Consider the following 57,816-nt stretch of genomic DNA (forward strand, 5'->3'; position numbering starts at 1 on the left):
CATTGCTCCAAAAGGAGCCAGACTCCGAGTCCCTGGTGTAGAGCAAATGCTGGATGTGGGTGATTTCTTTCAATGTGTTATGTGTGGGAACATACTCTGGTGTCTTAAGTCTTCCTCGTTCACATGGAAATAAGCTCACCCAGGTCACTTACAGAACATACTGAATTTTCATAAATTCGCTGAAGAAGTTGCACACCTCCAGTCTGATAATTAGAGTAAATTAATGCTGCCAAGGTGCTTTTGTCACCATTTGTCTGACTCAAGAGAAAAAGCAGAGGACCACATCCTGAAGGGAGAGAAATCTTTTATAAGCAGTGTTTAAGATGCCAGAGGAGACAGTAACAACATCTGTGGAGGAACCACACATTCCCTGAGTGCACAGGCTTTATTCCTCCCACAAATACCTATTGTATCCTCCTTGCTATCATGACTCAAACTCAAGTGCATGGAGGAAGGGACAAAGAGTTATTAAGTCTTTCAGAGGTGATTACTCATTCCTCCGGCTTACATTTTAGATAAATGCTAGAAACTCTGGATTGTTTGTCAGACTGGAGCATTGCTTTTGCAGGACATGAACGGTGATGACTCAAGCAGGTCAGGGTTTTCTTTTAATTTTTAAATTTCTCAGGGCTATTTTTAAAGCTCTGCCATCTTCAGCCAGAAATAGCTCTTACCAGGATGTGTCCTGTGTCCAAGAGATTTACTGCGTTATTAGAGAAACAATTCCTAGCCTGCTCACCCAAGAAAAGGCAGCTTTTATGATCTCTACGCATTGTCAAGGATCTGTTGGCATCCATCATCCACCAGCTTTTGGAAACAACGGAACTTCAGTCCCATGTAAAAGCGGACAGGCACTGAAAGCTTGTTCCTGTCGTGACAACTCACCAGGGGGACAAGATATGTGTGCCCCATAGGGCACTTCTCCCCCTGGGCATACCAACTTGAAATTCAACAATGACTTACTTATATCTCATCCTAGACACCTCTGTCCTCTTCAGAGTCTGTCCTTCCTGAGTCAGAGACCTCCACTCTCTCAATAAAAGCCTTACTTTTTCTTCCCCCCGCCTTTCTTCCTTCTAGATACAAACCTCGGCACTTGGATGAATCAGAAACACCACATTCTTGGACCGTCACCACGTAAAACGAGGGATTTGAATCTCTATTATTTATTATCCCTCTAATCCTACACCATCTGCGAACTTCACTAGCAAATAACTGCATGTGTGTGTCTGTGTATCGTTAACTTGGTCACTGTTTAAAAATACTGGATGTTGGATGAAAAACAATTCTACCCCACAGTGTAAAAAAGCTTTAGCACTGATGTCTCATTTTGAGATCTGTGGTTGAGACAGTTTCTTGTCTAATACATAAAGCAGTCCCTCTATATGATATCATTTCCAAAATCAAAATGGCATACAATGCTGTGCCTGTTACCCTGGAGACACACAAATGTGCCCTGCCAGCACAGATGCCATGGTCGCCTCGGGAAGGTAACGAGTCTGAGTATGCAACAGTGCTAACTGATGATGGTTATACTCTTTGATCATCACTCCTTCTTGATGAAGACTTTGTTTAGCCATCCACTGGTGCTACCACGTTCATAGAAAGTGCTGGGAAAAAACACAGACAAACCTGGGAAAACTCCAGGGGAGACTGTTCATCGTTCCACAGGAAAAAAATAATCCTCAGCAGCTGCAAAATTACTGCTCAGATTATTTGAGCTGAGAAGAGCTAAGAATTAGCGCTGGTAGTTTGAGCTGCTCAGCTCATTCCCTTGCCCTCTTGAGCGGCACTTGTCCAAGCTTACCTGGGAGATGCTTTGGGAGAGGTGGGGAGCGATGGTGGGTCTCTGCAGAGGACAGCTTAGCTCCTCCCCACCTGTTCTCGCATTTCACATGCAGGGCCAGGGTGAATACAGGTTTTCCTGCACCATTCACAGCTCTGTGCATGGCTTAAAACTGCCTTGGGATGACCTTTAGGAAGCCTGAAAGGGAGCACAGATGGTACCACAGGAGCATAGAGCAGCGCTGCCTGTGATTTACATTAGTGTGTGACTAGTATGGTTCGCACAGGCGCTGCGTGCCCTGGCTCCCTGCAAAGTGTGACTGTGGTGCTCTCTAAGACTCTTTCAGAGACAGAAAACTCCCTTCCCACCTCTGCGTGTCAGAGCGGAGCATCTAGATTCCCTGTGGATGCACCGGTGTCCCAAGCCTGGGTAAGGAGCATCAAGATAAAATATGACTTCACTTCCCTCCCCTCGGAGCATCTCTAGCAAACCTCCAGCTCTAACCTACAAGATTGGGCAGAAACAAAGAAAAAACGAACACAACGCGATGCACAGGATGTTTCCGCTCCACCCTCCCCCCACCAAACTGAAAGAAAAAAGGGAGAGAAAACGAGACAGAAGTAATCTGTTTCTTTCACTCTAATGAGTTATTGGCATACGCTTGAGTTGGATCCACAAAGACACTGTACTGGCTGTTTATATACCTTTGGATTAGGGAAAGTCCTCTGTCACCATGACAGTAGGGTGGAATAAAATGTATGCATTAACACAGAGAGCAATCAGGCAGTATTTAATCCAAAAGCTTTGAATTATGGCTGCAGAAAATAGGGCCTGACCAACATATGGGCTCATGAATCTTTCCTGACAGCCCTGCAGTTACAGAAGGAAGAAGTGGAGCCTCCTGGTTATAAATTGGTCATAAATGAATTTAGGTTGACAATTAGAAAGTTTCTAATAAGCAGAGGAGTTAAGTTCTGGTAACTTTCAGACAGGAGAGGGAGTTGGCTGGGATCCTCTGTCACACACCCATGGAGGAGTGTAGGAAAGTAAAGGGGGAATCTTGAAGGTTTAGAGCATTTGTCCATGCCCTTAAGGGATTGCTTCAAGTCATCTCCCAGTGATACAAACAAACAGCCCTGGAGCCAAGCTCCTCACTCTTTTTGAGTAGAGTAGTCAGAAAGAAAGGAGAGTTTGTCAGGGGCTACCTTCCTCCAAGCTGTAGGTCCCCTTCCAAGGACCATAATGTGTCAAATTTCCTGCCTGAGCAGTGGCCTAGGGCTGTTGGCAGTGCCTGTTACCCTGGGCACTCTCATGCTATGGCAGGGCATTGGAATTTTTTTCTGCCCATAATATCAAATATGCTATAGGATGCTAGAAAACACTTTGCACCATGCAGCATGTGGAGGTCGTTAAGTGTTCTGCTGGAATAATTGTCCTATGACACAATCGCCCATGTTGACATTTAATTGCAGCTCCAGTCATCCTTCAGGTAGCACATGGAATGAGGACTCATCGTAAGTCACCTCCTTTCCATGGATTCCTCTGTGAGATAACGTTTTCTCACCTTCACCTCCAATCTTACAGCTGTCAGGGATGTCAGCATGGTGTCATGGGGCTGAACAGTAGCTCCTGTCTCAAGCACGTGTCAGTCCTCATAGAAGACTGGTTTAAAACACTCAACAGAGCAGTTTTCTGTACAGTGGCGGTGAATTTCTGGAATGTATTACTACAAGATTGTGGAATGAGGTCATGTGGGCAGTTTCAAAAGACTAAAAACAATTCACAGACAGTAGATCTGAAAGAGATGCTAAGAGGAATGGGTAGAGGTGTATCTGCTAGCACCCCTAATCCTGCTACCATAGATGCTGGAACTGCAAGAGGGAAGACTAAACTTACATCCTATCCCTCCACAGTATCTCCCATCAGCAGTGTCAGAGACCCAGGCTGGGGTTAGATGGACCCCTGGTGAGACCCAGGCTGGGGTTAGATGGACCCCTGGTCTGACCCAGCAGAGCACTTGCTGCTGCTCCTAGCAGGGCTGCCAGCAAGGTCTAGCATGGTTCAGTGCCAATGAGAAAGGTTAGTGCAGCCACAGCCAAGCGCTCGTTACTACCTGTCAACTGATGCACGTACGCCTTTGCCTTCTGAAGAGCAACCCAAAACCGCTCGGTGAGCACAGGGGACCGGGGGTAGTGAAGGGAGCCAGAGGACCACACCACTGTGCCATGACAGGGACAGTGCCCCACTTCTTGCTAAGCTGTGGTTTAGAGAAGCACATCAACCCTTGCATCTCCTGATTTCTATCTCTTGCATCCCGACACCTGCCTCCCACTCAAGCAGAACTGTGGCACTGCCAGCAGAGGCCAGGCATAGCCATTGCGTGAAAGTCTTCCCTTCGAAGGTCACGTTGAGGTTGCTGGGAGTTGAGGAAGCCTGCTGACATCTGGGATGAGGACCTGCATGTTTTGCCAACAGTAGCAGCTTGCCAGCCTCCCCCTGGACCTTGAAAAATGCTTTAAGCAACCAAAGCAAAAATGATGCTGCTTTCTGCTAGTCAGACTTAATTTACTTCATTATGCCACAAACTCTCTGATTTTTTTCCATTATGCACAGAGACTTCCAGTATGAGTTAAGATTCACATGTGCAATGTGAATGAGACAAGCAGGAGAAATAAAAGATAAACAATCAGAAAAAAAAACCCTTTAAAGTTATTCATGGGCCCCAGGGAGGAAGAGAAGGAAGAAAAAAAAAACCCTGCAAGCCTATTTCTCGTCCTTTCTTTAGATCACCTTTACATAGCATCTGACTGCAATAAAATAGATAGCAACGGCCCCTTCTTTTGTTTGACGGCTTTTGTAAACATGAGGTTCAAACATCGGCTCTAAAAAGTCTTGGCTGCTGAGTTATTGTGAAAAATATTCAGATGTTGTGCTCTCCCACTGGGTGTCCTGAGGTAGAGCTCCAGCTGATCACAAAGATAATATTCATTCATGCTATTTAAATACGAACACTGTTAGTTTTTCAAAGCATCTATCATTTTCATCAAAGCAGAGCTTCCTGATGAGATCCTGCCATATAAACCTTTATCAGCAGCGCAATGCCCTGAAACACTACCTGCACTCTGCGAGCAGTCTAAAGCAGACACAAGGGAAGAGCTCAGCTCTGCTGAGAGCCACGATGAGGAGGTCGGGGGCTCTCCTTTCCAGAGGCAAGAAGCGACGCTCCCAAACAGCTACAGAGCAAAATAACCTGAAAAATATCCTCATACCAGGAAGATCACTGAGGAAACGTTAAAAGTACTTCCTCTGTAATAACAACCAGGTCAATGCATCTTATTGAGGGAGGAAGCAGCTTTGTGCTGGTGGCAATGGCATAACTTCTAGGCTGGTGATTAACACAAATAGCTGACTTTTCTAATTTGGTTGCATAGTGGTCTGGAAGCTCTTGAGGAGGAGGGGAAGTTTCTACAAAGACTTACCTGGAAATCGCTCAGACTGGCTTATGATCACTGAAAGTGAAGGGAGAAAACATTGCCTACTCTCCTTTTATTTAAAGTAAGGATATGAGCTGCGTCAGCCACACAAAGTGAAGGCTGGGCCAAATTCCCACCTAAGGACACTATGAACTGGAGATCGCACAGCACCTAAGAATGAAGCCTGTTACGAGTTCAGGGAAAACAAGAGGCCGTGGGTATACCACTACTGCCACTGTCTGTGTCAAGGACAGACAGCACCTCAGTACAACTAGGGACACTTTAACAGGTAAAAGCAGATCCTTCTGCTTCGGAGAAGGAAACCCCAGCGTAAACTCAGATGTACCAGAGTGCAACAACAGCATATGCAACTTCAAGCTCAAAACAATACTATTTCCAAATTAAAAACAAACAAACAAACAAACCCCAGAAATTATACAAAGGAAGAACCAAAAGCTGAAATGAGCAGAGCCCCGACAACCCAGCCACCCCCGTAATTTTTTCCACTTACCACTTCTTTCTTGTAAGCTGCACTTACTCATATACTGATAATGCTGGGAACAGAAATTAACACCTTTTCATCTTCACCAAGGGCAGGCATGTGGAGTTTTTCAGATACACCTTATCAACGTGGGCAAGGGGAAAGGGGAGAAACATACAGGGCTGGAAACATTTAAGGGGCACTACGAGTGAAGGGAGAAAAATAAGGAAAGGGAATCCAGCTGTAAACCAGACCAGATCTGCCACAAGTCCATGGCCAATATCAGTGGCACAGAAGTAGTTCAGAACAGACAGTATTATCTACTGTTAGTGTAGAGGTAACCACAAGACCATATGATTTGAAAATGTCATGGTCCTTACCAAGCAAACCTGGACTGAAGGACAGTTTGAATACTAGTATTTTAAAAGCAGGAAGATCAGTAAATCTAGATATTCCTCTTTCAGGTCTTTTACATCTCTCAATTGAAACACATTCAGATGCCAAGCGTAGTAACCAACAAGTTTAGACAAGAACCAAGAGCATTTCTATACAGCTTTTTTAAAGAAGAAGAAGGAAGTGTGCAACACCAGCAAGTCACTCGGCCCACAAGTGTGGTTGGGTCACACTAACAGCAGATTTTACACCTTTTAACTACAGATTATGCTAAAGAAGCCTGTAATTGCTCATGTCTCCCAGAGTTTGCAGCAGAGAGATTAGGTCTAGGTTTCCCTCCTATTGGTCTCAGTTCAGGAAGCACAGCAGTATCCGCTCATCTCAGGAATACACTGGATAGGGTACATTCCCCTCCCTGCCCCTAGCAAGCCCCCTACACATTCTGCCCAAAATAAGGTGAGAAAATAAACACTGAAACTCCACTTTAAGCCTTCTCTAAACAGTAGAGTCTGTTTATTCACACTCAGCTCCAAAAGTAAAGTAAAGAAGTGTATTCTGGTTTAGTCCAAGCACAGTACATCTTAGTCAGCTATAAAAGCAAAATAAAGAGTCAGATAAGCCTCCCCATTGTTCCTAAATGTTTGTGCCACCCACTCTGTTCCTTGCAAAGAGGCAGCACAGTTGACAGGTTTAGGTAAACCTTAGGAACAATCTTCTAAAGAGCTAACGTTGCCATCATGTGGCAACCTTCAGAAATAAAACTGTACTGTAGTTTTCTGCATCCCTGTAGCTTTAAAAAAAGAATGGACAAATCAGCACATAAGGCACAACACTAATGGTCTGAAAGAACGGTGTGCTACTGACACGATATAGAGCTTAAAAAGGTTCCAAAGAAGTTTAATGACTCACTAAAAAGAGTACCGGATACTGCTCACATGGAACGTGCTGCCAGAAAGACACTGCACATTTACCAAAGACCGGCATATTCCGTTCTTTCTCTTCTCCCCTTTCCTCCAAATTGTAAAACAAAACAGTACTTTCACAGAAAGACAGACATGGTGCCACAAAACCATGTTTTCCTCTAAGGCACGTAACATTCCCTAGCCCTAACAGTGCCTTGATCTTTTACACCTCTCTCCCTGAGCACATCCCTTTCCACTGCACAGCGCACAGACAGACACAAGTGGTCCATGGGCTGGCAGCTCTCCCTCTAGCCGTGTCGTGTGCCCTCACAGGGATTCTGTTCAGCAAAACCACAGCCACAAGGCAGCTTGGCAGGTTATGGCACACTTAATATCGTGGAAATGTTTCCAATGTCTCAGTAGCTGCTGAGTGGTACTGATGGGAATGAGAACACTGGACAAATGGCTGCAGTCGTAGAATGGTTTGGGTTGGAACAGAATTCAAAGATCATCCAGTTCCAACTCCCCCACTGTGGGCAGGGACACCTCCCACTACATCAGGTTGCTCAAAGCCCCATCCAACCTGGCCTTGAAGACCTCCAGGGATAAGGCATCCACAACTTCCTCGGGCAACCTGTGCCCGTGCCTCGCCATTCTCACAGTAAAAAAATTTCTTCCTAATATCCAATCTAAATCTCCCCTCTTTGAGCTTAAAACTGTTACCCCTTGTCCTATCTCTGCATAGCTATTAAAAAGCCTCTTCCCAGGTTTCCCGAAGGCCTCCTTTAAGTACCGGAAGCTGCTCCAAGGTCTGCCTGGAGCCTCTTCTCCAGGCTGAACAATCCCAACTCTCAGCCTGTCCTCACAGGGGAGGTGCTCCAGCCCTCCAATCACCTTCTTGGCTCTCCTCTGGCCTCTAACAGATTATCTGTTAGTCATACCTTTAGTTAAAACCTTGGAATCAATTACTTTTAAAAATGACCAAATAATGTAGAAAAAGCATTTGGGAGCTCACCATGAAGACCCATTGATTTTCTCTATAGGCACCTGTACAAATTTTTCTGAAATATTACACAACTGAGTTTAGCAGTAGAGCATAAAAAAAAAACCCAAAGTCTAAGAAACAACTCACCTTAAGGGACCTCCAAGTCAATATAGCTTTCACATTGCTTGTGAGTTTCAAACTAGGTTGGCTTAAGTGCTTTAAAATTCAATTTAAAGTCAAGATCTCCAGCTGCCTGAACTTTGATTTTAATCCCAATTTGCATAATTTCTGCATTTTTTTCCTTAGTTGTTGTTTCCATTTGTATTAACCATGTGCTTGAACTCAATTTCAAAATACATATAAATAGGTCAAGAAAATATTGAGCTTTGAGCATTTGAGGACACAGATGCCTAATTCTGGCAATTGGCTTAAAAGCACACCTTTGTAAAGGCACATCCTTGGCAGCACTTAATATATATTTGAGAACATATTTGACAATATAAAGGTATTACCTTTTTTTTTAAAAAAAAATATATATTGTCCCTCCTCCACTTTGTTTGACTAAAAATAATTTGCTTTTCAGTTACTAGAGATTGCAGGCTTGCACAATTTCTTCATTGAATCTGAAGAAAATATATCCCCTGCCAACAAACTACACAGGAGAAAACATTAAAAAATGTATACTGACACTCAGAGATATGTAAACATTTTACAGCACAAAGACTAACGTGAGCACTTCGTGCTTTCAGATTGGTTATTTTTAGGTCATGTCCCATTTTACTTAATCATTTTGATTAAAAATCGGGAATTGCATGCTGTATAGTTTAAGGTTCAAGTCTTGACATAAGCTGTTAACTTAAACCTTATGAAACACAAGCATGTTTAAATAAAAGTCACCAATTTCTCCCTTGGTTATCTGTCACCTATTATTGTAACTGTGCTTACAGGACAACTGTGGTGCTGGACAGCTGAAGTACAGAAGCACTCCAGGGCACTACTTAAAGAATAGCAGAAATGTTTTAGAAAAAAGAAGTAATTCGAAGTGTTTGAAAAGCAGTTTGTCAGAATTTCAAACAGTGGCATACTTATACTCTAACCAGAACACACACTTCCTGTTTATGCCTTAATTTATGCAGAAAAAATCGTGTCATTGATAGCTCCTCATCTTTCACACCCAAGACTGTGCAAGTATGTTGATCATTCCAATGAACTATTTCAATAGCAGACTGCCTTGAGATGTCAGGATCTGACCTACTTCAAATAATCGGGTATGCAAACTTCCGCTGTCAGCTTCACAGAACACGACAAAAACATTTCTGCACGTTTCAGGGAAACACTAGAACCTAAAACTTGGACATTAATAAATAAGACAGACAACAACTCTTTGTCAGAAGCAAAAGTGAATGTGATTACAATTTAAATCAGATGTTTAACTATTTATCAATTCCAAATAATCAGAACATGGACACAAAGTCATATACAACCAGAAGTTCATTTTATTTCTGTGCCTTCTGTGCTTTTGGCGCCTTCTCTAACTTCTGAGCCTTCTCTGGCTTCCCTGACTTCTCCGGCTTCTGCGCCTTCTCTGGCTTCCCTGATTTCTCAGGCTTCTTGCCTTTTTTAGAAGCCATTCTCTGGAGCTTCTTCATTTCATGCTTGATGATCCTGTTTCTCTGTGAGAGAGGAAAATGTTTAGTATTCACCAGAATGAAGACAGCAACAGTTCATAAATATTACGCCTTAAATTCAACTCTAAGCTTTCAGATTCTGCCTTATTAATAATCAGTTATTGCTAACCAATTACATTTATGTTATACAGTAAAAAAGAATTACCATGCATTATGTTCAAAATGTCAAATTCCACCTATATATACCAGGTGGGCATCATCATTCTGGCTGGTAACCTCAGCACCCCTGTATTTCATGTGTAATTATTTTCATTATAGAATGAAATACAAACAAGAACCCATCAAAAATATCTCATTTCATCAACAAGGAACTCTTTCGTCAGCTGTAACTTGGGAGGACTGACACACAGTTCGTTTGATCAGCTACTGAAGAGAAAGTGGTAGCCAAAGAAAGATGAAAAATTCCAGACATTCAGATACTTGTGCCACTCCATGACCCAAACCAGCTATAAACATCTCTGTGCAACTCCAGAGTGAAAGCTATAAACATTAACTTTGTAAACAAGCAACAGTCAAACTCTTACCATTTTCTTTGCCTTCATAACCTTGTAGCGATCAAAGTCGGTCATTTTGGCTTTCTGTGTGAAAAGAATAAGTCATGAAGCTGTAACATAGACATTCAAGCAGTAAAACTCAAGTGTTTCAAAGCATTCCACACATAATTCTGATCATCTCCAAATTAGGTTTAGCTACACATCTGGAATGGGTCACTATTAAAGACCTTTGCTGGGAAGTGATGGTGCAGGAAAAAAGGTGGTGGTTACAGAAATGATTGAACAAAACCACCTTTCCTGTTAAAACACAAGCAGCTGAAGCTGATAGGAAGCAATGTGCATTGTCTATATTTAATCTTAGCCCACAATTTGAAATACGCAATTTATTAGATTGTACCTAATTTAATATGCAGAAACAGCACAATATGTATTACTCATCCAGTGAAAAACCATACCTTTTCTCGGGCTTCGATCTTCTTCGCCCATCTTGTCGCTGCCCATTTTTCATTTATATTTTCCTTCTCCCAGGCAAGTCGCACGCACTTCTGACGAGCACTGCGTTATAACAGTCACAAAATTATATTCAGCCTTTCTAAGAAAACATCTCTCTGATGCGACTCTGGTCCACTGCATTTCATGCAAGAGATGACCCGTATTATTATTGCTTATTATTATTACCTATTATTATTACTTAGACACTTAACTTTAAGACAATGCCAAGTGCATCCCTCTGGCCTAATTAACATTTCATTGTGCAAATGCTTTGCTAGGAGTGAAAAAAAGAGACTCCAAGAGGCACTCATCCACTATTCCTAGCACTGCTTCAGAATCAGAAAAGTAGCAAATTGTTTTCTAAATTACAGAAACTTATAGAATTACTAAGCTGAAGAAAATAGAATGAGTTCACTCTCCTGCAATTCCAGTGTAGTTCTGTAAAGGAATGTCATTAAAAGTCTGAAGGTGATCTAAACAGTCTTAAAAGCAAAACTGCATAGTAGTTACTGCAACTGCTCCCCACTACACCATCCACACCACAACTGTCTGCAAATCTAGGTTAGCGTGCCATCTCCTTTCCTCCTCAACAGCAGTTTATCAGCCAATATAAGGCAAACTTGAATGTATTCAACTACGACACGGTCTGCCAATTTTTACTGTGCGCACACATTAATCCCTTGACTTAACGTTATATGAACCTTCTAGATTTAGCATGGATTAGATCACGTAATTCCACATATCAAGTGATCGCATGTTTATTTTTTTTTTTTACACGGGTCAAAAAAATGCAAGTAACTCACCTGTGTGGGAACTTGAGAACAAAGTCAGTCAGCTGCATGCACTTGAAGGGCATAGCCTGCCTCCTGACACCACTGCAGGGGCCATCAACCAGTGCCTAGAAAAGGAAAGCAAAGGTGGGTGGTTTGTAGCAGTGTTCCCATCATACTCAATTTAGACAGCAGCTTCCTAATAATGTAAGAACAATATCTTGATAGCAATGGTCAAGAATTGAAATAAACGTTACGCAGCCAAAAGCAGAGATTGCTAAGCCTTGCGTACATCAACCCAAGCCTTACAGAAAGAATTTTAAAGGCCCATCTTTGTCTCTGGAAAAAAAACCCAAACAAATGAGCTGGAAAAAAAAACCACGCAGGACTAAGATAACACGCTTAATTTTTTTTTTTTTTTGCTTTTTCAGGAACATTAAGCAAAAAGAACCCCTTAGCCCAAACATCTGCTTTAAACATACATTAATGTCATTCCATTCCTAAGCTTTAGACTCCAACCAGCATCTAATTGTCCAATTTTTATCCTAGAAAAGATGGCAGAGAGAGAAATATACCCCTTGCTGCTGAAAAAGCTTGATACTGAAAGTTTCAAGTACAACCACAGCAGTAAAACCCCATCTGTCAGCAGCTTGAAAAATTTATTTATGAAATATTCCTTTTAAAATCCATTATGCTCTTGGTGCACACGCTTCTGTTACAACAGAAAGGAGAAAACAAAGGTGAAGGACTCTTAGCTTACCCTGTTTTGGTCAATAACATCCACAATGGCCACTAGCTTGCCAGCATGTGGCCCAAAGGAGATGAAGGCAACTCTGCCGATCTCGACAAAGCGTTTGAACACCTGGAAGCAGTAAGAATTGACAGGAATTAGGCAGGGCTACAACTAAGACCGCTGCTAGATACAAGGCTCCCGCAAGCTCTAGAGCGGGTTCCCAGGCTTTCAAGCAGCACAGAACCCCATTCATGTGAGCAAAGGGCTCATGGTGAGGCCTGCAGCTTTTTGTTAGCCCTGGCCCCACGTGGAGACTACAGGTGGGCAGAACCACTGGGAAGAAACCCAGAGCCTCACAGGCCACAGAGCACCAGGAGGGACCACACTGGTCATGCCTGGCCCTGTCTCATCTCCAAAGGTGACCGAGACAGGCTTTCCTGATGGAGCTCAGACAACTTCTGCACCTGGCACTTCTACACTCCATATCTGCACAGTGCAAAAGGGTCACGCTTCCAGCTGAAACCAAGGTAAGATGTACAGAGGAATAAATTAAAAAAAAAAAAAAAGGAACAGAAGAAAAATATGAAGGCACCCAAGAACACCAAAGGTTTGAAAAACCTCAGATATTTTCTTTTCCTTGGGCTGAGACTGTGCACTGGGGGCTGGTTTCACGTGGCTCCTAGCTCACAGACACCCTTTTCCTCCATCCCTACTGGCAACCTGAGCAGCTCTCACTGGGAAAACGATGAGCGGAAAAGAACTGGCGAAAGGAAAAGCGATTTGTAGGTTACACAGAGCTTGCCTGACAGTGAAGCCAGACCGCGCGGACTCGTTTCATCGAGTCTGTGTGTGATTACTCGCAGACCCTGCGGAGGCCGCCAGGCCTACCCGCCCCACAGCCCTGCAGACACCCCGGGGCTCAGCGCACCCCTCGCGGGACGAAGGCCTTTCAAAGGAGCCAGGAGGAGGCCCTGGGACGCTGCCCGCCCCCCGTCCCGCCTCCTGGCTTTCCCCGCCGCCGCCAGGGCCGGTCCGGGCGCGGGAAGGCACGGGGGGGAAGCGGGAGACGGCGGAGAGCCAGGCCGCGGTGCGCCCGCCTGCACCTACCATGATGGCCGCCCGCGAGCAGAAAGGGAGGGGCGAGCCCGGCGCCGACCGGAAGCCTCCTCCGCGTGGCCACTGCGCGTGCGGGGGGGCGGGGCCTCCGCACGGCTCCACCCGCCCCTCGTGACGGGCGGTGTCACAGGGAGGCGGGGCCCGTGCCTACTGCGGGGGCGGGCGAGGGGAGGTGCGTTTGGGGGGGCGGTGCGAGGGGGGCGCGTGCGCGTGGGCGCTGCGGTTGGGGAGGGGAAGGGGAGCGGAGGGGGCCGGCGCGCGTGCTAGCTGCGAGGAGGCAGGGGGGGCGCAGTGGCGGAGCGCGTGCCCTTTGGGGGCGGTGCGGAGGCGCGAGGGGAGGGGCGCGCGTGGGGAGGGGCGGGTGGCTCGCGTATCCCGCTGCGGGCGGAGTGAGGAGGGGCGGTGCGCGTACACGCCGAAGGGCCGGGGCCGGGGCGCGGGGCTCTCGTGTCTCGCTGCAGTTCCCGTTAACAGGCGCGTGCCCGGTAGGGGGGGGGAGAGAGGGAGGAGGGAGCGGGGAGACGCGCCTACTGTGGGGCGCGGGCAAGAGGCGGCGCGCGTGCCCGCTGCGGGAGGGGGCGCTGCGGTGCCCGAGCCGAGGAGGGTGTTGGCAGCGCCCGCCGAGGGCCCGTTCCTCGGCGCCTTCTTGCGAGAAACACTCGTTCGCTGGTAGAATATGGAAAAGGACGAAGTCTTGGAAGCAAAGGCAGTAATGTGCTCGCTTCACCATCCAGCGCTGACGCGGGTGCCCGTCTGAAACAGACATCCCGTCTCACAAAAGCAGGGGGTGTTCAGACTGGTTTTAGACAAAGAACCGTGTAAATCGTTGAAGAACGTTCGTTCTGTTTTTGGATTATCCAGCCGTGCCTGGAGACTCCCTCCAGGTTCTCTCCTGACCTGAAACAGCTGCATCTTACAAGGCAACTAAGCATATCAATAAATTCTTGCAGCCCTAGGATAGGTTATCGCTTGACCTAAACCAGCTACATCTTACAAGACAGATGTATGTGATGAGATCATTATATGATGATGAATTATATGGTGATTAATTATGTGATGAAATTAATTAAACATACAAACAAGCTGCAGCAAAACTTATCCATTAATTCTCACATCCTACTCCTGAGAGGGCAGAGCGCTGTCGTGATAGGATTGGTGAAAGTCACCCCAAGGCAGTGCGGGGTTTTTCCTCCCATGGGGCAAAGCCAGGCCGTGGTTGTGAGGAGCCACTTGGCAAGGCAGTGCTCGGGATACACCAGGGCAAACATGGAATGGGGACAGGAAGGAGGCGAGGATGTGTGTTCAGGACAGACCTTTAGAGAGGGGGAGCTGGGACGGTGCACCCTGGGATGCTGCACTGTGCGGCTGCTGTGGCTTCTGCAGGGTGAAGGCTCGTTGGTGACCTGTCGAGCAAGGCTCTAGGCACTGGTTTTCCAAGAGGACATGCTCACTTGGTGTCCATGTGCTGTGTCCCCGGAATCCTCGCAATATTTCAAACATTGTCATCGTTATTATGTCTTACAGTAGCTGATGGGCAGTAACCCTGGACGTTACTGGACCTTAGGGCGCCACGAACCAGCAAGCTTCATCGGTTGATGTTTCCTGCATCCTGACTGCTGCACCAGCCAGCCGATCCCTGGTCTCCATCCCTCTTGGGCCTTCCTGTTCCTGAAGACACAACAATGCTGAAACGGGTCAATTAACAGCCCTGCTGTGGCCTGATTGACAGGCCTGAGACAATATAGGTGACCCTTGGGTGATTTGTATTTAAAACCAATTAGACTATATCATGCTTAGATTGTGAATGAATGAATTATTCAGGATACAAATCCTCCGTGGGTCAGAGGACTGAATGAAGTGACAGAGCCTGATCGACAGGCTTAGAGCAATGCAGAAGACCTATGGATGATTCGTGTTGCATTGCTATGTGCACTGTTCAATCTGTAACTTCTCACATTGCTGTCATCAGTGGAATTGCGCTGTGCTATTCTTGGGGCAGAGTGTGAGAAAGAGGTGGTAAGCAGCTGGGCCCAGAGACTCCACCTTTTTGGGGTGATGTAATCTGTTTATTCAATGATATAAAAGCTGGACCTCTCACAGTGAGTGTTGGAGAACTAGACTATGAGTGGATGCACTGCATAGGCCCTCCCAGTTTTCCAGGGACAGGCTCTCCAAATCTATGCTGCAAATAAAAAAGGGGGCTCCCCAGCGACTGTGATCTGGATGATGATAGTGGGACAGTTGGTGATATGTCTTTCTTATTACTGTACTTATTCTCTTGTAGTAATGATTTGACGCACTGCCTTTAAAGCTGTTACTGTTAACTTATTCCAACAAGAAGGGTAACAAATGATTAGTAGTGATCAACAATATGTTGAGTAAAACTTGATTTCACAGAGTATTTGAGAGTTTGGGCTTTTATACTGATTGCTTCTTGTGCTTAACACCTTGTGGTAAAACAGACCTGCCAGTGTTCAAGTGCAAAGAAGAGCTGCACATCTCTTACTCTGAACTAAAAGCTAGAAATGATTAAGCTTAGTGAGGAAGGCATTTTGAAAGCTGAAATTGGCTGAAAGCTCAGCCTCTTGCTCTAAGCCATTCGCTAGGTTTTGAACGCAGAGGGAAAGGTCTTGAAGCAAATGAAAAGTGCTACTCTGATGAACACATGGATCATCAGAAAGCGAAACAGTCTCATTGCCAATATGGAGAAGGTTTTAGTGGCCTGGATAGAAGATCAAGCCAGCCACAACGTTCCCTTAAGCAAAAGCCTAATCCAGAGATAGGCCCTAACTCTCTTCAACTCTATGAAGGCTGAGTGAAGTGAGGAACCTGCAGATGAAAGGTTTGGAGCTAGCAGAGGTTTGTTCATGAGGTTTAAGGAAAGAAGCATTTCCATAACACAAAAGTGCATGGTGAAGCAGCAACTTATCCAGAAGATGTAGCAAAGATAATTGATGAAGGTGGCTACGCTAAACAGCAGGTTTTCAATGTAGACAAAGCAGCCTTATGTCAGAAAAAGCAGCCCTCTACAACTTTCATAGCTAGAGAGACTGAATTGCTGCAATCTCATGATAAAAGTACAGCAAATGAGGAGTTGCTTCTTATGGATGAGTAAAGAAAGTGATTTCTTGGGATGGAATCTACTGGTGAAATGCTGTGAACATTGTTGAAATGGCAACAGGGGATTTAGAATATTATATAAAATTAGTTAAAGCAGTGGCAGGGTTTGAGAAGATTGACTCCAATTTTGAAAGAAGTTCTGCTGTGGATAAAATGCTATCAAACAGCATCGCATGCTACAGGGAAGTCTTTCGTGAAAGGAAGAGGCAGTTGATACCATGACCTTCATTGTCTTATTTTAAGAAATCACCACACCCACTCCAACCTTAAGCAACCATCACCCTGATCTGTTGGCAGCTGTCATCATCGAGGGAAGGTCCTCCACCAGCAAAAAGATCACAACTCACTGAAGGCTTAGATAATGGTTAGTGGGTTTTAGCAAGAAAGTATTTTTAAATTAAGGTATGTACACTGGTTTTTCAGACATAATGCTGTTGTGTGTTTAATAGCCTACAGTGCGTAAACATCATTTTTATATGCACTAGGGAACCAAAAAATTACGGCACTTGCTATATTGCAGTGATCTCAACCGAACCTGCGATGTCTCTAAGGTTTGCCTGTGTTCTAACTCAGCTTAGTAGGTGATGCCACCTGATGGTGTAAAGTCCATGATTTGAAAACAAAAGGAACATTTAATTGACTCGGCATTATATGCACTGCAGTACAGAGGGACAGGTGAGCAATCCATATGCAGAAGTCAAGCACCTGGCCTGTGCCGTTAGCAGTGAGTCGCTTCCTGCTGCGTGTGGCAGAAGGCATCACAGTAGCGCTGGTGTCACAAGTGCACATGCACGCTGCCACAAGAATGTGCTCATCTCATCTCCAGGCTCCAGAGAGAAATGCAAGATAGCTCTTATTTTCTTGCTTGGTACTAATTGCCACATGAATGACAGTTCTTAGAGAGTGAAGGCACAGCACGAGCTCTGCAGTACACACAGAAGGCACTTTTGCAAGCTGGAGCAGAGCTGAAGAGCGAATGCGCTAGGTGGAGAGATGTTCCATGGGACAACAAGCCAAAGAGTATCCTCAGAGTGCTGCAGGAGCCCAGCCCAGCATTTATTCAGACCTCCCTGCAGCCCTCACTGTGCTGCTGCCAAGGGAAGGCAGGTAGGTGGTCAGGGGCCCTGTGGACCACCAGGGCACGGCAGAAAAGTGCTATGGGTAAAAGTCGGGTCACTGGGCCATAGGTGCATCCGGATACTGACAGGTCGCATTCTATATGATTTTCACATGCATAAATGTCAGCTAAAACATTTGCTGTGAGAAGAGAAGCTTTGAGAGTTGCAAAGTGTAAGCAAAACGTACTGCAGAGCACTGCTAGAAAATGGGTCTGACCTTCATTCTCCTGGCTTTTCTGTCAGCAGTGGAACGGAACATCCCCATTTAGCTCTCTAAAGCATAGCATTCATTGTTTGCACAGTTTTGCTTTTATAATAAAAGAGCAAGTAAAAAATGCACTTTAGCAATTCTAAATGGTGCTGATATTTTATGCAAGTGCCCAGGTAATGGATCATTAAAATGTTAACGAGCACTTAACTCCATCAGGTGTTTCTGAAAGTCCCATCTAGAATACCATTATAATAGCGTTATTTTGCTGTGCTTTACAACAATAATGTATTAGTACATGTATTAAACAATATGCTCTAGAACAAGTCAGTAGAAGGTGATGGCTTTTGGATTCTTCCATTTTGCAGTGATTTGAAAAAATAGTGGTTTTCATTTTCTTCTTTTGATCTAACATTACTCTCCAGTACCACTTTAAAGGAAAGGAGATTACCTAAAATCTTGATCTTTTTAATGACCTGCTTGTGTTTTATGGCAGAGATGCCCGAATGTCACTAGTGACTGCATTGATGACTCTTAAGTATGTGAGGGTCACATGTTCTACGTAACTGTAACTTGCATGCACGCATCTCTGCATATGTTAAGATAATAAATGACTGGAAGAGGCATCATAAAATACACCAAACTTGGGCTGTGTTTTATCATCACTGAAAACAATTCAGTATTTAAAGCTTAAAAACATTTTCTCCCATGAATACACTGTTAAAAACAAGCACTAGGCCTGCGTAAATGTTGCTGAGCAAGTAACTAGATACTGCCTTCTTTGTACAGAGAAAACACTCCCTAAGTATATAGGTGAGGCTTTTTGTGATACAGAGTCTGCATCGCCATCCAAGGGAAGATAACATTGTCCCTGAAGAAGTAACTGAATTTAATATTTGAATAACAACTCCCCACACTGGGGGGTGATTGACTATCATAATCAGCATTGATTAATTTTTGTCCTCTTCAGTAATCTTATCAATGCTGAATTATGCCATGCAGTACAAGTTACCGTTTCTTTCTGCCAAGTTTGTATGTTGCTTTATGAGAAGTTTGTCACTTTCCCCCTTCAGAAACATCCATATACATTTCATTTCTTATCTCTTTCTTCTGGTGGATTCTGGAAGTCTTGCTGCTTCTCCACAGATGAGGCTTTTATATTACATAATCCTGTCCTTATTCCCAATGCCTGATACTTCTCTTTCCGACCAATCTGTCTCTCAATCGACTGTCTGATGACTGGGAATTGCTGCTTTGCTCAGGCACTACTCAGATCTACAGTATGGTGGTGAACCTAAAAGAAGCCCTAGAAAGTATCAGGATCCTCAAGTGAAATGTTAACAGTGTTTAAAATTAAAAGTTGTTTATATGTGTGTTGTGTTTATAAAAAAAAATCAGGAGAGTGGCTTGCTTTTAACCACCAGGTTTCCTTGCTGAGAATATGGATTCTGGAGATAATGAGCACCATTCACTCCAGAATCTCACAGAATCAGTTTCGTAACATGCAAATTTCCAGCCCCTAGGAAAGTATTTAAAAGATTTCCTATCCCTCTCATAAGAATAATCTGTTTACCAGGATGAAAATACTGGTATTGGGGGAAAGAAAACAACACTTAGCTTAGCTTTTCCCAACATAATTTTATTAATCTTCATAAGCAGGCAGTAAAGAGTACAAAAAGATAAATAACCTATACTTTGTACACATTGTCAAATGCTGTTCACCTCACTGTCTCTCCCAGAGATCCATTTGGTTCTGAATGACAGGACAATGTTACACACATTGATCTGTTTCCAACCAGCAGCTGGAGAGGATTTACCAGTGGTTACTGGAGCCACTGCCACCCTCACTGCCTCCCCCTGAGAAGCAACGACTGCAGCCAAAGATAGCCATGCTGGCTGCATATCCCAGCCATGTTTTTTTACTGCAGCCACGATGCTGGCTTGGAAGAAGCTGTAAGCGATGGTGGTGCAGCTGTCTGGCTGGAAGTTCAATAGCATCAGCTTTCCCAGCTGAAGCTGACAGGAGACAGAAGACTGAGCAGGTGGGAATCTTGGTGGTACAAGAGGGAGCTACTATACATATATACATTCACTATATACATAGGGAGAAGAGGGAACTGCTGCAAAAGGAAGACACAACGGAAGGCATTCTTTGATCAGATGACTGATCTGACTCTATTCTGGAAACACTATTCTGGAAGTCCAAATGATTTTTGAACAAATTTACTTATTCTTTAGCTGCCTATTCCAATTCTATGCCAGCTGTTCCTTTCAGTTCCCATCATTAGCCAGTGCTTGTTCCAGTTTCAGATATCTGGTTATTTGAGGGTTTTAGGCATCAGCACTGAAACAAGAACAGCTGCCATGTTCCCACCTCCTATGATTCCTACTGACTTGCTGTTTAGTTTTATCTTAAACAACTGCCACCACGATCAAATCCATCACCAGTTGAACTCACCAGTTAGCACAGAATTAATGAACAAAAAATTATTATGTACCTGGCAGAAAAAACTATTAATCCCTTATCAAGCAAAGTGACATTTCTGCCCATGTTTTTTCTGCTGCACACTGGACAAATGGTTTTACAGAAATAATTGCCAAAATATTTCAAACACACTCCAGTTCACCATATCACAGATTCCCTTGTGTCTCATCTCGTCTTGTCTCTATTTATGCTTCTGGTCCTGAAGACTTTTTGCCTGTCTTTATTTCACCCTCCACTTTTCAAAAATGAAGTTCTGCTTAATGGCACTATAAAATTCTTGTTTCGTCTTCAGTGAAGTTCATTCATTCTGGAATAAATACGTGTTCAACATGACTGATGTTCTTCTGATTCTGTGATCCAATACACAGGTAAACAAGGAAGAGAAGACACAGCAATGCCGTAGCAGTGAGGAAAACGAGGAGCCCAGCAAACAATGAAGGTTTCAGAGGTAATTGGATCAGCTTGCCTTCTGCTGGAATCATATTAGTGAGGCTTAACATGTAACCGAGTGACCATGCTATACTGCTGTTACCAACCTGAAATAAAGACAGAAGAGTTCTATTCCCATGGATTTTTCAGTCAAAGAAAGGAGGCTTCAAAAGCTGAACTGCTGAGGCTTGCAACTGCCCTTTAAGTTAGCAAGGGGAAAACTTCAGTGGAGTATACATAGAAGATACAGAACCATTTTAAATTACCTTTTTTTGTTGTTGTTCAGAAGATGCTAAAAAATTGGTCCCTGAGCTAAAGAAGTCAGACACAGGTATTGGATGGGTAGAAGGATGTGTGGTATATAAGTAGACAGCCAGTTATGGGAATTTTTTATGCAAGAAATACACTTTAAAAAAAAAAATCAGCACTACTGTGCTAATTCCTAGAATTAGCCCCTCATCTTAGCCTTGAAAAGGTTATCGGGCACTGCCCAGGGAGGTGGTTGAATCACCATCCTTGGAGGTATTAAAAAGACAGGCAAATGAATTGCTTAGGGATATGATTGAGTAGTGGACAGATACAGTTGGACTTGATGATCTCAAAGGTCTTTTCCAACCAAGCGATTCTGTGATTCTATGATAAGCAAAACCACCACTCTTGGAGAAACTGTGCTGTTATCTCTGGGGTAGCTTGGGTGATGGATTAACACTAGATCTTATAATTTTAGTAGCGACAGATCTAATTAAGAGAAGGTAGTTTCTCCTTTTGGAGTTTCATGATTATCCTAGCACAAAATGGAGGTAACAAAGGTGTTAACTTCAAACAAGATTTGGGGGTTTTATTTTGCTCAGTATTTTTGTAGTCTTGGCTAAATACAGAAAAACATTGCCGTATTTAGCTGCTTCTGTGTGCGGGGGGCAATACAAGATATATTTAAATATCAACATACGTCGACCCCCCACCAGCTCCAGATTAAGATCCCAAAGTAAACTCTGTGCTGATTTCCTGGTAGAAGGGCTAAACACTGGACACTCCTCCAAAACTGCTAAGGATTATCAATCAGAGAACAAAATAAGGCAAGAAAATCCTACTTGATTCTCTAGCCCACCAGTAATAGATATGACCGCTTAAAAGACATTGCTTACAATTTCTCATTCACAGCTTGTGAGAACACCCTGCATTTAAGAATATGAAGATCTACAACCTATTCTATTTTGTTGGTTTTGCATGCAAGAGGCAAAGCATTTCCAAACTGTATGGAAATTAAGAGACAGTATAGGACAAGGTTTTAGAATAAGGGTCTGTACAGCAACAGAGAGGAAAGGATGGAGTCCCAGAGCACTGTAGGGACCACATTTCTTGATGTAACAGCCAAGCTTAGTCAGTGGCCATGCCTTCTGTTTTGGAAGAAAAAATTTCTTAGCTGTAGCTTTGGAGTATATACATACAAGCTTGTTTCAAGTACTCTGTTTTTCAGGAGAAAAGATGAGGTCAGGGAAAAGAGAAATGCAGCTGTTCATTACACAAATGTTGTGAGCCTTCTCTCTCTGCCAACTGAAAGCAAATATCTCATCAATATACATTCTTATTCCAGAGAACCAGATTATGGCACAGATGGATGTGCCAACTGAGAATGAAAACTGCCCTAGTTTCTTCATCACATCTCACTGACTAGCTTTGCTGGTTCTCCCAAGGCTCTGCGAGCAGACAGAAATGCAGAAGTTCTCCTGTCCAGCTCAGCAGGGTTAGCTCAAACTGGTCTTGACTGGAGAGGTGTTTCGGTCAGATTGCTGCCCAGAGCAATCCACTACTTCAGCAAGAGGAGGCAGGGTTTAAAACACAATTATTTGATTCTTTCTTGAAGGTATTTAAAAGAACCTACGCAGCATTTCCAGGCAATGCTGGAGCCCCTGGAACTAGGGCTGAAATTGCTACTGACACTTGAAAAGTGGCTTTGTCGTATGTTAAACTTTTGCCAATCATTTACAAAGGCTGGTTATGACCATGATATTTTTGTATGCTACTGCACTTTATGTCTCCTTCTAAACTTCTCTGGATTAAATAACAGTAAGAGGGAATTATTATTACTCACCTCCTTTTGAAAATGTATCTGTGGCCAAGTTTCTGCATCAAAGTCGTAACCATGTACAAGCAAGTAATAAATGAAATTGGCTGAAAAACAGTAGGATCTGGCATATATTTCTTCAACTTTAGGCAGCATAAATTGGAGCTGAAAGCAAAAGGTTTTTGAAAAACATGTAAATTATGAAAAACAAATGCTTTAATTTTTTTACAGCTAAAGAATACTTTGGATTCTAATTAGAACTTAGTAGCATTTTACAGAAGCACCAAATAAAGTTGTGGGCAACAAGATATGGAGATTTAGAAAAAGAAAGACCCTGACAATGACATAGCTTATGTGGTAAAAAAAATGAAAACAAACACAAAACCGCACATAAATGACTCAGGATATTATGGTTCCTAAATTTTTCATGTCATCTTTACAGTATGGCTGAAACTGTGAAATGAAATTTCAAAATCTATCCAAGTTTTAAACATGCCAGATATACTTCATGGTTTGAAGCACAGTGAGAAAACAAATGTTGAATTTGGTACAGACCAGCTGAAAAGTTGTGAATACTTGTCCAGTCCATATTCTTTTTATATCTCCCTTTTATGTCTCCCAGGAAGGAAGGAAGGAAGGAATCAACCAACCAACCAACCCAAAAAGGACAAACAACCCACTTACCTGTGTCCAGTTCTGTGAACAGAAAAGCCACATACTCGAATTGAAGTCAGCTAGGGAAAAGTGCCCAGATAAATTCAAAGCATTAATTGTATAGTAGAATCCTGAGAAAGCCTGTAGAAAAGGGGTAGATGACAGGCCTGTTACTTTCAGAACTACAGAAATCAAAAGCAAGTGAGTTCAAAGAGAAATGCTGTGTTTGCAGACCTACCACAAAATTCCCTTTAACTTTTGGCTGGTGTATTCCACTAAATGGACAGTCTTCTCTGTCTCTGCAAGCAGTGAAGTTAAACAATAAAGAAACCATCTCCTGGCACAGATCTGGGTCTCCTGTTCCATGGAAGTTCACAAGCTGGTTTGGGTAGTAATTTGCCAGTCTCAGAGACTGAGTACAAAGGCTCCCAGAGAAGTACTTCATCGTTAATGCAGTATTATAATCTCGAGGGTAACACGGATTATCTACATTGGAACTGGTGCTTGATTTCTGGAAAAACAAACAAACAAACAAACAAATTAAAACGCTCAAACAATAAAAGCTACTTATAAGCAAGACCTAATTTGACATTAAATATAAGTATCATTTTAAACTACATACAAATGTATTTTTGTTCTCTGTCACAGTTTATCAGTACAATATTGCTCATCACTGTAATTCATAGAAACTCCTTTCTCAAAAAATCATCGGCAAGATCAGCAAAACAGTTAGAGGAGCAGTTGGCCCTTTTTGTCAAATAGTACAAAACTCTCACCAATTTTTAACAAATGTGAAGATCTTTGTATGAAACTGAAGTGTTTAGTTGCTTAGCTGTTTGTCTACAACCAAGCCCAAAAGAGCTCTTATTGGGGTCTCCAAACTCCAGTAAAGGGAAGCAAGTGCAAGCCTAAGAACCCACTCAGACAATTACTGAACACCTGCAAGGGCAACATAGCAAACAAACCTGGAACAACAACGCTAAAAGCCTTTTCTCAGCTTCATCTCTCCCATAGCACTGGAAGCTGTGAGTGTAGACATTGTAGTTGTAACCATATAACCTCACTTGCAAGGTGCTATTGAAGTTCTCCTGGGAGTCCTCTGGGATAAATGAAATTTGAGTGGAAGCTCCTCCAAGATCCAGTGCACCCATGGTCTCTTTTCTATAAGGATGAACCCATGTCCTCCAAAGGTTTCTCTACATGTAAAAAATAAAACCAAGGATAATTAGAAATATCATCTGCCTGTTCTCCTTCACACTTTTCTAATATTTACTTAACTTTTTGAGATTTCCCCCCCTCTTTGTCCTGCACCCTTTAAGAGAAAAAATCTTAGCATCAAGGAAAACATACAGATGTTATTTATGTAAGAGGGATGTACTTTGAGAATGAAATGATCTTCAAAGATGGAAAAAGGAATGCAGTGTAGCTTTCAACTCAGAGGGCAGCACAACGATCAAAGCACAGAACTAGCCAGATCAATATCTGTACTAGAATGCAGGGAACTGAAGTCCAGATACCCATGAGCTCTTAAACAAATGTGGATGGAAATAGTATGAGGATTTGCTTGTCTCAAGGCAAGAAGAATTATTAAAGGAATAGAACATTAAGAGGACAAACAGAAAAAGAGATTGAAAATAGAGTGAAAAACACAGAAAAAAAGCCCAGATGAAAGCTCCACCAAAGTCAAAACAACAAGGACCCCTCATCCGCACATCTCCTTCAGTGAAACTGCAGAGGGAATAAATCTTAGACACTCAGCTGGCATTTTTCCCTATAACCTAAAACGTCCCCCATATTCTGTATTTGATCTACGCAGTCACGGTGCAGAATATGGATTTTCGATGATTATCTCTCTCAATATTTACTGTAGTATTATTTACTGAGCATGATGATATGAATGCATACACAAGAAGGGAAGAGAAACTTTGCGGGCTCACAAATACACACAAATGAAAATTCTACAGTGAAAGAGTCCCATTAACAGCCTCTAGCAGAATGTGACTCTTAGGCCATTGCCACAAGAAAGGTGAGTATTTCTCTGTCCTGCTAGCGATACTCCACACACAGACCTTCACTCAACTCTCTATACTAAACATCGTTCACAGCATCTTGCAGTGCCCTCAGTAGTCCTTATGAATCTGCCATACAGCATTTGATATTTGGATTATTAAAAATCATGTGGTAGAAGACTGACACACCCTGAAGCTCGTGATGTCATTTTTGTTGCATGAAATGCACACAATGAGGACAAACTCTTTCAGAACATACTGTTTTTCTTAACTTTGCAAAAGTCAACAACCTATTCGCCATTAACGATCACTTAGATCACCAGCAGCTAATTCCTGCTTATTAATTGCCATGATCTTACAGGAACCGTTCACCCAAGATAGGTAACAACACTCTGGAGTTTGGTTGAAATTTCTTTCAGCCTAGGGAGAAGTGCAGTTAATGCTCAGGGCAGCACACAGCTGCCATAAATGTAGATAAATGGTTGCCGACCATCTCAGTAGAGCTTTTACTGGGAATGAATTTATACTGAATATCTGTACGTAAAAAGGGACCTTCCAAAACATTTGACTCCCTCTCTGCTATAAGGCTCCTGCTTGATCCTCTTCCGAGTTTAAGGACAGTATAAATATCTTTCTGTTAGTATCACTTTGTCTGCACAGTATCACAGCCCACTGCTCACAGCCGGCAGATTTTCAGCAGTATTGGAATGAAGTGTATGAGGGATTTCTGGCTTAGCTGAGGCACATTTGGCCATATCGACTTAACCATCTTCACTGCTTCCAAACAGTCTTGTCTGCTTAAGACAAGTAAGCAAACACTGCCAAACAATTTGGAGACCCCTAAGCTGTGCGGATCCTTCACCAGCAGAGCTGCAGGGACAGCAACCACCTAAGAAAGTCACAGAAAAGCAGAAGAAAACATCTTTAGTTGGCACCACTGTCAAGACAATCAACACCTGTCACACTTAACATACCAATGCATTTAAGAGCAATGCAGCTTCTGTTTCTAGGTAAGGTATCTGATGTCATTTAGGGAAAAGCCCCGTCTGTGAATCAACAATTTCATCTTTATTACCATAGCACATTCCTGCAACATCATATTCTTCATGCTTGCTTTGTTCTATTACTGCCACAAAGACCCTGTTATATATTTCAGTGAACAACTAAAGCTATAGCTATGATGTTTGAATAGGCACATCATCTCGAACTTCTCATTTATATGAAAGAAAGAGCGAAAAGAAAAGCATGCAGATTTTTTCCACACACCTCTAAGAAATTACCCATTAAATAGTTGGCTGTTATCCATCCATACACCCCTTCCTCTGGCCCAGTTATGATTTGCGCACCCCTAAATTCAAAAGGTTGTGCTCTGAAGTAGTTTTGAATACTTGCAAGGACTTCATTGGCTGCCGTTTCATTTTGCAACCTAAGCAATTCACAAAACATGAGACACTGAGCATTTGGAAAGGCAATTTTGTGTCTATTGTTTGCTGACTATCAATTCAAGAAAACTTTTACAATCACCTAATAAAAAGTAGACAATGTTTCCCTAAAAGGGAATCTTATGTTAGGGAACAGCCAAGCATCCAGCACAATTTCAGCAGGCAACTCCCCCATTATGTACAAACTTCACTCTTTATCATACAAGATCACGGGTGTTCTATTTCTCATATTTACTTTACTTTTTACTGAACTAAGTGCTTATATGACAGCTGCTGGTTAAAAAAAGTCCTAGAGCCTTTCTTCCCATTCTGTTTAGCCACAGAACAAACATAAAAAGTCAGTTTGTGCCAAGGCTAAAGCCATGGACAGACCCCAAAAGTCACATTACCCTACTTTCACACTCAGAACACTCTGCAGTGCCTAGCTTTAATCTGCCTTTGCTGCCCACAGATATGCACAAACATTATCTGTTTACATAACACTGAATTTTAAGACAGATATGGAAGAGAAAACTGCTTTCTTCAGAATAAAGCAAGCATTTCTTTTCAATAAGGCACAACAGAGGATTTCTATAAGCCCTACTCTCCCTATCAATACAGTTAATTAAATTGGCTGGGTTCCATTTCCTTTTGAGACAGCCAATTTCCAATGGATGAAAACGCATCCAATACATTTTTCACATTCTGTCTTCACAGACTGCTATGCTAGTGCGCATACAGAGTTCAAGTTTCTGCCATACCTCAGTAGTCTCATGCCAGCTGTAGCCCCCAGATAAACTGAAGTGTTTTTATGCAGAGGGACTGGTATTCTCTCCTTGACTTTATTCAGACAGTCATCAAAGGGTTTGGCAAGAGCTCCAGGGTTGCTCTCATAGCTGGATATACCAGGGCCTAAAAGAAAACAAGTAGATTGATTTCATTGTGCTTTGCCAACTACAAATTAGCCCAATTAGCAAATAGGTGTTAAAAGAAAGAAATTTCCCCCTTCGTTCCAGTAATTCAAGATAGAATAGTTGAAAACTATGAACGCTTAAGGAATAAACAATGTAGTGATTGCCTCAGCTATTTGAGACAGAGAATATACTTGCAAACTGCTCGCCTGCATTTCTATGTGTACACATATACATGATAGTACCACACCTGGAGGAAGGTATATGGTATAACTGTAAAACAGCACAATGGCAGCAGTGCTATATTCATGAGGAAAATAGGTTTGCTCATGGCAGATGCTGTAGAAAATAGCATGTCTAAAGGATGGAAAAATTCTCTGATCTGTTAAAGTATAGATAAACCCTCCTCCCACAACCTAAGACAAAGATTTCCTAATCTGGTTTGCCACAACAGTCATAGACACCATGGTACCTCTACAGCTCCCTCCTCTCAAGTGAAAATGAAATAAAGAAGCTCCAGTGAGCAATTGCTGGTGAGGTTTCAGATGCACACAAATGGCTCCTGAAGTCCAATTCTAGGCTGGTGCATGAACTATCAATTATTTCACAGTTTTCCAAATTTCTAGGCCCTTCAAATAACAGGAATGAGAGTTACATCAAGCTGCATAAGGCATATCAACGTCTTTCCCCCCTTGCTCAACTCTTCAAGAACCAAAAGGACTTAACTTGGATGTGAATAAAAACATTCCTCATTAAAGTTCCTTAGCTCAGAAAGTTGCACAGGGAGAAATTCAGGCATTCCCATGAAGCCACTGGCCCAGAGAGAATAACTCTGCCAGAACTAAATCTAGTTCCATAACAGCAATCTCTTTCACAACCTGATTCCAAGCTGGATCTCGGGTTGGTTCTTACACAGTTAAAATGAGAAACCATTTACGTTCAGCCACATTGCATTGATAAAAGCAGAAGAAAAAATATGTAAGACTACAGACGTGACACTCCACCACTCTCTTTTTCACAGTATGAACCTTAACATAAACATTACCACATCATCGTTAGATGTTCACGGCCCTCGTTTGGAATAAGACTTTCTAAAAGTCTTAAGTCTCGCACAGGCACGCCTGAAGCTGGAAGAAAAGCTGTTACCCAGAGGAAAACAAAGCAGTGACTGCTGTTTTGCATCCTCAGAAGCTGCAATTGTCTCACACTCCTTTGGCAGCAGCAACTTCCACCTCCCAGTGTTCAGACAGAGCAGGTCACAAGGCAGGGACCATTTTGTTCTGGACAAGTGCCAGCTTTGCTGATGCTTAGAGCCTGATCAGGTCAGATTAACTACAATACATCAAAAGGATTTTGATTTGGGGTTGGCTCCTACAAACAGGGACAGAGGTACCTAATAAAGGCAGAAATGAAATCATAAAGCCAGCACAGAACTTACAGAGCGGCGATCATTTGACTTACAAGTTCAGTAGGCCTGAAAGAAAGTCTTCTCTCCATATGCCCAGAAGTATCCTCCAGTTTAAGTGTTTAAGGCTATGGTGAGCGTCACTAAAGAGACGCTGACAGATGTGTTTACCGCTGTCTCCCACAGCTTAGTTTGGAGCCTCTCCAGCACGCCCTCTGCCTTCTCCACTGCAGTCACTGGAGACTGGAGGAGTGAACCCTGGTGATTTCGTACACTGGAGGATGAGGAGTACTCTGGCTGACCATGGTTAAGGCCCCTCTGGACCTGTGGAGTTCACAGCAATTTGGCCTTCTCTGCTTTGCAATTTTTTGCACTTCCTCAATGTGAAACAAAACCTAAATCAATTAAATTCACAAAGTACTCCTCTATCATTTTTCGAGAAGACTAATGCAGTTTCTCTGTGCCTTCTTCTCACACCAGAATTCCTAAAGACAACGTTCCTAATGAGTCAAGACACGAGTTAGCAGAGCGTACCCTCCTCCTCAGCAGGCTGGCTGCCATTCCTGCAGTCTGTAAGGACACACCATCAGGCACGTGATGGTGTGTTGCTTCCATGCACGACGCTTGCTTCTTCTAAAATTGCTAAGAACGTTCATGCATATGTTGAATGCTGAAGACAGAAATATTGGTTCTGTTAAGAAAGCATTGCCTTTTACTCATGGGCTAGTTACTCGTGGACCTCTATGGCTACAACTACTTCCATACACAAAGAGGGATGTAGGATTTTGCATGATCACAACTGAGAGAGAAGGAAAGCGAAAAACTGGAAAAATTCTTTTCCAACACAACAGTTGTTATCAGAGATCAACAGCTTCTGCACTGAAGCTTTCTGAGTTGCCCCACCCTCTCCTCCTACCTAACCAGCAAACCCAAGCCAGTAACGCTAAACAAAGCAGTACTGCTGAAGTCAGTATCGTAGAGGATAATCTAAAGTTCATTTAACTCAGAGTAACAGAATTTACGAAGTTTGGCATCGTGCAGAAATCTGTATGGACTAGTTACTGCTTAATAATTTAGATTTTTCTCCCCTCCCTCGCCACCTGCCTTCAAAAAATGTGTGGAAATCTGATATCTTTGAACATTTAGTCAAATGTCACTGAAGCTGACTAAGAGATTCAAAAGCTGTTATGAAGGAATCCGCAACAAGCTATTAGAACATACACTTAACCATACTGGAGTGTGAGCAAAATTCAGCCTAGTTTAGCATCCTCTCTCTGAGAGGAATCAATGTAAAACCTCAGACCTTTAAAGACAAGGCAGGTAGCCAGTGGTGCTTGTTGTGAGTAGGACAACTTCACATTTTATTAGATGCTTCCTAGTTCTGCAGTATGAGAAGCTCTTCCTGTTCACTTTCTGCATGCCTTTCAACATTTCCCCTCAGTTGCCTCTTTTCAAGTAATTACAGAACAATTCCAGATGAGCTGCATAAGCCTTGTTTCTCTAGGAAATCTGACTCAAACAGCAGACATTTTTTTTTAAACCATCACTAAGACTTCTGGAAAATAAAAACTACTTTGTCATATTTCTGTGGCATAGCTGACACCCATTTCTGCCTCCATCATATTCAATGGCTAACATCTAAAAAGGGCTAGATCCCCATTCTTCTCAAAGACTTTTTATTCCAAGCTATTTCTAAATATATTTGATACTTTCATTGTAAATTAGATTATTTTATGGCACTAGGACTAAATATTTACAAGCCCTGATTCTCTGTAGATTGAATTCTGTCTGCATCAGTTACGCACTGTAATGGAGTAAATCAAGTTAAGCTACAATCTCCTCTCTCCACTGCAGATTAGAGCACCCTGCTGTAGGACTGATGCTAACCGGTATAGACATAGTCTTAATAGTTCTTTCTCCCCAGCACTGAAAAGGGAACACACCAGAAAAAACAAAGCAGTGTAAGCTTCCAGATAATCTGTTCTTCTAGGCTAGAAATAAATAATCAACTTGAAATTGAGCTCACCTTTCACATTACACTTGAAGGTTTGGCTTACTACTCCTGTGTCATTTTCTTTTTCTGCTGGCCATTCATAGACGTAGACCGTAGTCCGAGAGGATCCAGCATCAAGGACTATTCCATACTAGGGAGAAAAAACTACATTAGATCAAGGAAGAAAAAAATTGACAGCTTAAAAGGCCCCTATACATCTGTATTTCTTTGCACCATCAAACTCTTTAGAAAACATATGTACATTATATACTTGCAAGAGAGACTAATTCTAGTGTTAGGTACTTAGGCGTGAATCCAAAAGCCAAGTACAGAATGAAATCTGGCTGCAAAACACAGAACATCCTATGTATCTTCAATAATTAATTCAGTGGGGATGGGGAATGCTCATCTCCTTTATGCATCACATTCAAAATCCACATTGACGCATAGATAACAGTGTGTTAGGAACTGATTTTGCAACAAGTTCATTTCCCATTATCTCAACTACACTCCCTGGACACTGAAGGGTTTGATACCTAAGCACAGGCTTTACATTCAAGGATGCACAAGGGATCTATAAAGCTACAAGCAAAGAGGTAAAGTGCATGATGGTCCACAGTGAGAACCATGTAACAAGTCTGGTTCTTTCCTGATTGCCCCATAAACCTCTCCCTTTGAGTGGTTTAGGCAGTCCACTTAAGAGTTTGCCACTGAAAACAGGCTGTGCCAGAGAGTGAGGCAACAAAGAGCAAAAGAGAATCAATATTAACCCATGTTTATTTATGAAATAAATGAGAAATATTTAAGCTACTTGCCCCAGGTCACCTAGACTCTGTGGGATTATAGCACAGGTTTCTCCGTCCCATTCCACGCTCACCAGACCAGTCTTTCCCCTTTTCCTATCTTTTAGGGCAGCAGAACATTGTAGCAACTGGGAAGGGAAACTGCATCAGGGAAAGAAAACTGCAACTTTGCTTATCCTCTCCGTGATATCTCAAGGTACGTTTAGCTGCCTCCTTCTTCCTAAGTCATCTAACTGGTAGGAATCACACAGGGGTCATTTCTCTCTCAACTTTCTTGTTTTTAAAAAAGACAGATGCACAGGAGCCTGACAATACTGAAAAATTAGAGTCTCCATCTGGCTGCAAAGCAGTAAAAGCCCCTGCAGCAGGCTGATAAATTTCATTCCACTGCCTCCCCAGGGAGCCTTAAGTCTGACCTAGAAGGATCACTGCTTCAGGTGGCAAACAAGTCAGCTTCCACACCTCATTAGTTCCCAGCTTTCGCTGTAATCCTACAAACTCCTGGTCCCTAAAGAATGACCAGCAACACCAGTCTAGTCTGTTTCCCAGAGGACTGTTAGATAATGAAAATTTCATTTATATTAATCCAGACAATATTTATCCTGACCAACTAAAAGGTGGAAGGCTTCACAGACACTAGTAAACCACCACACCATTGAGTTCTGCTCAAGTAACTACTTTTGCAGATACTTGGAGTGCAATCCCTCTCCTTGAAAGGGAGACGAGCACTCTGGAGACACATAATACAGTAAGTAACGGTCAATCTGCTCAAAGGCTATTAATTTAATCTAGTCTCGGTCAAATCAAAGTGCCAACTATAAGCTTTTAACTTAGCTACTTTTAGAGCTACCCATCATGCCCAAGTAGAGACTGAATATAATGGATGTATTTTTACATCAGCTAATTGTGGAGCTTTTTGACCCACTTCCATCCTCCTCTGCATTTCCCAGCCACATTCATTCCTGAAAGCAACAGATTTCCATTCCAAAAAGTAGTTGTAGACTTATCTGAACCAACGTGTGACTGACAATTTTATTTTCTTCTTCCTCCTCCTCTTTTTCATGTACAGCTTCTTGTTTCCTTTAAAAAAAGATGCTCGTTTCTGAAAAGGACTCTTGGGCCTATTACAGGGCGAGTCTTGAAGCTCCTCAGAACTTGTGTGGCGTTCACTCTGTGTGAACTCGCCCATGCAGCTTCATTAAGTGGTGATCAGATTAATCTTTAATTAAAGATAAACAATTAAAGATCTTTAATTAAGATTAATCTTTAATTTAAAAAACCCAAACAACAGAAATGACAGAGGATGCAGTATTCTAAGCAAGTGGGAGAATTCTGTATGCCTTGTCTCAGCCTGCTGCCTAGGACAAACTGGTTGAATTAAAACTTCAGTGACATTAAAATTGCACGTTGTTGTGGATTGGGGTTTTTACACAGCTTTGATTTAACATCAATTTAAGAGTTTTTAATAGTTTTAAAGCAGATCACAAAATTAGGCTGTGTATTGTTTTAAAAGTGCTTAATCATTAGCCAATTTAACAAAATGATTCAATGGAATGTATTATTATCTAAACAATAACTTAATGAAAGAATGGCAGGGTTCACACAAGACTTACTGCAGGGTTTCCTAAATCAAATTGCACACACACAGAGACACACAAACACAGAGCTATATGGATATTCAGACTCACAGAGGTTAACCTATAATCAAAATTTCTTGAGTTTAGTGAACTACTCACAATGAGACAAGAGGCATCCCAATTCAGGGGGAGATGCTGGTCACAGTCTGCTGTGATCCAGGAGAGCTCCAAAGGGTCTCACTTAGAACCACTATTTATAGTTTTGCAAGATGACTAACTTCAGTAAGTATTTTTCCATTCTGGCTACAATTCGTGTTGGCACTTCTGGTATTCTCCACCAGCTGTACAAGTCCACTATGTTCCAGACTGCACAGTTCTGGTACAGTCCTGTACGGGCTACGATCCAGACACCAGGGGTACCAGTGCCATCAGAAGGTGATTGATTGTCCCTGCTCACTGCTCTTGTCAGGCAGCAGGAGTTCCAGGTGCGATCAGGGAGTGCCTCATCACTCCAACTCACTGCACTGATACAAAGCCAATGGCACAAGGGAAACTTTCTCCCATAACTCGCGTGGCTTACTCTGAGATTGCAAAGTGGCCCGGGGCAGGGGCTACACCACCACACAAGTCAGATCACTTTTGGTTGGCCTTCAAGGACAAGTAATGCCTTCCTGCATCAAACTGCGCTGCATGGGACTGTGAGCACAGGCAAACCCTTATCCTGGGTTAGCAGCAAGTAAAGAACAGAACAACTTTTTCTCCCTTCTTTCCCCTCTACTTCAGCTTTCCCACAAAGGATTTCTATCATGTCTACTCAAACATTTATGGAGAGAGAGAAAGTCCTGGTGATTCCCTAATACCCAACAACTGCACCATTGAGTTAATGGACTAGATCAGTCAGTCAAGACAGGGAGATAAAATCAACCCAGAAAAGCTTCAGAGTTCTGTTTTCCTGTCCGGTGGAAGGAAGGGAGGAAAGAAGGAAAGAAAGAGTGACTCAAAGGAAAATGCTTATTTTCGGGGTTATTGTTGCCCAATGTACTTCCAACACAGAGGTGACCATGCTGCCTACAGCATGAAGTAAACGTGTCCCTTTGCTTCCTATGTCCAGTAGAATACTATGACTACTGTACACATTTACCAGAAGTGAAATAAAAAGCAAGCTAACAATAAACCAGACTTTGTGTCTCTAAAAGCATACTCAATCTTTTTTTTTGGCTGCAGCTGGGTGAACTAAAGAGATAACCACCCTCTCTCCTATCAACCGATTGTCCTTCCCTTCCAAGAGGGTAAACCTTCCTCACACAGCTGTCTGTGTGAGTGACAACTACCTATACTGTTTCAGAGGTAGTCTCACTTAACTGGTCTGGTTGTGGCCGAAACAGATAAGGGGTAGTCATATGAATAGTTTTGCAAGTACATCCAGAAGAACGGTAATCCCAACAGCAAGAACAAGCTCCAGGATTAATCACCTTTTTAGCATGAATATCACACAATCTCCATTTTCAGTACACGATGGGGGATGATGTGCTTGAGAGCAGCCCTGCAGAGAAGGACTTGGGGGTGCTGGTCAATGAGACACTCGACTAGAGCCGGCAATGTGTGCTTGCAGCCCAGTAGGCCAACCGTGTCCTGAGCTGCATCAAAAGAAGCATGGCCAGCAGGTCAAGGGAAGTGATTCTGCCCCTCTATTCCTCTCTTGTGAGACCTCATCTGGAATACTGTGTCCACTTCTGGTATCCTCAACATAAGAAGGATATGGAGCTGTTGGAATGGGTCCAGAGGAGGGCTACAAAGATGATCAGAGGGCTGGAGCACCTTCCCTAAGAGGACAAGCTGAGAGATTTGGGCCTGTTCAGCCTGGAGAAGAAAAGGCTCAGAGGAGATCTTATAGCAACATTGCAGTACCTGAAGGGGGCTCACAGGAAAGCTGGAGAGGGACTATTCGTAAAGGCTTGGGAGGGGGTAGGACCAGGGGGAATGGATATAAACTGGAGAGGGGCACATTTAGACTGGACATTAGGAAGAATTTCTTCACCATGAGAGTGGTGAGACACTGGCATAGGTTGCCCAGGGAGGTTGTGGATGCCCCATCCCTGGAGGTGTTCCAAGGCCAGGTTGGATGGGGCCTTGGGCAGCCTGCTTTAGTGGGAAATCCCTGCCCATGGCAGGAGCATTGGAAGTAGATGATCTTTAAGGTTCCTTCCAATCCTAACTATACTATGATACTATGATACTATGATACTATGAAAGCAGGCACAGCAATGACATCTCATTTGCCTTTCAACCACTTTGGAAAACTGCCATGAGATGCCAACAAGCTACACCAGTTATAGGGAAGATGGAGGCCACAAAAGTGGATCCAGGCTGGAAGCGTGTTTCAGTTCAGCTACATAGGTTTGAGCTACTTTTAATGAAGCATAACATCCACAAACAAGATAAAACACTTCCTAAGAGCCAAAAGAGACGTGCAAAATTCAGACATACTGGCAAATTAGAGAAATGCAATCATGAAGTGAGAGTTTTTTCTCTTCAGGGCTCACAAATCGTTAGCAGACAAACAGAAATATTTTTTACTGATATGAAGGCTCATGACATTCAGAGCTAACGTCATTTACAATTCTGGACTTCTTCAAACAGTCTCTAGGGATATTTGTGCTCTCTTCATCACTCTTCTGACTCCCCGGTGTGTGCCAGAAAGTCAGGAGTTCTTTCAGTGCCTCAGCCTCATGCATATGGGCAGGTCCTTTCTTCACAAGTCACTGGCTGAATCTTCAAGATAAACCAACCACCAAGGAACCAAAATATTTAACTTTGCAAAACACTTTAAAACATCAGTGGCGTAGCAGATAATTTATCTTTTGTGCCACATAGGAGTGAACCCGGATGCTCTCAATGCGCTTCCTGGGAAAGAGCTACTATGCCACAGATATCACAAGCTCTACTCAGCCTTCAGCAACTGGTTTGGTTTCATGGAGAAGAGCCAGAAGAAGGCGGAAACTTACAAAGGGTAAGCTTCATCATGTTATTACTACATTTAATTTTAATCAATCACTAACTTCAGGACACTACCATTTCCAGACTCCATTATATCAACTAAGTACTGGACGATTTTACACTGACATACCAAAGTCCTCCTTCTGCTCCTGAAGAATTACTTCAGAGTGTTCATCATTTACTGAGGACTACTCAGTAACTCAAGAATCACATAGAGGGTCCTCCATATCAACTAGGATTTTCTGCACTAAGAGCTTACAGCCCAAAAAGAAACCAAAAGCCAAGGTCTCTAGCAGGGAAACTGCCAGTCTTCCTCCAGAACCAGCCATGAAGCTGTTGTGACTCAGGAAGCAGAACTCCCCACCTAAGCCAGCTCCAGATGGTCAAGGTGGGTCCGATGTTTGCTCAAAGATTTAGGTAGATAATTTTATCATTCTGAATGTGAAAATGAATTAATGACAACCACAAGAGATGCGTAGGCTGTCTTTTAGATAGTAGCTTCAGCCTACATGCCAATACAGTCTTGCCTTGCATGAAAATTGGCAGGATTTAAGGCTGCTGCAAGCAGGGATTCAGGTCACATAGAGAATAAACTCAAGGCACTGTGTCCCCATGCAAGATCCCAGCACACACAATCTGCCACACCACACGAACACAAAAAACTGGTATCAGAATACAGTTTTACCCCATTGTCTGACTCATATACCACCAAATGATTCAGACAAAGCCAAAGGTGTTTATAATCCCACAAAACGTAATGAGACTCAGCTTATCACTGTTAGTATATGAACTATCCAATTAAATACATGCACAGAGGGAAAGCTAGAAAGAACTTCGAAGAAAGATCTGACAAGGTTTGTGTGCCTGCAGCTATCCTGGGAAAAAACAGAGAACTCAAAGTGCCAAACTGCACAGTTTCTCTAGAAGGCTAATTTCTACATTTCTCATTGAAGAAACTGCACACATACTCCAGCAGCACAAGACAAAGCCGGAATTCCAGAGTATTTCAGTTTGCCTTTTCCAGTTTGCTCTCCTCATGAAGTTACTCTGCTTCTGTTTAATATCTGGCAAGTCCCAACATGGGATAAATCATAGAGTGTACACCTAGAGCCCAAATGCTTTTGATAAAAGATTTCAGCATAAACTTCCTAGCTCTGCCTGGCAGCAGAATTTAAACTCCGAGTATTTCCCTCTTCAAAATTATTTTAGAATTACTTCCAATCTCTAGCAAAAATAAAAAAAGCAGTGGCATATTCTCCACATTTTGCCTTTCAGTCTCAGAGAAGGCATTGTGCGATAGGCATCACAGACGGAATCAAGGAATGCTTTTCCTGCTTTGCCACTGACTCTGTGATCATGACTAATTCTCTTTTACTCTCTACTTCAGTTTTGCCATGACGAAGAAGTGATTAAACATTAATTTATGTCTGTAGTCTCATTTGAACCACCCCATAAAAGTTAGTTTACAAAGGAACATTATTAAATATTAGTTCAAAACACTGCTCTCCTTCCTTAGGTATTTTAAGACTTACCTTGAGCCCTGGGGAGACGATCTGTTGCTGATTTATCTGAATCACTGCAATAGCAATGACAAGAGCTATGCTTAGAAGAAGGAACACTTGGGCAACCACACTTGGGGTTCTGGTGAGCATCCTGAAACAACAAAAGTGGAAACACTTGAAGAATTTGAAAGGATTCAGTGATTCTGCCTTAAGGCCCAAAGCCCTGAATCATTTGAGATGCCTCATAAAATCTCATTTCTTCAACTAGATTGAATTACATGAAATTTGTGTTCTCCTGAAGAGCTGCCCAGTTTTTGCTACCATTAACTTTTTATTGTCTAGAGGTGGTGCATATACACCAGATTTCACCCTCAAGCACTAGTCTGCTTTTTTCCCAAAGTGTCTACATGTAGATGCATGCTCACCATCTCCCATTGCTCAGGAAATGAGAGCAATGGGCAGGCTGGGACAAGCGCACACTCAATGATCTGATGTACACCTACAACATGGACACAACCACAGCCACGTAGACACAATGCTGGCAGCTGCTGCAGATATATTTGGATATATCTGCCAGACACACAAGGTCTGTAATAGATACAGGCTGCTTCAGCAAGAAACAAATGAAGTTCTAAGAACAGTAAGTAGGTATCTTTTCTCTAACTGCTGACGTGTTCATGAAGTATGTTTGTGTCCATGTCTATATGCATATGCCCTAGAAAGGTTTACTAGAATTCAAATGTGGTTTAGCTTTCCTACAATTTCTGTTCGTCCTTTATTTTTGCGTGTCCCTGGCCAGACAGTTCTTCACTCCAAAAGTACCTCTGAGTACTGACAATCCCTGTATCAAAACTTCTTATGCTCCACAGGAAAGAGGCAGTTGGTGGGAGATGGCAAGCTTAGAAGAGTCAGAGGAACATAAAAAGGAGACCTTTCCTGCCTTTCTCATTGTCAGAAACCAGTTATTTTGGCACAGAAGTATCAAGCTAGCCTGGCATGATCTATCCGGATTCCCACCTCCTAATTCTTCCATACTGACAGTGGAGTATACTGGTGGCTGTTTAGAGCTGCCCTGCTGTTTCAGCAATTGTCAATGCCAACCTGTGCTGAGGATAGAAGCTAAAAGGTGGTCTACAGTCCATGGCCACAGCACAGGGCCGTTGTACCTGCAACACATGGTCTTCTCCTTAGCTCCAACCAGAGCCAGACGGCTGAAGGAGAAGGCAGAACAAATGCTTCTTCACAGAGTATCCATATTCTAAACCCCATGGGTTCTTCAGCCTGTGTATCCATGTTCACATTCAAAAGAGAAGCAAGTTATTTGTTTTGTTCTGGGACTAGCTTCACTCTGAACTTTGCCCACTGCTGCTGCTTTCCTTCTTTGTCTTCTTATTTCTGTAGTGAAATCCAACTCAGATTGGCTTTTGGAAATTCTTCATTTCAGCCTGATATACCTCACTTCCTTTTTTTACACTTATTAAGCCTCTTTTCTTAATCCGTATGTCTCCTTGTTCACTGCCAATATACTCTTCCAACACTTCCTTCTCTTGGCTTGGTAATAGCTTTATTATCTTAGTCATCAGCCAGTTTTAATAGAAAATTGCCAGCTGTATTTATGATTTATCCATTGCTTTACTGTCCTGCAGCATTCAAACATCATGTACACATGCATAAAAGATAGAATAATTTATTTTTCTTTTACTATTGGAAAATATGTTAACACCTAAGATGAATTCTCACTGTAATCTGTGGATGATGTCAGGGCATACTAATTAGAAGAATATATACACATCAATTATTTTTTTAGAAGAGATAGCAGATTTTAACCATAAATCTATGAATAACGATCTGGGTAATATACTTGTCCTTAAGGGGGACGAAAATTCTTTTTCCTTAGCTTTCAGCTGTACAGGTAGTTACCTATAACTGTAAAGTGACTGAACTTAATATACCAGTCTCTCCTGGATCGAAGCACTGGTGTTCAGCGCTGGAAAAAATAAGTCACTGTCAAATTAAAAAACACTCAGGGCGAATGACTCTTTGAAAAACTAAAGCATTACTGAAGAAGAAAGCATTAACCACTATTATACTATTAACACTTAAGAACACCTGTGATGACTGCTGAAGTATTATCTGCTGCATCCGCTTGTAAAGTGGAAATCGAAACCTGGTTTGTTGAACTTCTCAGGTGCTTCCCTGGTACTGGGATTTGTCTTCATGGGAGATTACTTCTCTTTTCAAAATTCTTTTTTGACAGAGAGCATCTTAGGTAAGAGAGCATCTCTTAAGACTTTCCTCATACAATAGTGTCCGAACGACTACCAATTTCATCAGAGAATAATCTGTAAATCCTGATCAGATTAACAGCCTCTATGTCAGGTGGACACTTTAAACTCCATGCCTGCTTGAAGTCATCACACAGCTGACGTCTTTGCTGAATTGTGCAAGACTCTGCAAGATTTCACACAACTGAATCAGAAGCCCAGCATTTACTTCTAGCTACATTCATCTAAGTCTCACACACATACCAGGCAATATGGTAGTACTTGCCCATTTACTGAAATCTGCAGGGACACCACAGAGAATTTAATTCACTCCACAGAAACAGGGTTGTAACATAAGTAACTCTTGATAACTTTCCGCATTTGTTGGCAAATACAAATTTTTTATGAAGTATCAGAAAACAGTTGAATTCCATTATTAAAACAATACCATCCTGCAGCAAGAAAAAAGCATGAATTTGTGATTTCCACATCCAATCAAGTACACTGTGCCACAGAGGAGCACATTGGAAGGATCACTTCACACATCTTACTTCAAGCAAAAGAAATTCCTGCCTGCAAAGGAAAACGGACTAAACTTCTTCATGCCACCAACATTTTTAGTTTAACTATGCTAAATACACGTCTGTATGAGTGACAGTGGTTATTATACACTGAAATTCCTTTTCCCAAGTTACATGAAACATTAAACTTGCTTATTTTAGGTACTTATTATTTTGTTTGTTCATAGGGTATTCATCGGTATTTTAGTGCTTATTATACACTGAAATTCCTTTTCCCAAGTTACCTGGAACATCAAACTCACTTATTTTAGGTACTGACCTGTTTGTTCATAGGGTGGATAGGCAAGCACTGTAAATATATTTCTTCACACTATAACTGGAGAGATACGAACACATTAGCATGTACTTCAGAAGTGGTCTACAGACGAATGTTTTTCAAGTACTGGAAAAAAAACCCAACCCCCCAAAAACCAACAACCACAGCATTTTAAAACCCACAATGAAAAGCTGTGAGGAGGTTTCCCAGGCCTTCCTTCAGCAGAGAAATCAAGTATCATAGAATCATTTGGTTGGAGAAGACCTTTGAGATCATTGAATTCAACCATACCTGTCCACTACTAAACCATACCTCTGAACACCTCCTCTATCCATCTTTTAAATACCTCCAGATGGTGACTCAACCACCTCCCTGGGCAGCCTGTGCCAATGCCTGATAACTCTTTCAGTGAAGTAATATTTCCTAATATCCAATCTAATCTTCCCCTGGTGTAACTTGAAGTCATTTCCTCTCATCCTATCACTCCTTACTCAGGAGAAGAGACCAACACCTGCCTCCCTACAACCTCCTTTCAGGTTGCTGTAGCAAGCGTTAAGGTCTCCTCTCAGCCTCCTTTTCTCCAGGATAAACAATCCCAGTTCCCTCAGCAAAAACAAGCACATGGACCCCAAAATTAGCCACTGAATCTCACAGCTTTCCTTCAGCTCAGCATCATCCTCGGGTGAGGAAGCTTTGCACAGCGCTTGTGATTTCTGACAGAAAGCACAAAGTTTTCCCACAAAAAAAAAAAAACAGTGGAGAGACAGAGATGACAAAGATGACACTCCATCCACCTACTCACCCTCAACCCTACACACATCACCCTCCACAACCACACACACACACTTATACACACCCCATAACCATCACACACATACACCCCCACTTCCCCTCCTTCACACCACACAATTACAATCACCACCCTCGACACACCCCACATCTACCACCTCCCACACTCATCAGACACACAGCCCAGCTCCCTGCCACACACACACTTACCTCTTCAAACACCCCCACACCCCACGAACACCTCCAGTCCCCTACTCCCCCATCCTATAACCACCACCACACACCCCACTCACTCCCACACACATCCTCACTAACACACAGAAACTGACACACATGCAGTGACACACAGACACACACACTGACACAGTGACACACACACTCTCACAGACACACACTTTCACAGAGACACACACAGAGACATTCTAACACAGACACACTAACACAGATACACTCAAACATGGACACGCTGTCGTGCACACAGACACACTCACAGACACACACAGAGACATGGACACACATCCACACTCACACACTCAGACACAGACACTGATACACACACACTGTCACACAGATAGAAACAGTCTCACACACTCAGACACACACAGACGCACACTCTCACAGGGACACACAGAGACATAACACAGACACTCAAACACAGACACACTCAGACACACTGTTGCGCACACAGACACACACACACACTTACACACTCACAGACAGGCACACATGGACACACTCTTACCCACCGACACACACATACACACAGACACTCACACACACACTGTCTTTCACACACAGACACAGAAACAGTCTCACACACTCACACACACAGACAGGCACACAGAGACACAGACTCACACACTAACACACAGACTCACATACACTCATACACTCACACACAGCCACTGTCACACAGACACACACACAGACACAGATACGCACACACAGAGACTCTCTCTTTGTCTCACACACACAGACACACTCTCTCAGACACACACCCTCTCTCTCTGTCTCACTCACTCACTCACTCACTCACTCTATTCTCTCTCTCTCTCTCTCCCTCCCCGCATTCCACCCCATCCCATCCCATCCCACCACACCTGCGCTGTCCTGGCTCCGTCCCGGGCCGAGGGATCGCCCTGGCGCGGGAGGTGGCGGCTGCGGGCGGGGCTGCTCGGGGGCCTCTCGCCCTCCGTTCCCGGAGCTCCCAATAGGTTTGGGGAAACGACGGGGGGTAGAAATAAATAAATAAAAGAAAAAGAAGCAGGTGACAAACGTGGATGGATCGATTAGGGCGGAGGGCGGAGGTGCGCGCCCAGCCGGCGCATCGCTCGCTGCCGCACCCCGAGCTGCGGGGGAGGAGGGAGCGGGGCGAGGCTGAGCCCTGCGAGGGTCTCCGTGTCCGCGGGGGCCGAGGCTGAGCCCTGCGAGGGTCTCCGTGTCCGCGGGGGCCGAGGCTGAGCCCTGCGAGGGGCTCCGTGTCCGCGGGGGCCGAGGCTGTGCCCTGCGAGGGGCTCCGTGTCCGCGGGGGCCGAGGCTGAGCCCTGCGAGGGGCTCTGTGCCTGGTGAGGGGCTCTGTGCCCAGCAAGGGGCGAGGCTGTGCCTGGCGAGGGGAGATGCAGTGTCTGGTGAGGGTCTCTGTGCCCCACGAGGGGCGGTGGGCACTGTGCCTAGTAGGGGCTCGGCTGGTCCTGGCGAGGGTCTCTGTGCCCAGCAAGGGGAGATGCTGTGTCTAGGAAGGGTCGCTGTGCCGCCGGGGAAGGCAGGCCCAGAAAGGAGGTCCCTGGGGTGCATCCCCTTGCTGTCAGCCTGGCCCATGGGCTGCCGCTGTCGGACAGGCTGCCATGGGGCGCAGGACATGCAGGGACTCACTATCCTGCTGCACAAACTCCTGCAACGTGGCCGTGTCTCCCTCCTTTTCCCCTCCACGAGCTGCTCCTCTCTTTCCAGAAAGACGGACCTGGCTTTGTCTGCAGCTGATACAGCAGGATGTTGCTGGCTGTCCCTAAATCATGTTCCTCGGTTCTCTTCCAAAGCAAAGACAGAAAAAGAGTTTTGTTTAGGGATGCCATGGACGGTAAAGCAATGGTATGTCCCTGCCTCTTCTGAAAGGAACAAATGCTTTCTCCGGAGGGCTTTTCTCAGAAATTAGTAGCCTACCAGTCTCAGAACTACCTTTCCATTTAAGTTCAAGCATGCTGGCACCACTGTAGTGTTGCTGGAATTCCTGCTAAACCGAGACTGCTCATTGGAGCTTGCACATACACAGAAACATATGCAAAAGCAACGGCACTGAGATCCTGCTCCTATCACCTGTCCGACCTATGTGATCAGCTACAGCCAAGGATCATCCTACAGCCTGCAGAAGGGGTTTGCCAGAAGCATGAGCTCTGGAATCGGTGAGACATTTCAACCACTTTGCCACCATTTGCTTATTGCTCTAGGATTCAGATTCACATAAACTAAACTGAATGATTCCTTTTCTTGTAATTTCTTGATGAATTACGGTATCTTTGGCCTTTGAATAAAGAAAGGAGAACAAGCAACCAAGTGCAACCTTGTGAGCCATCAATAAGCATCCTTCCATAGTCTACTCATTTGGGGAGTGGAGGTAATTCCCTCTTTTTGATGGCAACACACTATTAAAGCTGGTTTAATTATAATCTTGTTAGAACAGTTCAGCTATTTATAGCACATGAAGACAAAGCTTCCCATCCCTCTTCATTTCTTGTCTGTTGCATGTAACTCCTTTCTTTTTTTCTGTATCATTTCCATTCCTACGGCATATTTTTCTTCTGCTAGCCGAGTGTATTTGTTTTGATGCATTTAGTCCAACTGACTTTATTGATCTGCCCTGCTGGGGCAGAATCTGTCTCAAGCATCCCTTTAAAACAACAAGTTAGCTGCGTTGCTTACCCCACAGAAAAGCATATTCTTCTTGCTACCATCAAACATATATATTTTGAAATAAAATTAAAACATTGACACTCACTTAGTCCAACAACTAACCTCTACCGGTGGTTAAAATTTAAGGCTTGCAGAGAAAGGAAACCCTGCCTTTTATATCATCTACTTCTATAAAAACAGACATAAGAGATGATTTTTTCTTTCTGCACCATTTCCCAGAGCTGGGCTGTTGCATGGGCTGCTTTTCTTGTGACATGTACTGCCGTGCTAAAGCCAGAAGCACTGCTTTTGAAGTCCAGAACACTGGTTCCAAATCAAATGGACTAGAAACAGGATTCCACTCCAGGCTTATCCAGTATCTGTGGCACAGTAACTGGTTTCATCAGGTCCTCAGCTTCAACCATGGGGACCCATCTTAGATCCACTACTTTATCTTCTTTTTACATAAGCCTACCTCTTTGGCTTTTCTCGGTTTCCTCCTTAGCCCTGTCCTCCTGTTTATAGTTCCCTTCACCTGATCCTCGGTACCTTCCTCACTCCAGTGACATAGATTAAACTTGCTGCTGTTTTCCCCGCCCTCACCAAGCCAGTAGCATGCATACCTCTCCATCATTTCCTTTGCTGCAGCACTTTTTTTCTTCTCTTGCTTCAAGCATCCTTGTTTAAATGCATTTAGTGTAACTAACTGTATTGATTTGTTTGGCCTGGACAGAATCTGACCCAGGTGTCCATTTAAAAATGACAAATAAGCTGGATTACCAACAGCCCCAAGGAAAAATTATTGCTTTTGCTACCATTGAACATGAATACGTGGAGATAAAAGACAAGGATTGATATTGGCAGATACATAGATGAATACCAGTTGCTATGATCAATAGCAAATCTCTAGAAACTAGAAAATATTAGGGACATGAATAACGTGTTTGTTGCAGACATTTCTGCAATGTATTTACAGCATCACATTTTACAGAGGATATACAGCAGATACTGCTCCTTTAACCCTATACAGTGACAGTAGCAATACAAGGAGATGGGATGGATGCTTATAAATCTCAAGAGACCACAGAACTGCATCTGCTTCTTGGGTAATGCTCTTACAGAATTTTGTGCTGTAATATTAAGAGACCTTAAAATACCTGCTGAAGAGACAGCAAAAGGGTGAAATGGAGAGAAATGTTAATGTAAAACTGGAGGTGGGAAGACACTGGTGGCTGCAATAAGATGACTCTGGTTTCTCGCATGCTACTTTGCCAGCTCACAGAAGCAAGATCCATCCCCTTTTTCTGTGCATTCATTGCAAGGTCTAACAACCAGAGGGTTTCTCCTATTCCTTCTAAGCTTTCATTGCCTTTTTCACCATTTGTGTTGATGTCAGCAGATGGGTGTGATGCCTGTTAGCTCAGTTCCTCAGTGACAGGTCAAGAGGAAATGGCCTCAAGTTGCACCAGGGGAGGTTTAGATTGGATATTAGGGAGAATTTCTTCATTGGAAGGCTTGTCAAGCATTGGAACAGGCTGCCCAGGGAAGTGGTGGGTGGTCACCATCCTTGGAGGTGTTTAAAACACCTGTAGATGTGGTGCTTAGGGACATAGTTTAGCTGTGGACTTGGCAGTGTTAGCAGTTGGACTCAATGATCTTAAGGGTCTTTTTCAACCCAAATGATTCTATGATTATAGCAGCATACCTTGTTAATTGCCAGATTTGGGAAGACAGCTCCCTATGTTTTCCAGCAAGGAAGTCACATACCACATCTGAAATCTACATTTTGAAGAATGTCAGATACAATTCTCCTCAGAGATCAAGAACACAATTTTTTGTTTCTTTTACACAGTTGCAATATTAATTTTTTATAATCTTTATAATCATCTGCTGCCCTACAGTTTTCTGTAATTACTGACCAAAAAAATCCCGTAAAACAAATCCACAGCTCTGGCATGAGAAATTAATTTTGTCCCTCTTTGTTTTGAATAATGGCTGGATACAGACATCACCTTTTCTGTTTTGGAGTTTCACTGATGGCTTCCGTGCAATCCCTTAGACAGCTACTGGTTGGTTCATGTTTTTATTCCTTTACTGCAGTGCTGAAGCTGTTGGACTCGATGATCTTAAAGGTCTTTGCCAAGCTAAACAATTCTGTGATTCTCTGATTCTGTGATGTGTCTTATATTCAGTTTCTGTATGTTCTGTCTTGTATGACTCTGTGATAATAACAGTTTTCTGGTCCACATCTTCTTCTAGTGAGATCTTGAAACAAATAAGAATTTAATTCTAAAGCTGAACCAAAATACTTTCTAATCTATTTTCCTTCCTGAGACTTTATGTGTTATACCTTGCACCTCTTGTCCAAAGAATTAAGAGCTGTTTTAATCAACAAAAAGCCCTTAGAGACAGCTTTGATCACATGGCTATGAGGCAGGGCAAGTAGGCACAGGCAAAATAATCACGTAATTAGGGCAGCAGTTTGCTGGGACAGCAGAAAAAGCCCTTTGTCTATTTTGCTATGCCCGAGTTTTTGAAAGCCAAACTAGCTGCTGCAGCAGGAAAGGGTGCGGGACAGCCATGCTATGCTACTGGTAGGAGAAAAGCGCTGCTGGGAGGAGAGGAGCTCTCCAAGAGTAACAGTGACTGCTCCTATATCTCTTGCTCCCTGCCCTTCAACTGCAAGCCAAGCTCAGAGCCTTGCAGCAAACTCGTGCAATTTTTTTCATCCATGCCTGGAAACATATATTATGTCCTGACATATTCCATTGTCGTAAAAGTGACCACAGGAGTTCAATAAATACCATTCTCTTGCAAGAAATACACTGTTGTACTTAAGGAAACACACTTTCTTCAGGGAATAGTGATAAATTCCAGAAAGCACTCCTTGGGACTTAATCCTTTAAAAATTACTGCGTGAAAAACTGCTCAGGCTGGAATATTTCTGTGAGGTTGACAACTCTAAATGGATAATGTTTCACTTTTCATGGTTCAGAAGTAATTGCTAAAAAATCGCTAGTTCAAGAGAAGAGATTCATCACCTACGTTTTCAAAAAAGTATGTAGTAGTCCTTGTGACAACATTTCTGTCACATTTTTGTGCTTTTCCAGGAATGGCCCAAATTGGTTGTATAGCTCTAAAATTCCTAGATAAAATCCTTTCCATTGAAATTTCATGCATGTTAGCTTATCTCCTTGAGTACAAGATATGTGGATGAAAAAAAGTTGTATTACAACTCTTTCCAAGTCCACCTGATGGTATTGTTCTTCACTGTTTATTTGATTTGCTTTGCTAACTCCGAGTCAGTGTAACAAGTTCATTTTGTCGCTTTCTGTGCATGAACATTAAACTGCAGTTGTTTGGGATTGTTCATAGCCTCAGAAATGCAATTAGAGCTGTTAAAGTCAGTTGTATAGAACAAGAAGCCCATGGAAGAAAACAACCAGCACACGAAGGAGTAGAATGATCCCTGCAATAGTGATTCTAACAACCATTTCTAATTTTTTAACTCACTGTTATGTAGTCGCTGCTTGAAAACAGCCTGAACTAAATAGCTTGTTTGTTCACCAACTGAATAAATATCAAGAGACTTACTAAAGTCATGGTTTTGATTCTAACAGATTGAGAAGCTTTTTCTTATCCAGTATTGGGGACGAGGACTTCTTGCTAATCGAAGTGGGTCTGGTGGAAGGCGTGAGGTGCACATTGTCTGGGATGTTCTTACAATCTTCACTGTGTTTCATTATCTTCACGCACCTTTATAGTCACAAGTACAGTATCATGTCTCCAGTTCATGATAGTAATGATAAACAATACACCTGATATGAAAAATATATCCAGGTTTGGTGTATCTGTGTTTTTTCCCTTTGTTCATTCCTTTTCTTTCTGTTTTGGTACCTTGAATATTTATGACCTGAATAAGGGCACATCTCACACACCTTTTTAAGACTGGCTGATGGGTTTATGAACCGTCGCAAGGCAGTGCTTCTGGCTTATGTCAGGCAGGTTTGTGCCTTGAGTCAGCCCTGCGTTTGAGTGCTAGAGGGGATAGAAAACCTAAGTGACAGAGATCCCGTCTTCAACCTGAGTCTGTTATGTCACTCCTAAGCAATAAGCGCTGCCAGTCATAGAATTCATTGTACATGCACAGTAAAGCCAGACACTTTAAAGGCAATTAAAGACAGCCAAGAGTGCTGCATCAAACACCGCAGTTACTTGCTTGGCCACTGCAGCATTATAAGCACAAAATAAGAAGGGCGATAATTTCATATGAACGCTTTGAAAGCCGGTATTGGTCTGCCTAGGTGTTCGTTTCTTCCTCTGTCTTCCAAAGTCAGATTTCCTAAAGGTACCATGTCCCATCCTTGCCAAAGCCAAATTTACCTTTTGGCCCCTCAGCATGGCAGTCATCCTGCACCTCCTTCCCTGTCTTACATTGCTCCTCACTTAGTCTTCTTTAGCTCTTCTCAGTGCTTGTGCAATTCTGGTGAAACGGTTTTCCCCCTTGAATGACTTGCACACATGAGATCTCTCTCCGAAATGTTTCCATCTACTGGTGGGGGCAGATTCCTTTAAATAAATCCAAGACAAAAAAAGTTCTCTCCTTAAAAAAAGCATACGTGTGCATAGAATGCTCTGTGACAATAGGGCACAGTCCTCTGATGCCCCCTCGGTCATAGTCTGTCCTGTGAGCACTCTGAGGAAAGGATTATGTCTGAAGTAGAATAGGCATGTTGCCAAGAACAGTGGAGCCCTCATTTGGTCAGGCTGCAGGACAGAACTGTGAAAAAGGACATTAATCATCATAAACCTGAAATGCAGCTCTATGAAGCCTCATGTGCTCATAGTCCCGCTGACTCTGATTAAGACCTATGAGCACAAAAGCTGTCCTCACTGGGGTTCCTTTGCATCAGTGCAAACAATTATCACCCACAGGAAAACAAATCACGTCTCTATGGTTTTCATGCTATTTTACTTGCCATGAACAAATGAGCTTCTTCTTGCACTGTTTATACAAGACTCCTTGAGCCAGATGTCCTATCTGCATTAATAGCCCCTGGTGAACCTCTGTGGATGTATTTGATGGCTGTCTGAGCACACACATGTGCAGCAGGCAAATCCACAAGGTGCCTGTCTGTTTCTTAGGAGTTCAACAGCAGCTCAAATGCCAGAACTACTCTGCTTTAATCAGCTTGGCTCTCTTTGCACAGAGAAACTTGTCCAAAACAAGTTTTCTGTTGTTTTTTTTTTTTTTAATTCTCTGAGAAATCCGTAATTATTTTATAAACAGAGGTATATTTATTCAGTGTTATAACCATTGGGGGGGGGGGCAGGTTGTATTTATGCTTGCCTACTGCTTATGATTATGTTGTTAGTTTTAATATAATGATGAAAAATGAAAGCATGAAATTCTTTAGTGTTACTGCTTCAAATTCCTAAGTCTGCTTGTATTAGCCCAAATAGGACTAGAAAAGCCAAGGCAGTAATAATGGTAATAATAACAATCATTAATTTTGCAGCCGCTCAGGCTTTCATCCTGTTTCACAACATGATATGCAGGTCCATTATGATAACAGTAAAAACAAGTACATGGACTCTGTAAGGTACAATTTAAAATGCTATTTATTGTAGTTAACTCAGTAAGGAGAAAATGGTAGAGATAATCTTATGTCCCTTCAGCTGGTGGGAACCACAGGTGATGTAGCATCAAATGGGCCTCCTACTGACTTGTGGCATGTTGAGCAGACACCTTCCATAGAGGAGATAGTCCCCCAATGAAGCAACTATAGGATTTTCTTACAAGAAACAATTATATTCATAATTTCTATTGCCAAACAGAAAGGATGTTCACATGAGAACTCACTGCTGCGCACCTAGATAACGGCATGGACACATGGCCTCATCGCCCACGCCAAGAGGGAGCTTCCTGTGGGCTCCTCCACTACAATCAACTGCAAAGTTTATCCTGTGGCTAATAGATTTGTGCAACGCTACGCAGGCCTGAGGGCCAGGCTGTGCCCGCAGCAAAGCTCAGCACCAAAGAGGCTGGGTGACTGGGGACACCCAGCATGGTGACAGTGGAGCATGCAGAGACCAGGAATCACGTTTTTATTGTGATTCCAATCTATATTACCATTGCGATACCATGCTTGTGTTGTGCCTTCAGTACATTGCTACTATCACTCTTCTAAAATGAAATCACACACAAAGTCAAATATATTGAAGTCAATTTCATATTAAACATTAAACCCTCATTGTAGAATACCTGGAGGAGCCCGGTCAGACAATATCTCGTTGTGTGTATATATGGACTTTGCTGTGGGAGAAATATCTTTGCATGGGTGCATACACCAGTCAAAAGAAGAGCTTAATGGGAGCATGGTGGAGTTCAGTGTATCTGCCCTCTTTGCTGGGTCTTGCAACCTTTCATCCACACAGAATTGTACTTATGCACTCTTATCAGTGCTGTAGACTTCTCTTGGCACCAGACCATATTTGATGCAAAAAGCATCCCAGAACATTTCTCTTTGGAGCTCCTGCTAACCTCATGCCAATGACTCTTTAAAATATAAACCAAATCTACTCCTCCAGGAAGAAATAGTAGATTTAAATCAGAACATGGGTTTTGATGGGAGACTGTTGCATTAGCACAGAGACAACTACTTAAGGTTTGGCAGCTTCTAATTAATATCAAGCTTAGTCCACCTTCCAAGAAAGATATTTTCCAATTGATTTCTATGGGATTTGGCTAAGGCCCATACTGTGCATGCTGTGGATTATTCCTCTCCTCTTAGGGTCTCAAAAGAACTAAACAAATCAGAATGAACTTTAAAGGGGGAAGAAAGGTCCCAGGTTTGTCCTCTTTTTGCACAGACAGGTTCAGTGGGACTTTCAGGTAGTAAATAACTGTCTGATATCTTTTAATTTAATGTCTTTTATTTTATAATTTTGGAAGGAGTGTCATGCTATATTTGCAGCATCCATTTTCTTGTGCCTGACTGGCTTAGCAATCCTGAGTAAAAATATCGATCCTTTGAGAAGCAGTAAAAATATACAAACCTGCAATTTCTCTGATCACACACCCTCACTGCTAAAATACTGAAAAGACCAAAATCCTCTTTAGGAGAGAAAAAAAAATCTAGGTTTTCTATACTGTTGCTGCTCACTGAAATTTCCTTCTAATACAAGTTCGATGGTAACAGAATTGAGCAATATGCTCCGCAGGAAAAGAGAACAAAGAATTGATGTCTAAGCAATTTCAGTATCATCTCTGAATTTGATGTCTAGCTGATTAGTTTATACTGTAATTGTTCCTCAGTCCTATTTTAAGCATCTTACAGAAGAACACTTTGTAACCCAGTTAAAATGCTTCCTCATCAGACAGAAATCAATATCCAACAAGGCAATAATGACCTCTCTCAAATTTTGCTATACTTAACACAGGAGTGCTTAAAATATTAATCCCAGGGAATGTACTGCAAAATTGAACTGGTTTTAAATAATCCAGGATAGTAAAAGGAGACAACTCATCCAGAGAAGATGCCCTGTTCCGGGAAGAACCTGGGAAGAGATATTTGCTTATTCCTCCTTCCTTCACTCAGATTGACAAGGTTTGGGTGGCTGTGTTTGTTTGTCTTGGTCTTGAGACAAGACAACTCTCAACACTCATTTGTAGAGGGAGGCAAGGCAAGGCAAGCCACCATTGAGACCATATTCCCTTAGTGTCAGTGCTACATAGTTTGAGATGAAAGGACTGAGGGGGTCCATTACTCTCTTGCCTTCAATTCTCCATAGTCCCTTTGACGTTCATGCAGTCTCTATTCCTGGAAATACCATGAGTGAATAACTCATGTATATCTCATGCATATATATGCTTACGTGTATATGTCTATATATATACACATACATATTTAATTAGATACATATAGTTTTCATATGGAGAGATATATTCCTGTGGGCACTGAGTCTCCTCATACATCTTTCTGGAGCAGGGCTCATAAGACAATATTGCATTAGGTGCCATGCATATGGTACATGACCTTGAAGGCAAAATCTGCATGTTCGATATGTATGTGTGGGCAGACATCTGCTCCGTCTTGTTTGGTGTCCACTTAGCTTTATTTTTACTTGTTTTCTGTGTTTTTCATGGTCATTCAGTCTTCCTTTACTGGTCCACAAGTTAGTAATAATAACTACTTAGTTTTGTTAAACTTTTGCTTGGGTTTGTTAGATTTTTACTACAGATGACCAAACTGTATCATTGCAGAATCAGTATTAAGCTGTAGTAGAAGATGGTACAATGGCACCCGAGTGCTTCCTTGATTCTTGAGCAATGCTTTGCAGTTAGAGCTGAACAGGTTCATAACCACCCACAAAATTCCTGACAGGCTCAGAGACCTGAGTTTTAACATTAGTAGAAAGCCCGTGGTCTTCTGCTAGCAATGGCCACTCCAAAGTTACTATGATTCAGAGAAAAGTCTTTTTTGATCTCCCTGCTAGAAAGCCCTCCCAAGGCAAAGTAAGCTCTTGACCGTGTGATTTAAGATGTGTGAATGACATATACAGTTCATGCAATGTGGTATTACTTGAGGGTTTTCTTCCTCCTTTATGTCTACTCCTTTGAAAAGGACAAATGGTAAGAATCAGAAGCATTACGCGGAGCTTGGAAATGCAGCCATTTATAATGTGAATGGCTACATGACCACAGTGAAGGTTTCTGTGAGAGAAAGAAATTAGCTTGCTAGAAGACCTATAAAGCATGTAGTGCAGTCTTGGATAAGGTTCTTTTATGCAGCCCCAGAAGTGACACATACTTATCAGTAAGTCACAACACCTTTAATCGTAGCCCGTGCTCAAAAGCAGATAACAACAAGAGCATATCACATACAGTTTGCTTGGATTAAATCATCCTTGGTTTGATTTCATTCTTCAGTATACTTGTTTTTCTTAACATTTTGCTGAAATCCACTCTGCTTCTACATACAACTTTCTGACCTTTACATTAATGACACCCATCAGATGGTGTTTTTTTTTTAAAATTCTGAGCAGCTCCAGCCAGCTCTGTCACACTTCACAGATCTGCAGTCAACGTGCTGATATTCTTATGTTCCTGGACGTCATTCAAAGCACTCCTCCTGCCTAGCTACATGCAAGAGTAGCTGGACCAAGAAAACCTTACTGCAGTTGTGCTCTTACCTTCCAGTGCTCTTACCTAATACTGCAAAACACAATGTGTTCAGCCATTTAGAAATGCCTCACTCTCCTTTCCTAATGTACCTGACTGGGGCACCAGATGGCTATCAGGTAATTTTCCAGTCCTAGCAAAAAACAATATATGAAAAAAAAAAGTGAAGTCAAACTAGAAGAGAAGGATCTGGTCTGAGTCAGGCATAAAAAAAATCTCATAATGACTTGAATAAGAATAAAAGAAATCATATGCTTTGTTGATTTAATGAACCAAAAATCATTAATCTGGAGTGATGTTTGCACAGCAAAGTGTTCACAAGAGGAACATCTCTCCTCCGTCTCCCTCTCTGAAACAGAATGGATGGGTGCACTCTCCTGCAAACATTGCAGGAACAGAAATGAGATTCTCCTGTCTTGATCAGTCAAGAAGTTTTTACCTGTGGCAACAGAAGAAAATGACTATTGGAGAAAGTATCACAGAAATGAGGACTTAAGGGGCTTCATGATTACTCTTGTTTAGTACTAATTGTTTTAAATGATCCGTTTGATTACTGCAATCACTGGTGGAATGGAGAATTAAAAGGATGGTAAGGTCACTCATTTGAGAGATATAAGGTACATAGACTCACATATTTGATGTTCCAGGACATGCACTGATAAATTTTGCACTGCTTAAATTAGAAACTGGCCAACTCTAGTCTTTTTCCTCAGTTGCAATGGTGATTAAATTCCAAGCTAATTAAACTGGTTAGTAAATACTTTGCTTGTTTTAATGGGGCCTCTAAAAACTAAGTCTCATCTTAACCATCAGACTGGTGAGCGCTCCTAAAGCACGTCTCATTTTTGCTGTTGGTCATCAGAAACAACTCCTGGGGGCTTAAGTATTCACATCCAGTGCTGGGATTCACTTCTGCTGGGATCCAGATGTCCCTGGGCATTAAAGAAACGAATGTTCAGGAACAGAGAAACCGCCAGGAAATCTGAAGAGAAGAAAGTTTGGTGACCAAAGGAAATTCTCCTATTCAGCTGGTGAATATGGAAACAGCAAGACAAGAATATTGTCTCGACGATGAGACAGATATGAAAGTCCTGGTGTAAAGTCAGCTAGTTCTTCAGCCACCTGGCCCGAGCAACTGCAGTGCTCAGGTGGCATTATTGGGGTGGCGCTACCGGCCTTCACACCCTGTGCCCAGAGCAGGCGTCTGAGCAGGGAAAGACCATGGCTTGCCCCATCCTCCTCCTTGCCATATTTGATAACTACAGGGCTGGAAGGGCAGAGGAGGAGGATGCCAGCCACTTCCAAGGAGTTACGCTTCCACTCCTCTCACAGGGAAGGAGTAATACTGCTTTCATGCTCTCCCCTGCTTATGCCCTGGCTTGCTTATGCCCTGGCTCCACCAGCCATCCTACACAAAACCAGCCTTTCCTAACACCACTCTGTCTTCTAGGGGGATGTCCTCTGCAGGGGGGTTGGAACTACATGATCTCTAAGGTCCCGTCCAACTCAAGCTATTCTATGATTCTATGATTCTATGATTCTATGATTGATCTTTAGTGGGAGTTTGAGTGGAAATAGAGTAACAATCCAAATTTGGGTCATAGCTTTGGGAAAACAACTCCATCCTCATGAGAATTTGGTTACAACCACATTTTCATATTAGCAAGCTATTTAAAGCATAAGAGGAAACATTGCTCTTCTGCCCAGCTCTGGTATCTTAGTCTGTGTTCCAGCCAAGGAGTGCCTGATAAAGACTCAGTATTTTTCCATTAATTAAAAAGCTTTAATTAGTTGGGATAGCTAATTTAAATTAGCTCTAAGACTAGGTATAGCCCTCAAGAGGGCAAATGAGTGCAATTAATTCACAATAGTTTGATGGAAAGCTCTGCTTTAGGAAAGGCGTTCAAACCAGGTCGATGGAGGCATCATTGTAAGCACAGCTGGTCAGTTAAATGCATCAGTTTTTATTTGAGTTTTTTTGCAGACAGTGCCTGTTGGTCCTTTCTGGTGTTACAGTCACGGCATTTTTTTCCTCTGTGATGTGATCCCAGATGGATTTTTGCCTGGACAAAAAATATGCTTTTGACAACCCTGTATTACATTCATACAACATGAGAACTAGAAAGAACACCCGGGCTGTGTCTTTCCAGTGATGGCACACAGCATTTCCCCCAGCCCTGAGGCAGCTGGGCCATTAGCAGTTCTTTCCATTAGCTCCTCTCTTTCATCACACACGGAGGGACCATGCTGTGTGAAGAACCAGCACGCTGACTGCGCATACCAGGGTTGGCTCACCCAACTTGTTTGTGCATGGAGCTGGGGTGGAAAATGAGAGCAGAAGCCTATGAAGAAGAATAAGATCCAGGGCTGATGCTATAGATCACCTGGTTCCTGATGCAGAAATAGGCAAGGAGGCAAGCTGGACTAGGGGTGCAAAAAAAACTCTTCTTTCTCCTTTGCACAAGCACAGTTCTGTCAGCGAAGGAGGGAAATAGGGAAAACAAACTGCACATTTCAATTGGCTGTTGTGATTATTCTAGCAACAGCCTCATGTTTTTAAGCTCCCTGATGTGTTTATCGCTGCAGAAAGAACTTGTTCTGCAGAACAGGTAGGACCATCTGCAGGTGCAGAAAAATCTATAGATTACTATTCTCTATACCAAAACACGCCTATAGGCTAGCCTATGGAAAGATTTTGACACTGGATATGAAAAAATAAAGTGTTTCCTGAAGAGTGAAATGTTGTAGCTCATTAAAAGCTGCTGGAGCCAGGATAGAGTCCTTATTAGTGGCACAGATGTGCAGATAATAGCTGCCTCCACGCCCAAGAAAGCACAGTGATTTTAGAAATATAGCAGCAACTTCTTCTTGTGCAAACAGTTGCATCTGACATTTTTTGCAAGAGCACAGGGTATTTGCTTCTCCCCCATGCTTCACATCAGATGTGAAGCAGGATCCGCAGCCAGCAACTTCGACTCCTTGAGACTATGCTTCTTTATTTTTTTCCCAGGAAATACCATTTTGAGCTAAACAAACCCATCACCCTGTCTTAACAGAAGCATAGGCTCTGCAGGACACATGTAAAACATGACAGCAGAATAAATTTGGTTCTGCAGATCAGCTGATCCACTTTCTTCCAGGGAGTGCATCAGAACAGGAATATGAAAATACTCTTGCAAAAGTCTCCATGGGATAAAGAACCCTACATTCAAATAAAGGTGTTTGCCAACTCTGCAGCCTGTCAAACATTGTACATCCCTATCAGCCCTGTATGAGGCACCTCAGTCACCACTTGAAGACTGGCCAAAGAGCTGGTCAGCAGCAATGCGAGGCTGACATTTTTCAACACATTTTTCATTTCAACATTTTTCATTGCAATATTTTTCTAGGAAATCTGGAGTTGTTTGGGGGCTTCTTTGTTGTTTGCTTGGTTATTATTTTAGCTCTTGTGTTTTAAAATGGTTATCTGTTGAAAAAAAACATTTGCTACTAAATACACCAGGAAGGCCGCTTTGAGCAAGCAATTAAACAATTACAATGGAAGATATTAAAATAAGGCTTCTGCGATATGATGGGATTGATTTAAGAGGGTTACAGGAAGCTGGAGCCTGCTGTTCTGTGACAAATCATTTCCCTGAGAAAATCCAGTAAGTGAAACATAATCACATAATGGAACTATTCTTGAAATATCACTAGGTCCAGCATTTGGAAATCAGCAGCCCCCAGTGACCTTGTATTTAAGATCTTTATTCATGATATAGGAAAAGAAAAGGTAAACAGCATAAAGGATAAATCAGTAGATAAAAGAAGGGTCTTCAACTGAAGCAGAGGCTCGCAACGTCAGAT

General features: G+C 42.7%; 2 protein-coding genes across 4 annotated transcripts; both read right to left on the reverse strand.

The window, feature by feature from the left end:
* Positions 1-9,493: 9,493 nt before the first annotated feature.
* On the reverse strand, positions 9,494-13,455 carry RPL14 (ribosomal protein L14). Its single transcript, XM_054060336.1, has 6 exons — positions 13,305-13,455; positions 12,225-12,326; positions 11,498-11,592; positions 10,658-10,757; positions 10,233-10,286; positions 9,494-9,693 (listed from the first exon to the last, which is right to left on the reverse strand). The coding sequence occupies exons 1-6, from the start codon at positions 13,305-13,307 to the stop codon at positions 9,517-9,519; spliced, it is 531 nt and encodes a 176-aa protein (XP_053916311.1). The 5' UTR covers positions 13,308-13,455; the 3' UTR covers positions 9,494-9,516.
* Positions 13,456-19,399: 5,944 nt separating this feature from the next.
* ENTPD3 (ectonucleoside triphosphate diphosphohydrolase 3) lies at positions 19,400-43,507 on the reverse strand. 3 transcript variants are annotated; one of them, XM_054059546.1, is made up of 11 exons: positions 42,999-43,507; positions 41,115-41,171; positions 38,041-38,161; positions 31,165-31,282; positions 27,584-27,734; positions 26,668-26,827; positions 24,358-24,588; positions 23,631-23,903; positions 23,423-23,533; positions 22,766-22,903; positions 19,400-20,780 (listed from the first exon to the last, which is right to left on the reverse strand). In XM_054059546.1, the coding sequence occupies exons 3-11, from the start codon at positions 38,158-38,160 to the stop codon at positions 20,547-20,549; spliced, it is 1,536 nt and encodes a 511-aa protein (XP_053915521.1). In that variant the 5' UTR covers position 38,161; positions 41,115-41,171; positions 42,999-43,507; the 3' UTR covers positions 19,400-20,546. The 3 variants fall into 3 exon arrangements, with proteins under 3 accessions (XP_053915521.1, XP_053915520.1, XP_053915523.1); XM_054059545.1 differs by having other exon boundaries at positions 42,996-43,507; XM_054059548.1 differs by lacking the exons at positions 41,115-41,171; positions 42,999-43,507 and adding an exon at positions 40,120-41,069.
* Positions 43,508-57,816: the final 14,309 nt, after the last annotated feature.

Source organism: Cuculus canorus, chromosome 2, assembly GCF_017976375.1.
Source record: "Cuculus canorus isolate bCucCan1 chromosome 2, bCucCan1.pri, whole genome shotgun sequence".
Taxonomy (NCBI): domain Eukaryota; kingdom Metazoa; phylum Chordata; class Aves; order Cuculiformes; family Cuculidae; genus Cuculus; species Cuculus canorus.

Excerpts from the sequence above, each read along its gene's own strand:
- RPL14 (XM_054060336.1), bottom strand. Across the intron at positions 11,593-12,224 it reads ATGTTATTGACCAAAACAGG|GCACTGGTTGATGGCCCCTG; the intron begins GTAAGCTAAGAG and ends TTCCTTTTCTAG. Across the intron at positions 10,287-10,657 it reads AGATCGAAGCCCGAGAAAAG|AAAGCCAAAATGACCGACTT; the intron begins GTATGGTTTTTC and ends CTTTTCACACAG.
- ENTPD3 (XM_054059546.1), bottom strand. The coding sequence starts at position 38,160 with ATGCTCACCAGAACCCCAAGTGTGGTTGCCCAAGTGTTCCTTCTTCTA. Across the intron at positions 22,904-23,422 it reads GTTCACAGAACTGGACACAG|CTCCAATTTATGCTGCCTAA; the intron begins GTAAGTGGGTTG and ends TTTTGCTTTCAG. Across the intron at positions 20,781-22,765 it reads AGATACATTTTCAAAAGGAG|GTTGGTAACAGCAGTATAGC; the intron begins GTGAGTAATAAT and ends TCTTTATTTCAG.